A 53,301-nucleotide genomic window follows, 5' to 3' on the forward strand; every position below is an offset into this window, starting at 1 on the left:
ACAAAAGTAAAAATGAAAAGCTTTTTGGGGAACATGTTCACTTTAACATGTTATTCCTTTGATCGGTGTGTTTGCAGCTAAATAAAATCAGCAGAGCTGTCCACATACTTTTGGCCATATCGTGCAGTTTGTAGCTGCATAATTAAAATCTTTGAGGACATTTCTTGCACATATTTCACACACAAACGCACATAAGTTTTGTCAACCAACCTGCTGCGTTTACTCCCGTGTGATTTTAACAAACACAGCGTCTAATTTCTGACTCGTATGAGCATAAATGTGAATCACTGCTTCTGAAATATGAAAGAAACATTGATCATGAAACGAGGCACAAACTGATGCTTTAAAACTACAGGAGCTCCAGATGTTTATAAAGACGTCTGCAGCTGTTTGTTTGCGTGACTTGTTGCTTTTCTTCCTACACGGTGAATATTTGGCCAAAAAGAAGATCAGAGAAAAGAATATATAATAAAGACACAAAGTTAAAGTTTTTTTTTTATCACCACACTGGGAAAAAGTTTTCTTTAAGAGACATTGATCATCATCTCTCAGCAGTGAAACATCAGGTTAATGTGATTTAGTCTTACAGACTCTTTAGCGCCTCCCTGTGGTGACTGTAAACCAACAGGAAGGTGATTTTATCATGTTTATGTCGGTTTTTTTTTTTTTTTTTTTTTTTGGAAGTTCAGTGGAGATTGTTGCATAGGACAGAAGCACGAAGGCCAAATATCAGATCAACACACTTTCATCTGATTAATTCTTTGGCCATGTTTTTTTTTAATGGGAGGTTTCAAACATGAAGCAAAGAAACAAATAACTCACAATTAAACCACAATTAACCACCGTTTGCTTTCTTTTCCCCCTTAATTTGTCGCTCGCTACTGCATTTCAATAACTTCCATCTGAAGTAAAAGTTTATGTCTCTTTTGGAAAAAAAAAAAAAAAAAAAAGGAAATAAATGATGAGTCAACTGAGGACATTCTTAGTATTTGGATATTTGGGAAGTCTTATTATTTCTAACGAGTGCTTAATCCACTCACACAGGGCGGCGCTTGTTCTTTAAGATGTGAAGCACCTCATGAGACCAGCAGCCTGCTTTCATCAGACATGACACCAGGTTTCCCTCTACGTCCTCTAGGATCAAATGAAGACATTTAAGAATGATTATGTTGACAACCACGGTTCCCTGTGAGGCTTTGACAGAGCTTCCATGTTGTTTAGGTTTTATAGTTCAGTAGATTATTGAACGTTTATTTTAGTGTTTTAGCTTTTTTTTTTAAAAGAGAGACCAACAGGACAGAAACAGCTGCTGCTAGTCTGACGTTTAGTGTTACAACCGCAGCTTTTTTTTTTTGTGGATCATTGTGTCACACTGACCTCCAGTTAATCATAAAAACTCAACCTGAAACACGGTTCAGCTTGTGCTTTAAACCTGTATGAACAGGACTTCATACGAAGCTCTTTGGGTCGTTTTCACCATCAGATAAAAGAGTCTTGAGTGTGAATATGTGGAGAAATAATTAACTGTTGGATCAATAAGCAACAGTTCAAACACTCAGAAACAAAAACTAAACACCTACATTGATCCATTTGGAGCCAGATCAATATTGGATTTGTGAGGCCAAAATCAAAATGTTGTTGGTCTTTTTTTTTTTTTATAGTTTTAATAAGAACATTTAAACGTGGTTATCAAGGAGACATTTTACATTTGAAAAACAAACTCGTCACTGTTCTTTAAGGTTTCTTAGTCTTTGGCATTTCTGTGCTGACAGTTATTGTTACTAATCAGCAGACATATTGATACTGATATTAATGATGACTGTATTCAGCGGTAAACAAATCTGATATTTAAACAGGTTTCAAATGTAAAATATACTCTCACTGAGCACTTTATTAGGTGTGATCTAGTGCGATCCAACAACAGCTCTGCAATAAATTCTACTTTTATGAAGATTCTACATTTTCAGATTTTGTTGACATTGTCAGAAAGGTGATAATTCTACTTGATGTTTATTATTGAGGTGGTAGCGGGTGGTGGTGGTGTATCTAATATTTTGTCCATCCCGTTAACATACATGAACATACAAACTGAAAATGTAGAAGCTTCATAAAAGTAGAATTTATGGCAGAGCTGATTTATTGGCTCGCTGAGCGTTTCACTCCAAAAACACTTTTTTAAGCGTCGACCTCGCAGCAGCTGTTACTCTCCTTACCTCCAGGTGGCGCAGGTGGGTCCGGAGCCGCGGCTGAACCAGGTGCTTCACATCAGTGACCGTTGTGTGTGCTGAGAAACTGGAATAATAAATGTGAATTTTAAGTGGTGACCCTTTTATGGCGGTCGAGAAGGAAGCGGGACAAGTCGAGCAAACACAGATCCGGAAGTCTTCGGACAACACGGGAGTCGGGACGACGTGGTGGTGGTGGGGGGGAAAGCGGATTCGGGTGATGAAGGCGTTGATGCGTACAGAGAGGCCGGTGCACTTCACTTCTCAGAGCGTGCACTTTTGACGGAAGCATGTTCGCGGGACGTTACGCCGCCGGCACACCAGCAGCAGCAGCTCCCCCCCCTCCTCCTCCTCCTCCTCCTCCTCCTGACGGCAGGTTAAGACTCACAGGATTCTTCTATCTACAGGAATGCGTCTCACACATGAATCCGAGTTTGTTTTTTTGTTTTTTGTTTTTTTAAATCCTCGGATCTCGAAGCGTGTTTATAGCGAGAAGATTAGACGTCTGCAGGTGGGAATCTCAGGGATTAAAAGATACAATCCTACCACCACACGGGCGACTCTGCGATATACTGCAAGACAGTCGTTTACGATACATCATCAACTGAAGAGGGAAACTTATCCTAACGAAAAAGGCAAAAGAACTTCTTTCAAAAAGCGGGAATCAATCATACGCTGTATTTATTTATTTTTTTTTTTTACTGCATTCTGAAGTTTTCAGTTTGACAGCTGAGATGAGAGTGTGTACCAAAGTGCATAGAGTTCAAACACACACAGCAGCAGCCTCGGTATTGCAACACAAGTGTGATATCGGTGTGAAAGTATCAATGATGTATCGCACGGATCGTGTCTCCATGTATCCACGACTTTTCCCTCGCAGAGTCTGTAGAGAGGTGAGGACGGTCGGCCCGCTCTTAAGTCATGCAGTAAAGACAACGAAACACGATGAAGACCAAAGCTTTAGGATCCGACCTGAGGCGTTACGACCCACAGATGCCGGCCGGGCGGGGTGGAGGCGGGGCGGGGATCTCGGCAGAGTGATCAGGAGTGATCCATGGGTTCGGTGGCGTTGCTCTGCTCGGCGTCCTGGCTCTCCATCTCCTCTGGTTCCTCCGTCTTCCCCTCTGGTTTGCCGGCTGCTGCCGCCACCGCCGCCGCCTCCGCCGCACCTGCTGCAGCTGGGGGTTCGTGGTTGGTGGCAGATGTTGGCTGGCCGGCTCCCGTCTTAGTCCCGCCTGTCCGCTCCTGGCTGGCCCCTCCCCCTGCGGCAGCCGTGCTCTGCTGCTCTCTCAGGTGGCGCTCCATGGAGGCCTGGATGGAGGACACCATCTCCTGCAGCTTCCTCCGCTGCTGCTCCATCAGGCTGGGGTCCACGCCGCGGCCGTCCTTCATGGTGACGAAGCCCGGCGCCATGCGGACCAGCTCCCTGGTGGCGTCCTCGGGGATGTCCGACAGGTCCGGGGGGCCTCGGGACACGCTAGCGCTCAGGTCCACGCCGCTGCTGTGCTGGCGCGTGATAGGTCGGTGTTCTGGAGGGGAGGAGCCCCCACTGCTGCCCAGAGAGTGGCCTTTACCCTGGAAGGCAGTGACGCTCTGCAGCTGCTCCTTCTTGCGCACCACGCCGCCACTGCCCAGCCGCAGCACGCCGTGGGACGGACTCCCCTCTCTGCTGCCCCTGGTGGCCGCCTCCGAGCGCAGCTGGACCAGCGCCTCCTTCACCAGCTCCTCCACCTCGGGGCCGACGGGGAAGTGACCGGCAGTGTCCACGCAGAGCTCCAGCCGCTCCTCTGCTGCGTTGTAGACAAACGTCTTCCCCGTCAGGTGAGGCAGAGTGCAGTGCTTCCCGTCCATCAGCCCTGAAAGAGACGATGAGTGAAGACTGTTCAGGACACCAAATCAAAAGTTATCTCTCCCTTAACTGAAGTTACCTGAATATAACGAGGTTCAGTGTAACCTGAATATAGTAAACAGGGCTGGTTATGCTTTGATTGTTTTTATATTGAGGCCATTATGAAACCTTACTTTTTACCGTGAGTATAAATACTTTTCCACAAAACTTAGTTGTTAAATGTTGAGTTTTGAGAATTTGAGTTACCAAAGATACAGTAAGAAATGAAGAAAAGTGATTTAAATCAGGAAATATCTGATCAAAAAAAGAAGTGAACAAAATTTAGAATCTGCCAACTTTCAGTCTACGATGTTTTGCTCGAAACAGACTACTCGACTCAGTATCGACCTTTCACAGTAAAAGAATCACTAATCAGCAGGACGTGTTGCTGGTTTTGAATATGGGATGTGTTTGTGTCAATCTGCCACAATAAATAAAGTAAAGCCTTACAAGTGTTTGATTTGATCATATAACCTTAAAATATCAAGCATGTCGGCAGTGACTTCACTGATATTTTGAGTGAATCTTAAAACAACAGTCAGGAGCCCAAATGAACAGTGAAACCTGTTTTTCTCGCTGTAATCATTCCTCCTGTTCATACTGACCATTAGAAGATCCCTTCATAATGATCCACAGTCCTCCTTCTGTGCAAAAATGTATTTCAAAGTTTATCTGAAGCTAATATGAAGCTTCAGCGTCCAAATGAGTCAAATCAAGTAGATATCTTTCAACGTTACAGTCTTTTTACTGTCAAAGTCCCTCTTTTTGTTACTATACTTCTACCTGCAGCTCAACAGGGAAACACTGTCCGAGGAAACACAAAGAGGGAATTTGATGCTAAAAAGACTGTAAATGCGTCAGATATCCACTTGATATGACTAACTCAGACTGCTGAAGCCTCATATAAGCTTCACATCAACTTTTAAATGACTGTGTGGACACACTGTGGATTTTATCCTCCATCACTTACATTGAAAGCACATTTGAAGGATCTTTTAATATCCAGTATGAACAGGAGGAATGATTACAGCGAGGAAAACCTCTTTCACTGTTCATATGGACAGACTGACTGCTGGTTTAACACACACTTGAAAAACTGTGAACTGGTCCTTTGAACCTTCCATACATGCAGTACCACAGTTTGCCCAGCAGATGTCTCCAGTTCATCTCCACATGTTTTTAGACAATCAACCACTTTAGTGCTTTAGAAAGTTTGGTTTCATCATCACTGTTTTCATGACAGTTTTTGAAACTAAATGCCAAGAACACAATTCATTCACTATTAAGACATTATTAAAATATTACTGACATTATAAAAGTGTTGATGTCTTTAAACTTAAAACCTCATTTGTCTTTTGATTAAGAATGACTTGTAGACATTATTTACTTTATTTTAATCACTTATTATATTTGTGTTGCAATTTATTCCCTCATCAGTTTTATGTCTTTATTTTTTGTTTATTTTATCTAGCTTTTTATTTCACTCTATTATTATTATTATATATATTTTTAATATTTTATTTTATTACATTTTCATAATATTTATTTCTAATGCACATTAGTCTCAAATTCTTTTACTGTTTACTGCATTGTACTAACTGTATGCGAGGGGCTCTACAAATGAATTGCGGTTGATTTAATTGATTGATTATTGGACACAGGAAACCTGATTAGTTGGATAAATGAGGTTACTTCAAGTTTACTGCAATGTAGTAAAAACTGGTTACTGTGAACTCTTGTATGCACATGACCGGACGTCTTGTTCACATGATTTACTGCAAAAAGCTGACTGTAACCTGTTTACAGTGGTCAATGTAACGACTCAAATATTGTACATAATAAGTACATTTTTTGAGGTCCCTTAAATCAGTTTTTACATGTTATGCTACTTTATGTTTCTACTTCACTACATTTCAGAAAGAAGCTTTAGTCACTTTTCAGATTCAAACACATCCTGATGCTTTGTTACAGACTAAACTACCCAACAATATAAAAAGTGTGAAAAGTGCTCCACATTGCATTAAATGCATCAGTAAAAACAGTTCAAGTATAATAAATGCACTCTGCATGATGCCGGTTTGTATGATGAGTACTTTTACTTTCAGTACATTTTGCTGGTGATACTTTTGTACTTTTACTTAAGTAACATTTTGAATGCAGGACGTGTACTTGTACTAAAGATCTAAATAATTCTTCCAGCACCGCCTGGTTACTTATCTGTATGAAAACGAACAGCTTGAGCTAAAAAACAAACGTACCCATGTCCTTTTTGACAATGTTGTAAAAGACGCCTCCCTGCTGGAATAAGTGCGGCAGCTTCTTTGCGTACGACCAAACGTCCTCACCTGGAAGAGACGCAGAGAGAAACAAAGATTTAAAAAAAAAACACATCCGAGACTCGGAAACTCAGCACAACATTCAAATGTTTCTGCAGGCTGGATATAATCTGTACAACTCCTCATGCAGTTATAACAATCCACAGCTGATATAACTGCTGTCTTAAAAGGACAATTTCCTGTTTTTTTACAGTCCAGGTCTTGTTTTTGTAGATTGCTCCATTATTTCATCAGTTATGGAAACGTTTTACTCCCCAGTTTGATTTGACTGCAGCTTAAACCTTAGAGACCTTGATTAATGGATTAGTCGCCAACTTAAATGAATCGCCAACCATTTTAATAATTGATTAATGGTTAAGAATCATCCTTTAGGAAAAAAAATCCATATTTTCTCATTCCAGCTTCTTCCAGTGAATATTTTCTGGCTTCTTTGGACAAAACAAGACATTTGAGGATGTCGTCTTGGGTTTTGGGAAAACCTGATTGACATTTTTCACCATTTTCTGTTTTTTTATGATCTAGACAACTAATTGATTAATTAGAAAAAAAAAAATCAACAGATTAACTGATAATAAAAATAATTGTTAGCTGCAGCCCTCTGGTTCAGAATCCAACTGGACTTCACTGATAAACCCTGTTGTTGAGTTGAGTCTCTGAGTCCGTCTGTAAACTGAAGCAGCTTGAAGAAACTGCAGAGCGATGATTGATAAAACTCTACCCTAACCCTAAACAGGTAGAAAAAAAAAACCAGTGAAGGTAAAAATAATACCTCGATTTTTACAGCGATAATAATTCAGATCATCTAATTCTTCATACATCCTCTTTTGATAAAAAAATTGCAATCACAATCAAAACTAGAAATTTAAATTGATTTCTTGGGATGAACTAAACATCAATCGGCTTATTTTATCGAGGGGCTGCAACTAACGATTATTTTCTCATTTTGTCTATAAAATGTCAGAAACGCCTGTTCTGACTTCTTAGAGCTCGAGGCGACGTCTTCAGTTGTCTTGTTTTGTCTGATCAACAGTCCAAAATCCAAAGATATTTGGTTTATTATCATCTACCACACAGAAAAGCTTCAAATCTTCACATTTAAGAAGCTGCAACCTGCAAATATTTGGCATTTTTGCTTAAAAAAATGACTAATCGCTTCGGCTCTACGATAATCATTTTAAATTGTCTATTCAGTATCGCTGTGATGTCAAAATTTTACTCAAAATAATACGCCGATCTGAAAAGATTCATTTTTTTAGATTTATAAAGCACTGTGACTGTGCACTTTCACTCATTTTAGCAAAAATACATTACTTTTGTTAACATGTTATGAAAGATTTTTCAAATGGAGACATTTAATATATTATATCATATGTTTAAAAATAAAATATGTGGGTAATCTTGACAAAAAAAACAAGGTATGACTATGTAAAAAAGCAGATATGATATTAGTATCTAAACATTATTTCTGACACTCAGCTGTGTGAACTCTCAGTTTACAGAAGCTGACTGATGATGTTTTGTTTGAAAACTGGACGGGAGGATTATTGAATATGAGCTCTTGCTAACAGGAAGTGCAGCGTCAGGCCTGCGGAGCGTTCAGGAGCTCAGAGTGCAGATGAAACAGACGCTCTCTGTTACGCTGCCTGCTGACCGGCCGATCTGTTTATCTGAACGCAGCCGCGACCTTTGACCCTGTTGGCAGGTGAGACGGGACTGGGACCAGATGCCTGAGTCAGCACAGTCAACACACACACACACATACACACACACAGTCCTGCTGTGGTGGGCGTCGCCTGTGACCTCTGAGCTCAATCTGCTTCTCAGCCGACGCCTGCGGCTTGTTATTCACCTGCCTGTTGCGACGACCAATCGGGAACCGGCATGCACCTGAGGCGTACACCTGGACCAGAGTATGTGAACAGACTGAAGCAGCAGCAGCAGCAACAAGTTTCCTCTCATGCAGCATTACAACCACTCTGCTCTCACTCCACAAAAAGCCCCCCGCTGCAGGTCACTCTGGACCAAATGCAGCTGCATTAAACAATGAGAGGTGACATTTAGAAGCAACGTGAACACAGTCAGCGTCAGTGGAAACACCCACACGGAGGCAAACAGATGCAGATTCAGTACAGGCGGTAAAAACCGAGCTGAAGACACTTCTGCTTGAGTTGAAAATGTTTCAACACGGGCCAAAAAAAAGTGATCCTGTCTGCTGGTTTTCATTTAAAACAACACTTTTTTGCAAACCTTAAAGATTCCCGCCAAACATATAACATACAAAAATACTTTGAATAATTATGTCTAATACCGTAAAAGATCTCCTTCAATGGAAGTGATGGAGGCCAAAATCCACAGTGTGTCCACACAGTCATTTAAAAGTTGATTGAAGCTTATATTCAGCTTCAGCAGTCTGAGTCAGTCATATCAAGTGGATATCTGACACATTTACAGTCTTTGTGTTTCCCTGTTGAGCTGCAGGTGGAAGTATAGTAACAAAAAGAGGGACTTTGGCACTAAAAAGACTGTAACGTTGAAAGATATCTACTTGATTTGACTCATTTGGACGCTGAAGCTTCATATTAGCTTCAGATAAACTTTGAAATACATTTTTGTGCAGAAACTGTGGATTTTGTCCTCCATCACTTCCATTGTAAGGTCATTATGAAGGGATCTTCTAATGGTCAGTATGAACAGGAGGAATGATTACAGCAAGAAAAACAGGTTTAATGTTCATTTAGGCTCCTGACTGTTGGTTTAAGACACACTTGAAAAATTCTGAACTTCCCTTTAAGGTGAGCAGACTGAAACTTTCCTCCTTCAGCAGATGAATGTGAAAACAACACCAGGCTCAAAGCCTTTTTTCATGACTTAACTAATGAAGTCAAACTTCTTTAACTACCATACAAGAATAAGACAGAACACAAATAACTGCCAAAATAAAAGCAGGATGACGACTTAAATTAGGAATTATCGGGTCAAACCATAAGGAAAGAAGACTAAGAGTCTCACAAAACAGTTCTGAACAGTAATAACTCAAAATCAAGATCTCTTCACTCCTGTTGTAGATCTTTACGTTATCACTAGTAATATTGTGGGAACTCAAGTTAAACTTTAATCAAAGATGGATTTAACTGAAGTGGAGCTGTCTGAAATATGAGTTATGAGTCTTTAACTGGACGTCGATGTAACAGAAGTGACGAAACTAACTTTAGTCTGAGAAACTCATTGAAATGAATTTGTGAAACTACAGTCAGATATGACTTTCACTTCTGACTGGTCAGTAGAATTACAGATATATTTGATGTGAATCTGGTTTGGCTCTGAAAGAGTTCGTTGAACGAATCACGTGATTGAATTATTCTCACCGATAATCAATAAAAATATTAAATATTTGGTGGTTCTAGAAAAATACTATTTATTATTATATTAATATTGTAGACAATGTTAAAACATTCTGCTTTTCTCTGTTTGACATCACCCAACTGAATCATTTTGAGATTTTCAATCTAACTGATCAGTTAAAAAAAATAATGACGCTAATCACTCAATCTGTGACCTTAGTCCAGCTGATAAAGTGACCCGACACCTTCCACCTGGATGATGTGTTTTTCTCTCTGTGTCACGGCTGAACTGTGTGTGTTTGTAGGTAATCTCATGAGGAGGAGGTGGAGGAGGCCTCAGGGGAGGCATCCTACATGTCACACTTCTCTGTATTCTTACCCATCAGGGTTGCTAGGAGACAGAGGGAGGACATCTCAAGGTCAATGCTGTCTTGGAGTTCACGGCTGCTCATCCTGCCGGACGTCACGGCGTCCTCGCTCTTCACTGAGTGTGAGCTGGAGGCGCGAGGTATGGAGGCCGCGGGGCTCTTGTCCTCGGGGCCCCTCAGTATCTCCACCGTCACCCTGTCGCCGTGCTGCAGCGCCACCGGCTCGTTCTCCTCGCCGTCCTTAGGCGGGACCAGCTCTTTGGGCGGGAAGCCGTAGCGGATGCACTGCTGCGCCGGCGGCACGCTGAACTGGTTTGCGATGCTCCTCTGCAGCTCTGAGAAGGTGGTGTGGGCCTGCAGGGTCAGCATGGCCTGCCTGCCGTCACTGGTGGTCACACGGATTTTCTTCTCCTTACTGGACGAGGAAGGGGAAGAGGATTTGGTGGGCGTGGCCGGAGCTGAGGAGGAGGAGGTTTCAGGAGACCCGCTGGGGGAGGATGTCCGGCCGTGGCCTTTCTGCTCCTGCTTCAGCCGGTCGGTCCGGCGTTTCTGTGTGACGAAGGCCTGCTCGCTGATGCTCTGCTGCAAGCTGCGCTCCGCCCGGCTCATCGTCAGCTCCTCCTTGTGGAGCGTCTTTGCTTTCTGACCTGTCAGGATGATCTTGGTGGGCGGCTGGGGGTCCACCACCTGCGGAGTCTCCGTGGTGTCGGTGAGGCGCTGGGCGTGGGCCCCGTCGATGGACACCGGGTTGTACTCATCGGGGTTCTTCTTGGCAGTGTGATGTAGGATGGTGTTGACGACTTTCTGCACCAGGATCTCGCTGCCAAACTCCCCTGGGAAGTGTTTAGTGACCAGCTTCATGGCCACATCATACACATTGCTGTTCAAAGCCGGTTCAGTCTCATACTGGAACCAGTACACCGTCTCCCGCACCACCCGGCCCCCCCACTCCAGTGTGATGGGGAAGGCCTCAGGGAGGTTGTCGTACTCCTTCCCTTCCCAGTAATGCTTAAAGCCACACCCACACTTCCCGCCCTGGGAGCGGGTGTTGGTTCTGTCCCCGTCCAGGTAAACCACCGACCCGTTGCCGTGGATGTGGCGTACTGATGTGCCATGACACCAGTTGCAGGTGTTGAGGGAGCTCAGTTTGTAATCTGGGATGAGGACGTCTCTCTGAGGGTCATACGAGCAGACTACATTGTTGAGCGGGAAGCTGTAGTTCTTGTCCGGCCGTAGCTGACCGTGTGTGGACTTGGCTAAGTTGTAGAGCTTCCCGCCAGGAACCAGCCACTCTGCCGGCACGTGGAGCTCAGAGAGGGCACCGCAGATCAGGCAGCGGTGCAGCCGGTTCTCCATCACCGACTTCTTAGCTGCCTCAGTCACCTCCTCCGGTTGGATGCCGATCACACCAGTGCGTCTGTAGACGTACTGGTGCACGTCGGCCACCAGTGACGGGTGGATGCTGTGCTTCTCCATGAACACCTCTTCCATGGCGTTGACCAGCCTCATCAGATATTTGTCCTGCAGGCTGCGGTCACCGCCAATCACACAGCTTCCGTCCGGTTCCAGCTTGATGTACTTCCTGATGAGCTCCTGCGGGACACCCCAGGCCTTTGGCAGCAGGCGGGCCGGCAGCTTCGGCAGCACCGTGTTCTTGATTCCCACCAGAGGGATGTAGTGGTTCCTGCCAGAGCTGCTCCAGGCGATGCAGATGGGTTTGTTGAGCTTCCCGTCTTTCCCCCTGCACTGCTCCTCCGCCACCAGCCCGGGCAGAAAGGTGGCTGAGTAATCCCCTGAGCTCCTCATCCCGCTCAGGGAGTCCAGCAGGATGATGGGGCGGTGCAGGACGTTGGCGAGGCCGAATATGTGGATGTTGCGAAGCCCGAGCGGGACACCTTCAGGCGGGATGAATAGAGGGTCGCACTCGTTGATGATGTCCTCCCACTCAGCAGCATCAATAAAATCCTGAAAGAGGCTCTTGTAGCGGTCCAGGTTCTGCTTGAAGTTCTGCTTCAGGTTCTCTCTCAGGGCGTGCCAGAACAGTTCTCTGCCCACCAGCGCTCTAGACACGGCGTGGACCAGGCAGTGCCCGTCTCCATCCACATGGACGGGGATGAGACATTCTCTGCTGCCATTGGCTTTCTTCACCTCCTCCAGAGTGTCGTGGAGGTAGATGAGACTCCCGGACCGGTCCTTGCCGTAGCCCATGGTGGAGACATGGTCCGGCTCGATCAGGAAAGCTCTGTCTCCCAGCAGCGAGCAGTCAAACATCTCGCCCTGGTTCATGTCTCTCAGCAGCCGGGCTTTGCCCGTTTGTTTGTCCATGCCGTACCTGGTGAGGACCGGAGACAGCAGCTTGCAGTGGTAGTTGGACAGCCCCATCACCTTCACTAGCTCGGTCCCTTTCTTTGGGGCCCCGGTGACGCCGAGCAGCGCATTTCTGAGCAGATTGTGGAGCACAACATCTGGATCCGTCACTTCTTCGACATTTATCAGGTTCTTCTGTTCGTGGCGCTGACCACACTCGGTGCACTCGATGCTAACGGAGCCGTGAGCGGGGAAGAAGAGCCTCGCCTGACATTTCGGGTCTGGGCAGGTACCAGACAAAATACGCTTGTCTTTCTTCTTTGAGCTCTGCAGCAGCGACATTTCGGGCGGAGAAAAGCTGAAACTGTGTGTCAGCTTCACAGAATCATGATAGTCAGGCTGTCAGACGGGCTTCGACTCTGCTAACCAGAGTTATTTACCAGAATAACACAAGAACAACACGGAAGCGGCTGTTTTTTTCTCTAGCAACTGACCGTTGCAAAACGTAACTACGTCATGACGTCGAGTTATGGGAGTTGTAGTTTTTGCGGTGTAATTGCTTTCCCATATGTACTCACGATACTCGAAATTACTGTCTTTTCTTTTTATCTTTCTCCCAATATTTATCAGAAACCACAGAATACCTGTTTGGGTAAATCAATATTTATTGTTAAATGATTAGAAATAGCAATCTTAACGTTAAATTGACTACATTTACCAGAATGCAACACGCTGCAGTGACGTTTTGTTGTGTCAGGAAGTCAATAAAGCGGAATCATGGCTGTATGAGCAGAATTGATGGATTGTTTCACGAAGTGTTTTAATAAATCTGGTCACTAAGATGTAATAAAACCAGTTTTGGCTGCTTCGGTTTGTACAGTTTTGTGGGGTTGTGGGTTTGTATAGTTTAGGCCATGAAGCTAGCTGATGTTACCGACTACTGAGTTTACCGGTTAACTTGGCAGTAGCTACTAGCCTGCTGCTAACCGGACTCTGAGCTGCTCACTTTCTAGTTAGTCAAGAAAACGTTAATACAAACAATAATGACAGCTAGTCGCCTGAAACAAGCCGTGTATGCTAACTAACGGCTGTTCAAAACGGTGCGTACTGAGCGGCCCGTTAAACCGATAATTTCCCTGTCTGGACCTGGAGCTTTGAGAGAAAAGATGCTGTCGCCGAATTCCTCTCAGAAATATGACAATTCATTGTTTATTTGCTCACCGGCCATTATTAAGAAATTAAATAACAAGACCAATGCTTCAATTAAATAACGGGTGACTCTTTAACAATACGTCACACATTTATCCATCAAGTTGCTTTTATTTTAATAGGATTTTTTTTTTTTTTTAGAAATTTGGTTCATTCTTGCTGCTGCCAGGGTGTAATGGTGGCCGAAGACTGGGGAAAAGGGTTTGTTTTTTTGTTTTGTTTTTAAATAATACAGGTATAATTCGTTAGATGTACGGCTAACTGAATATTTGGTGTCTCCTGACAATTCATTTTTACATGTTGAAATGTGTATGGTCAAGTTTTAACATTTTACGGATTTCGACCGTTAAACCCTGCGGCGTAAAAAAAAATTATGGTCAGGCTGAGGATTTTACCCCACATAAGTGTGTTTATGAGAACAAACTTTAATGTAACACCTGAACTAATACAGACAATGGATTATGAGAAAAAAACATTACACCATTACATCAGATGAGCAATTGATTAATATTAAAGGACAGGTTCACACTTTTTCAAGTGTGTCTTAAAACAAGTGAGGAGCCCAAATGAACATTAAAACATGTTTTTTCTTGCTGTAATCATTCCTCCTGTTCATACTGACCATTAGAAGATCCCTTCATAATGCACTTACAAGCTTCAGAAGCATCCAAATGAGTCAAATCAAGTAGATATCTTTCAACGTTACAGTCTTTTTAGTGCCAAAGTCCCTCTTTTTGTTACTATACTTCCACCGCAGCTCAACAGGGAAACACTGTCCGAAGAAACACAAAGAGGGAATTTGATGCTAAAAAGACTGTAAATGTGTCAGATATCCACTTGATATGACTGACTCAGACTGATGAAGACTCATATAAGCTTCACATCAACTTTAAAATAACTGTGTGGACAGTATGAACAGGAGGAATGATTACAGCGAGGAAAACCTCTTTCACTGTTCATATGGACACCTGACTAATATTTTGAGACACACTTGAAAAACTGCGAACCTGTCCTTTAAGTCAGATATGCAAAAATAAATAATTTTGTAATATCAATGTAATAAATTGATTTTTTTAAAAAAAAAAAAAAAAAAAAAAAGGCTATACAATGCATAACTTTACAAGAACTTTGCATTCTTACTGATTGTTTTAGAATTTTTATAGTAGTATACACTATCTGAGAAAAAAAACTGAGCTACCACCAATTTAATTAAAAATAAAGTGTCTTAAGTCATTTCAAAGGGCTTTTACAGTGCTTCATTCTTTCTTTCAAGATCAGTATTATGTTGTTTTATCCACTAGATGTCACTGCTGCTTTGACAGCAGAATTAGAGGAAAAGCATCATGTTGCCATGGTGACCATAGATGGCATTGTCAAGATCCCTTTGTGTTTCCTCTGAATGACCACAGGGTGGCGGTCTTTCTCTTTGATTTTTAATTTCAGAACTCACCATGAGGTACAGTAACTACTTGGCCTTGCCATTTTAGATCAAATTAGTTAAAAATGAGTAATTACTAATTCAAAATATAAAGACAACTTGCATTATTATTATTATTATTAGTATTTGTTTCAGTCTTATTAATTACATACTGCATATACTGTTTACACTGAACATTTGCACATTCTGGTCAATATTTTGTACATTTCATTTCATTCTCTTCAATGTAAAATTTAAACCTGTAGCAGCTCTTCTTACTTAGAATATATTTTACATATTTTTTACTGTAAATTTCTTTCTTTTTTATGTTATTCAGGATTACTTAAGTCTGTGTATATTATTGACTGTTAGGCACCACAACACTGAGGTAAATTCCTTGTATGTACAAACCTGCTTGGCATTAAACCTGGTTCTTATTTTGATTTTGATAAAAGCAACTCCAAAATAGTTAATTAAATAATACATTTAAAATACTATTACTATTATAAATGTACAAAAGCTGTTTTGTGTCAAACAAAGTTAAAATGAACTTCAGTTCAAAGATTCAGATTGCAACAAAAACAAAATGTACACAAGATTCAAACTGTAAATAAAAAAACTAAAAATGTATTTGGAAAAAAATCAGACTGCACCAAAAAGTTTCACATTTTGGGCATTTCTTTCCTTTATTTGACAGTTGAAAGTGCAGAGAGACAGGAAACAGGGCAGTGAGAGGGGCATGATAGCTGGAATCAAAATGCAGATGTTATGGTTTTTGTGCAGTGGTTAGCACTGTCACCTCACAGAAAGAAGCTTCTGGCGTCAGACCTGCTGGCTGATCGAGGTTTTTCTGCGTGGAGTTTGCATAATCTCCCTACAATGTTCCTTTTCCCCACACAGTCCAAAGTTCACTAAAAATAAACTGACTCTAAATTGCCTGTGAGTCTTAATAGTTGTCTGTTTTAGCTCCCTTTTCCCTGCAAAAGATAAGTAGATATACAGTACTGTATATCTAGGTTTTAGGTACTAGTGTAAAGTGAGGATCTTTTAATGCCATGAATAGTTTTTCTTTATCAATTAACTTGATACAAAGTTGAGTAAACAGCAGAAAGCTAAAGCAAATCAATATTTGCTGTGAGCTGCTTTGCCTTTAAAACAGCAGCAGTTCTCCTCAGTTCACCTGCCCACAGTTTTTCAGGCGTCTCAGCTGCTTCTGTGTCTTCATGTTAATCCCAGACTGACTCCATGATGTTGAGATCAAGACTCTGTTGGGGCCAAACCATCTGTTGCAGGACTCCTTGTTCTTCTTGTTGCTGAAGATAGTTCTTTATGACTCTGGCTGGATGTTTGGGTTCGTTGTCATGCCTCCAAATCAAGAATCTCTAAATCTGTAAATGTTGTTCATTTATAAAGTTTTCCTGCTGAACACAAGATGTCTCCTCCTTCACTATAAAGTCATTTTCAGTGTTTGTACACTGGAAGCTTCAAGTTTCCACATCACACTTGCGTAAGTTGCATATTGGACCATGATTGACTTAAAACTAGGTGTGATGTCATAAATCCTGCTCGTAGGTAAAAGTGTTGAACTGAGATTTAAGGTGATACAGAGAAACTTTCAGAACAAACTCAAACATCCAACTGAATGAAAAAGAAGAAAAACATATTTTTAAGTTGAGGGGGATTTTAAGGTTATTAGTAACAATCTGCTTTTAAAACACAAATCAAAATGTCTACTATGAAAAGGTCTACTATCAGACAGCAGCAGCAGCCTTATCTGTCCGCCGCAGGGGCTGATGGGAGGTTTGAGGAGCTGTTAGAAACCACGTGGCCCTCGTCTGATCTCACAGCTCGTCCTTGTTTGGCCTCAGCTGCATCAAAGCGCCACTTCTCCCCAGGTTCACCAGAGGAAACACCACTGCACAAAATGCTTTTCCTCCCAGCTGCTGCTCTGTGCTGTCTGTGTTCAGGTGAGTGTTTCCAGCCAATCAGGAGCCAACAAACTCAACCTTTAACAAACACTGTCACACTCACCTTCATCTGTGTGTCTGTTTCTCTACAGCGCTGGTTGCCATGGCAGCAGAGCTGATTCAGGATGATTTAACATTGACCAGGAGAGCTGGTGAAACAGTCTCCTTCAGCTGTGGAGGAACTGACCAGTGTTTCAGTGGATCCCCATTTGTATACTGGTTCCAGAAGAAAGACACAGAAACATTCACAGTGATTCTTGATATTGACATGACGAATGGTAACATAGAAAGAAGGTACAATCATTCTCAGAAAGATGATTTCTCAGCTGTAAATAAACAGAACAGCAGTGAGTTGTTGATCCAGACAGTTCAACTCTCACATTCAGCCACCTACTACTGCGCCTGTAGGAAGTATGATACCCACAGTGAGAAATGATCCCTGCAGCCTGAACAAAAACCTCCAGATGAACAGATGTCAAACAGTGTTTGTGACAGGAAGAGAGCAGTAAACCACAGCCCAGGTTCACATATTTCACCTCCATCTCAGCCAGAGTCACAAACAAACTGAGCTGAGGACTAAATGTTTGTCTGTTGGTGTCAGGATTTTGATTTAAACATTATATTTCATTGATATTATTTATCAGCTATTTCAGCAGGTTTCCTGTTGTTCCACACAGTGAGAACAAAGGAGCAACACAGAAGCACAATGACACAACAAGATGAAGACAAACAAACAAACAACAATATAACACAGATAAAAGAGACAAATAATGCAGAGATCAAAAGTGAAACTTTATTAACATTTGATTTAATAACAAAAATTGAGAAAATAATAAATAGAAAAAGATGTTTGACAGAGTTGAAAGTTTGAGATGAAGATAAAAATGGTCTTCTTTGACCTGCTGCTGGAATAAAGTTCATTCCTCCTTCACAATAATAATCTGCTGTTAATGAAAACACTTCCTGTGTCTCTTTCACAATAAAAGCCTTCAGGCAGCATTCTTCACGTCACATCTTTGAGCAGATTTCAACAGATAATTTCACTTTAGTAAAAGATTCAACACAATTCTTGGATTTATGACAATTTCCCCTCAACAGAAATGTGGTAAATGTAAATGGATTTTGCTCTGTGAGCAGCTGAGACTGTCTTCACAAGAGAAACGACAGCAGACACTGTTTGTTTCTTTTAACACGACCACCATCATTTCCTAACTTTAACCACGTGTTTATTATTGTAACCATGACGACACAGCTCCCCTCATCTTAAGGAGGAAGTCATTTTAACCCAAACCATGATCTTTACCTACACTGTAAAAAATGACTGTGAAATTTACATAAAAACTATGTAAAATCCCTACAGAAAAGTATTGTAAACTCAAAAACATATATTTTTTGTTTAAAGTACAGTGAATTTTTGGAAACTATTAAACAGAATGTTTTTGTTATATTTACAACAACAATATGTGATTACAATCAAATTTATTTGTTAAAACTACAAATATTGGTAACAAAAACAGAGAAATACTGTAATACTCATAACAAAACAATTTAGTTAATTTCACATGCAAATATTGTAAAAACTATAGTTTTAGTCAGTTGTTTTAAAAAATACAAATATATGTAAGTCACTTTACAAGTTTATGCTGTAATTTTAACATGATTGATAAAATGATGCAAATTGACGTAGGCCTATTTAAAATGTTTTCACAAAAAAGTTTTATTGTGAACCTGAGAGGTTACCTATCTATTTAAATATAAAAAATATACAATTTTAATAACATTGCATTTATAATTTAGGCTATTTGTAGCATATTGTAGAGTGTGTGTATAAGACATTCAAATTATTGATATATGCAAAGTAACACTGTTCAGTCCTAATCCTTGTATGCTTTATGTTTCTTTTAGTCTTTATCATTATCATTTTCACAGGCTAAACAACCTAACAGTGCCACCTCTAACCACTTGTACTTTTACTCTCTCATTGTGCACTGAGTCCTCCTAATTTTGAAATTTAAAAGTGCGCAGCTGAAGTTCGTCTCTGATTGGATAATGACGTGAGGGCGGGAGAAGCGCGAACCATTAGCCGTTAGCGTCACTAAGGAGCCAGTGTGCAGTCTGCAGAGCAGAGAACGGAGCAGAAATCTTCGGACCACTTCATTTTAAAAGATTTTAGGACAAATCTACAAGTTTTTTGGAGGGTCTGTGGCTGTTCAATTGGAAGGTAAGCTTCATATTTAGGCTACTCTTTTTTCGAGACCAGACGAAAATGTGTGCTGAAAGCTAGCTAGCTAGCACCAGTCCATATTTAAGACCAGTAACGTTAGCTCAATGTGTGATAACTTAATTCAGCTGAAAAGCACAGGCAAACATTTGAAATCCTAAAAATGATCACCTGCGTCTTTTGTAAAAGCAAATTTGTTACATTAAGAGGCTATGTACTGCATTGCAGAGTACATAGGAATGAGCCTCATTGTCTTTTCAAATGTGCTGGCGCCAACTGTAGTCAAACATTTACCACTTACTCAGCTTTCAAGGGCCATTTTTATCGTGTGCACAATGCACCTGCACCGCAAGCTGCTCCTAAAGCTGTTGTTGCGGATTTAAAATGCGCAGTTTCATTATGTGCCCGCAATTTACACACGGTGAAAGAGCTAGTGTCTCACTTAAATGATCATTTTGGAGAGGGCAGGTCTGTGTCATGTCCAGTAAGTGGTTGTAAGCATGTGTTTACAAAAAAGTCATCATTTACTTCTCACATGTGTAGGAAGCATAAAGCATGCTCCCCTGATGGTATTGATGACATGTACAAGGAAACTCGCCTTCAGCCCCCAAATGTCATTGCCAGTACAGATGATTCAGAAAGCACACATGAAGCCATGCCAACAGCTAGTGCAGCCAGTGATATGCCAGAGAATGATAGTCAGTCTTATCTCAGAAACATGTGTCTCTTTTACCTTAAACTGCAAGGACAGCTGCTTATTCCTGCCTCTACTATACAGACTATTGTTGAGGAGATGCAAAATGTGCACGAGTTAGGTCAAGCCTACACAATAACTAAAGTAAGTTCTTTATTAAAAAATGATATGAGCCTATCAGATGAAGCAGTCACTAAAATATGTGACTGCATTAAAGAGTCAGATTTGTTCTCTGCCTGTCATCAGGGACAATTAAGAACAACATACACCAGAAATCAGACATTCACAAAAATGTTTAAGTACACGGAACCCCAAAAAGTGCTATTGGGAATGGATGAAAACATGACACAAAAATTTGCGTACTACATACCAGTGGCAGAAACTCTGAAGAGCTTTTTGCACTCCCAGTTATGGAGGAATGCACAGCCACAACAGTTTGGAGATCCTGATGTAGAGGTTTTTACGGATTTATATGATGGAAAAATTTTCAAATGTCACCAGTTCTTTAATGAAAACCCTGAAAGCCTCAAACTGATTTTGTATCAAGATTCATTTGAAATTGTGAATCCCCTGGGTTCTGCTAAAAAGACACACAAAGTTCTTGCAGTTTATCTTTCATTAGCAAATTTACCCATTCATTTGCGTTCAAATACTGATAATATGTTTTTAGTCTTGTTGTGTGTTGAGAATGACTTAAAGCGTTTTGGAATAGCCAAAGTTTTCTCAGAGTTGTTGGCAGATCTGAAATCCTTGGAGACAGATGGAATAAATGTAGATGGAAAAACAGTAAAAGGGGGTCTCTACTGCATTGCTGGGGATAACCTTGGTTCTCATTGCATAGGTGGGTTTACAGAGAACTTCAGCCGCTCTCAATATTTTTGCAGGTACTGTGACATCACGAGAAGTGAGTTTGAGGCTGATCCAAATGCCTGTGGTCCTCCACGCACCCCAGAGACGTATGACACAGCTGTTGCTGATCTCCAGGCTGAAAACATCCAAGACGTCAGAGGAATAAAGGTAAACTCTATCTTTAATACCCTTGAGTCTTTTCACGTATCCCAACCTGGTCTCCCGCCTTGTTTAGGTCATGACCTCTTTGAAGGAGTCTTGTCATATGATCTAGCACTGTACTTGAAGAACATTATAAAAATGAAAAAATGGTTCACATACTCACTCTTAAACAGGCGCATCAAACAGTTTAAGTACAAAGGATCTGAAGCACTCACAAAGCCATGTGCTGTCAAACCTGACGGAGCCAAGTTATCAGGGCAAGCCATTCAAAACTGGAACCTTCTGAGATTGCTACCAGTTTTGATTGGTGACAAAGTGCAAAATCATGAGGATGAAGTATGGCAGTTAGCTCTCCAGCTAAAAGACATTGTGGATCTTATTTGTGCTCAGAACATTTCCTTGTCCCAGATAGCATATCTTGACATTTTGATCCAAGAATATTTGGAGTTGAGAAAGATGATGTTTCCTGAAATTCAACTCAAACCCAAGCACCACTATTTGCGCCATTATTCAGCACTGTCGTTGAAATTTGGTCCATTGAGGAGATTATGGACGCTTAGGTTTGAAAGTAAACACAGTTATTTTAAAAGATGTGCCAGACACTTGAAAAACTTCAAAAATATTTGTCAAACATTGTCAGAGCGTCATCAGATGTATCAGGCATATCTTTTAGCTGGGCAAGAATGCAGTAAACTACTGCAAGTGAAGGACAGCTGTGCGTTTTATCCCAACCTCTACAGTGACGCTATTAAACATGCAGTCAGGGAGTTAGCCTTTTCAGAAAGCAATACCACAGTTGCCACAGATATTCAGTACAAGGGCACTGCATATAAAAAAGGACAGTTTCTTGTGTACAGAAATGATGAGTATATGGAGTTTGGTGAACTTCTACTCATCTTGATTCAAAATGACACATCTGTGTATGTTTTGATGGATATCCACAAAGGCATCTTCCTCTCAGAATACCATCTGTATTCTGTGACAAAGGACAGTCTTGGGTTACAATGTATCAACATTAATGACCTGCCTGATTTCTATCCTTTGGTATCATATATTCTTAATGGATTCCAAGTCATTCCACTAAAACACAGTATTGTGGCAAAATAAAGTCCAATTAAAGCTGTTAATTGGACTGTTAGTTTGACATTAATATAAGTGTTACCTGATGCATGTCCCTGTTCTGTTAAGTGTATGTACTGTATATTTTTTCTGTTCTGCATTTCTTCTTCAGTGTAAATATGAGTGACTCAGGGCGAACCTTCCTAGATGTCGCCATCATGGAAGCCCTACCAGAACTTCAAGTAGTAAACAAAAACATCCTGGAAGAGCACTTGCAGTCCATTGGAGTCGAGACGTATGATGATCTACGCTTCGTAACGGAGGCTGATTTGATGACAGTATTAAGACCTGTACAAGCCAGAAAGCTTCTTTCTGTTTGGAAACAGAAATGTAAGTAAAAACACCACAACACACAGCTATTCAACAGCAAAAGCAGACATGGACATTGTGTAATATTGTACAATGTGAATCATAATCTTATTTTTTTGTCATTTAAAGACCAAACTCCCGAGAACAGCTCACTATCATCTGTGGAAGCCTCACCTACCCAACTGCTGTCATCGCTCTCTGTTTCACCCCAAAGTTCATCGTCAACCTCCTCCAGCAGCCTAGGACTTGACACACAGTGGGAAGACAACTTTGAAATTCCATGGAGTAAATTTCCTGAGGAAGTGATGGATTCTTTGGAGAGGGGAAAAAGGCCAGGCCCAAAACTGAGGAGGCAAATGGTCCGGATTGTTGTGACTGAGATGATGGAAAAATGCCCCCATGTAGGTAAAAAGCATTCAACTGATGTTGCAAAGCAAATGGTGGCAAAATATCCCAATTCTCTGCAAGATGTAATAGAGGGCGATATTGTTGGAACAGGCTACCATTCCCTTGTAAAACAGCTGCAAAACAGAATCGAAAATGTGAGGCGCACTTCAACACCCAAAATAAGAAAAAGAAAACATCAGGCTGATGACTCAGACCACACAGATGAGATCCCATTAGAAGAGAGAGCAGCAATGCAGGACACTTACGGATGCATTAAATGGAATGTGAAATTTCTGCCCCGTGAAGAAACTCAAGAGAGCCAGCACCAAAAGAAGGAAAAACTCAAGGAGATGTTCCAACAATCTGATGCCAATCCAGAGGAGGTAAAATGTCTAATGAAGTCCACTTTTTACACACAGCGTCAACATGTCAACCAGGGAAAAAGTATCAAAAGCCTTCGAGAGGAGTGGCCATTTTGGTTTGACGAACTTGGCATGTCGGTCCACTTCAAGGAACTCACTGGGATTGACCTCAAAGAGACATTCACGCGAAATTTGGATTTGAAGGGAAAAAGGCTTCTCAACTACATGACCACAGTTTATGTCACCAAGAGTAATAAGTTCCTTCAGACTTATGCAAGGCTTCAGAGGATGCGGGGACAGCAGAGTGGCTGCTCAGATGATGTGAAAGAGATGGTCCTGCTTCTGCTCAGCTACTTTGATGAGAAGGAGGAGTCCATGTTCTTCCATGTAGAAGATACCTGTCTGGCAGAAGAGGTCCAACTGGAGCAAGTGCCTCTGACACCTGCTGTTATTGTCTGTGGTAAGTCTGTTTCATATCTCTTTTTTTTAATTGCACTGTTTATAGAATCTGTCATGTGAGTGCAGCGCTTATTAATATAACCTGTTAAATAATTTGTTCATAGGACAGTCCTGCTATTCCTCAACAAGGTACATGCTGAGTCTGGATCGGAACCTCATCAACACAAACATCTCCTCCTTCATTTCTGCATTGTGCCTCATGTTCGGGAGCTACTTCTGTTTCAACATCCATTATCCATCTGAGCTGGCTTCAACTCTGGAGTTTCTTCAAAGGTGAGTAAACATGGCATGGCATTTCTCAGACCTGTACTTTAATTAAGCCTAAAATGGCTAAGCTACACAAAAACTGCCTTAATAGTTCCTAGGGCCAAAAACTGCCCCATTGAAACCCATTAAAACCACTATTTTTGATCCCACGTTTATCTTGACAAAAACTAATGCATTCCTTTATGTTAAGATTTCGGTTTGGACCACAGGCTTTCAATTTGTAGTTTTTATATTTGTCCATCAGGTGGCACCACTTTTACCCATTCAAAGCATGCCGCAAAGTTTCACACTTTTTATTGTTTTCTGGAAGAAAAGTGTGTGTGCTATTGATGTCGGATAATGTTGTGTATGTGTACTCACTAAATGCATTTAATGGAAATTATTTAGTTTTTTTTGTATAAAAACAGCATTATGTAGAGTTATGTAAACATACTGGCATTGAAAGGGTTAAAAAGCTAAAAATATAATTAATATTTGATATGTATATTTCAGACTCTAAAAGAGTGACATGTTTAAAGTAGAAAAAAATATCAAAATATACTATTTTTATAGCAGTTCATGGGAACAAGCCACGTTTTGGCTTTAAAAACATCCACGAAGTAAATAAGTTAAGAACACATGAAGTTTTTTTTTTTAACTGATCAATTAAAATGCTTAATATGCTTTTATTCTACAGGTGTTTTTTCTCGATAAACCCAGAAAAAGGAACTAAGGTGGAGAATAAAAACTCGAAGCGTCGTCTCAATCTGAACCCTCGAGTCCTCACCCTGATCCAGGACCTCTCCGATCACGAGTGGCGTTAAGCCTAAATATGGACTCCTTCTGTGCACTCTGACTGTTTGTTTGAGAAGAGGTACTGTTACTTTTCGCTTTGTTCAATCCACAATGTGTATTATGGTAATTAAGGCACAACGTAATTTTTGTTATTTTGCAAAAATACCTTAACAAACGTGCATTCTTATTTTGAGGGGGTACGCCTCTCCACAGATCTGACCTGTAACTTGGCCTGTTGGCATCACGTGATTGTCTCCATGGAGATAGATAAGTTTTATGCCATACTGTGGAACATTCAGAATGTAAACAAAATTTTGATTGAATTGGGTTGTTGTTGTGTGCCTGACACTTAAACTTTGTTTGTTAAAGTTTGTTAAAAATGTCCAGATTTAAAGAGGCTAATCTTCTGGAGTATCTCAACTTGGATTCAGTCATAGTTCAAGAACCATTATATGTAGCTTCTTTGCATGTTGTATCTGTTGAAAAAAATGCATCCAGTTGTTTACAACTATTATTGCTGTTAAATAAATTTCCCAAAAGTGATATTTTTCTCTCGTCTTTTCTCAAGATGTATTTTTGCAGGTTTATACGTAAATTTTACATTATAACTTGATTATTAAAACATAAAAACACAGCATATTTTGAAGAGATTTTATATATAATATACAGAACCATTCCATTTAAAATGCAGAGTTTTACTGTTGTTCTACCGGTTTAAATTAGTTTTTGTTTGATATTTCCCTGTTAATTTTATCATTTATTGATGCACAATTAGCAGTTATTACATGTAAAAAATACAGGAAATGGTCTATTTATATACAACACCGTTATGTGAAATTAACAAAAAAAAAATTGTAGACTTAACAGTTTTTTAATGTGATTCAGCCGTGATTTCATTCACTGTAAATCAATTTACATATTTCGTCTGTAAAGTTGTCTACTGTGCTGCTGTATTTTTTACAGGAATTCTCTGGTAACCACAGCTGCCAGCGTTTTCCTGTAAAAACAACAGTTTTTTTTTTACAGTGTAAACCTAACTAAACCTTAACCACAGGTTCTGATGTTTACTGTCCATATTCTAAGACAAATGGCTCCACTACAGCATTTACTATTAGAAATTTAATCCTTTATGTGATTCAAAATGTTAAACAGCAATTGATTGACAAACAAACAAAAACTATGGCTCCTATGAAAATGTACCTGCATGGCAGCATAGGTACTAATGTCATCCTAACTTGGTTTAGTTCATAATACTCAACAAATCTCCTCAAATGTGAACTTAACAACTTTTGAACTGTAATCAACAAGAATAATATTTTATTTTAGTCCATCATTCTTATCTAAACATCTGGAGTGAACCACACAACATACTGTTGTAATGTTAAGTTGTAGGGAAGGATTTTACACCTGCATTTACTGATGTTTTGTCCACTAGTTTTCATCATTCAACATTATCATTCATTTGGAGTCGTGTTTCTGTCCACCTGGTGAATGTAAGTCCAATATTCACTCTCTTTTAGCTCTGTTTTTACTCTCTACCAACTCCTGAGGGAAATATCAGGCTCTTTAGCTGCTAAATGCTCCACTATGTTCACCAGCTAGTCTACAGCTAACTGTGTCTGTTTGCCGTTTGGTGCTGAGCAGGTAGTGTACAGTGGCTTTTTACAGCTTTTTCTCTGAAAACAGCTGCCTGCTGCGGCCCAAAACGACGCTATGAGAGCGCTGAGAGTGAACCAAAACAGTAAAGTTGCAGCCGGAAAGATAAACAATGAGCTGAAACTCACTGTAAAGCTCGGTAAAGCCGAGAGGAGCTGCAGAGTCACTGATAATTCTCTGTAGGTTCATCACTACGAGCCAATAACACATTACACATTGACAGATCATGGTTATTATAAAAATATTGAATATAACAGCTTTAAGTAATTTGCATCATTACAAATGTAGGTTTGATTTTAAATGAGTTCTTGTAAATTTTGACGTGATGGTGGTGCTAGAGGACAAGTCAGAGAATCAAAGTTATTTGTTGTTTTAACCCAACTTTTAGCTTTTATGTGTCAAAATAATATCTTTGAGAAATTTCAGTCTGGTTTTAGAGCTTTACATAGCACAGAAACTGCCCTCCTCAGCTGATAGGGGGGAGAGCGCAATTTTAATTCTTTTAGGTTTAAGTGCAGCTTTTTGACACAGTAGACCACACTATTTTAATTGACCGTCTTAAAACCTGTTTGGGCATCAAGGACACTGCACTTGATTGGTTTTATTCTTACCTTTTAGAAAGAGCCTTCTCGGTCACCATTGGTAATTTCACTTCTTCCATAGCCCACATTACCAGTGGTGTACCGCAAGGTTTGATTTTAGGTCCAATTTTATTTTTTATTTATATGCTTCCACTTGGCCAAATCATTCAACACCACAACGTTTCCTTTCATTGCTACGCAGACGACACACAGATATACCTTCCACTGAGACCCGGTGACCCAAGAAGCCTAGCTGCTGCTGTAGATTGTCTCAGTGATGTCAAATGTTGGATGGCACAAAATTTCCTTCAACTCAACAATTCAAAAACAGAAGTCATACTGTTCAGTCCCCCTAATCCAAATAACCCCATCAGTCTTGGTCCCCTATCCACCTACATGAAGCCCACTGCCAGAAATCTCGGAGTACTGTTCGATTCAGATCGTAGTTTCAAACCACACATTAACAAAGTTGTCCAGTCCTGCTTCCTCCAAATCAGAACCATTTCCAGAATTAAGCCAATGCTCCACCATTCCGACCTTGAAAAAATCATCCATGCTTTCATTTTCTCAAGACTAGATTACTGCAACTCCCTCCTCTCCGGTATAACAAAAAAATCCCTGTTCCGCCTCCAACTAGTCCAGAACGCAGCAGCTCGGCTTCTTACTGGTTTTAACAGACAACATCACATCACCCCGATTCTGGCTTCTCTCCATTGGCTCCCTGTTCATTTTAGAATTGATTTTAAGATTTTACTGATCACTTTTAAAGCACATCTGGGTCTGGCTCCAAGCTACATAACAGATATGCTGACCCTGTACGAGCCAGCCCGCAGCCTTTGATCCTCAGGTGGGGCCCTTCTGGCCGTTCCAAAGTCGAGGCTTAAATCTAAAGGTGACCGTGCTTTTTCCATCAGGGCCCCTCGACTTTGGAACGACCTGCCTGTGGAGATAAGGCTCGCAGTAACTTCTTTTAATTCACTCCTTAAAACCCATTTTTACGGACTTGCTTTTATGTAATGTTGTCTTTAGATCATCTTTCTTTTAAACTTCATTTTTTCAACTTTTCATCTTTCTTTTAAATTTTTATCATCTCTTTATTGTCTGTCTTTGCCTTTGGCCGCCATCTTTTTAAGGTCAGATCTGTTATTGTCTTCTGTTTCATGTCTTTGCTTTGCATTGTACTGCTTTTGCTTTGTCTGTCAAAGCACTTTGTAAACTTTGTTTTTAAAAGGTGCTATATAAATAAAGTTATTATTATTATTATTATTATTATTATTATTATTCATCCTGAGGGGAACATGAATATTTCTACTAAATTACATGACAATCCATCCAATAGATGAGAAGATATTTCAGTCTGGACCAAACATGTCAACCTGCTGGTGGCGCTAGATTAAAAGTTAGAATCAGTCAAGTCAAATAAATAATTGAATCCTCTGGGGACCGTGAACGTCTGCACAACATTTAATGAACAATCCATCCGTCCTTTGATCCACAATCAGATCCAATGGATCTGCACTTAAGTGGTGGACCGACCAACCGACTGACATTAGCATCCATATAGTCACACTGCTAATGTGGCTAAAATCAAATAAAAGAAGAGACAGTCATGTTGGTATGAACATTAGAGAAACACATCATGGAGATGAAATATGATACTGGTTCATAATTTGGATTCGTTCACCTCAGCTGACACATTCAACAGCAGACAGGTTTTTGTCACAGTCTCATTCACTGTGGGAGGAAACTGGTACTTCATCTTTGGCTCTGGAACTAAACTGTATGTAGGTAAGACTAAACTTTCATTTTCCTTCAGTTGTTTTATTGAACAGGTTGAAAATGTGTTTTTAGTTTTAGTTTCTGCTGCTTCAGGCTTTACATGTTAGTTTTTTCATATTTAGTAGAGAATTCTTGATGCAGCCATTCTTCCATAAAACTAATCAATAACTCCTGAAAAGAGCTTCAACTCTCACTGCACACCACAAGTTCTTCTTTATTTATGCATCACATCAAAGTTTGTTTACAGCCAAAAAGTCTGATATCAGTAATGTTACAAATAAACAGTATTTAATAATCTCACTGATTCAGGAGCAGCTCCTGTTTATTAAAAACAAGATGATATATGATGTGAAACATCATTTAATAAATGTTCCTAAATGTAATTTTAGAAGCAAATAGTGATAAATATATTGTGTGTTAAATATACAGTATATATTTGTAAATGGTAAAATGTATCTCATGATAATTGTGTGTTTATGATGATAAATATGTCTTTTAGTGGAAGATAAATTAATGCATGAAGGCAAACTCATTTTAAATGTGTGATGAAGCTAAATATAATTTATAGATAAAATGTATAATTGTATATCTTAATCCATAATTAATATAAATCATATTGGTTTATGAAATCAACATGATGTCAAATATACAATGTCAAAAATATTTTATAAAGTGTTTGATAGGAAATTTAATGAATCAGATAATATACATGTTGTCATTTAATTAAGAATATATATTATTATATTATATTTTATTTACATGTCTGAACATGTTGTGGTAATTGTGTTTTATAAAAAAACTAAAACTCTTTAAATGTTGTTAAAAGTATTGATGTATTGTGTGTCTGATTAGAGTAAAGTATATGCTGGTAAATATACTTCATATAAAACACTATAATCATTTACAAATGTAACATAAATATAATATATTTTAACTGAGTAATAAAACTATAATTTAAATTTTACTGAGACAAATGTCATTATATTATATTATATTATATTATATTATATTATATTATATCATGTTATATTTGACATATCCAGACATATTGTGGTAACTGACTTTTTTGTAAAAGCTAAAGCTCTTAAGTAAAAATTATTTATTGATTTTTACTAATGAAAGTATATGGTGGTAAATATATTTGATATAAAACACTATAATCATCAGCAAATGTATTTTATATGAGGCTGTTATGTCGTGATATATTTTATATTTTATAAACTCTATAATATTAGTAATTAATGTTGTGTTAAATATTGATAGAGTGGTAAATGATGTTTTAATCTTTATATATGACATATGATGAGCTTCCATGATGCTTTAGTTTGATATGATTATTGATACAGTGTCCAGTAGATGATGTTTGTGGTGTATTGATGAGTAGTTTAGTGATCATGTAGTTTCCAGGATCAGACTGAATGCAGTGCAGTGCTGTAAGCTGCTGTTGACTGTGTGAATGTGTGTCTGTGCTGCTTGTTGCTGCTGTCAAACTTCAGATGAGCAGGTAGTGAAGCCCGTGGTGAGCGTGTACCCAGCAGCCCACCTGGAGGGGAAGAGCTCCCTGCTGTGTCTGGCCTCAGCCATGTCTCCTCCTCTGGTCCAGTTCTCCTGGAAAAGACAGAAGAAAAATGGCCCGCTGGAGGATCTGCCCCTTGCTGAGGGAGAGCAGCTGGAGCTCAGAGAGCCGGGACGCACCATCGCCATCCTGCTGCTCCATCAGCAAGAGAACAGCACATATAAATACCACTGCTACGTCAAGCACGAGGGGGTAACAGCAGAGGCCCAAACAGAACAAGGTAATGAAGGCTTGGTGACTGTGTTCAGCAGTGATTCAGCTTCATCTGGAGACGCTGTCAGAGAGAGCAGAGGAGCAGAGCACTGACATTTGTTTTTTTCCTGTTTCAGAGGTTTCTGCTCTTCCTCCACCTGTCCCGTCTCAGTACCAGGTGAAGCTGCTCTGTGTGCTGTACACAGTGCTGATAGTGAAGAGTCTGGTGTACTGCTGTGGACTCTCTCTGCTGATGATCCTCAGAAACAAGGGACCGTCCACCAACTGCACACATGCTGACTGACTGTTTTCTGCTGGCCTTTTCTCACCATCACATCTCATCAATTCATCTCATTTATCACTTTGATCAGTGTTCAGAAATACCAGTAATGATATGTTGTGGTTGGTTTTACATTTTCTCATTGAAAACAGTTAAGACACAGTTGTCCTGAAAACATAAATACATATATAACACATACAGTATATTTGCAGTTACTAAGTATACATTCTGTAGAATATTAATATCTTGATGCTCTAGTTTAATTCCACTTTTAATCGTGACTTGTATAATAGTGTAAAATGAATTTGAATCATTAGCTACTTGGTAGATATTTAAGTGCTTACAGTATTTTTTCTTTCTTGTGTATTTTCTTTTTAATACTTTATGCAGAGGTTGGCAGGTTTGTCAAAGTCATTCAGAGTAACATTCTCAATAAACTGAAACATCACAGTTTCTGTCTTTTATAATCGTCCATGTTTTCATTGATCTCAGTTTGGCTTCAAATAATGTAAATCATCGGACACGGAATCCACTATATTGGCCAAGTTTGTTGATACCTACAAGTAAGTTGACTCTTGTTGTCAGTGGATCTCAGTAAACTTTCACATAGTGCTAAAAAGAAATATACAGGAAGATACAAAAAAAAGCTTACAGCTAAACAGAAACAACAAAGTAAAGAAAAGCAAACATAAACATAAAGTTATTAAATGCAAGCAAGTAGGTGTGGTGTGCCAACATGTTGGTATCATCTGGTAATATAGTTTCAGTGTGGATGTACGACTCTACGCTGATGAAACTGTTGTTTACACACATGAAGAAACAGCAGAGAGCTGCTTTGAAGAGCTGCTATAAAAATGATCACACAGCGGCTTGATTAGTCTGCACTGAAGCCTGAGTGTTGTCAAAATGATGAGTGTGTTTTTTGATTTCTTTCTAAATCACCAAAATACTGATCAGCTCTTGCAGTTTTATCAAAACAAAATTGATTGGTACATTTCCATATAATATGATTATAAGAAAACTAAGTTTATTTAGATTTATACAACAGAAATAAATAGAAAAGTGATTAATTGTATAAAAGATGACTTGTTTGTCTCTGTGGTTTGTGTTCTGCTGCTCCGATTGATGATAACAAATGTAGGATGTATTTTTTTAAACGTTGCAGAGAGGAAGTGAATGTTAAAAATGTTCTTACAGTGTGAATTTAAACACTCTGCAGGCAAAAACCTCAATTTAGAAGAAGATGAAAGATTTCAGAAACACCACAATTTAAAAATGTGTTTGTTTTATTAACAAAAACAACTTCATAAGAGAAACTGGTAATAAAACAAACAGGAACAAGAAAGTAAAACAAATATTAATTATAAAATCTATATTATTAAATAATATATATTAATTATTAAATTAGTACAAGTAATTATCTACAATATTAATAGTATCATTAATTTGGGTTTTGTTATTTAATGAGTCATTTATTTTAATTAAGGTGGAATATGTGAGAAAATGAACTTTGTTGACACCAACATACGTATATGTGTATATGTGCACTTGTATTTTTGCCAAATGAGAAACATTTCTTTGCTCTCTTCATTAAAAATGAACAGGAGAGTTTTTTTTTTTTTTTTTTTTTTTACATACATCTGATGTTTATGTTATTTTGTAAATACATATCACATATGCTTGTTTGTGTTTGGTATTCAATAAAAATATAAAAAATATGATTTAAGTTGGGTTCTTAGTAACAAAATTATTACAAAAAGTATTATTAGTACTATCTATTAGGACTATTACTATTCAACCATTTTATTTTGATCTATTTGTTTAAAGTTATTGAGTAATGTATTTGTGAACTCAGTACAGACTGTGGGACCTGAGCAGACTGCAGGAGTTTGAACGTCTCCCTTTATTTAATGATGTCAGTTTCTCAGCTCTGAGTTTAGGATTTCAGCTGTTTTTTTCACACATTAATAACACAGATTAAAACCGAGACAGTGAGTGCTGAATTCATACTGACGTTCCTGGAACGATTCTTTAACCAGAGTCGATGGTTGTAACCGTCATTGTGTTAATAAAATGAAAAACCACAGCGAACAGTGTGGAGGCTGCTGAGCGGAAACCCACACGGCCTGTCTGCTGCAGGAAAGGAAGTGTTGATTCGCTGTCAACAGTTTTATATGAGTCCTAATAACCTGAGTTTTTAGCAAAGATGCACTTTGTGCACTTGTGTGGTACTTTACATTAGTATTTCCATTTTATGCTTCTTTATACATCCACTCCACTACATTTCAGAGGGAGATATTTTACTTTCTACTCCACTACGTTTATTTCACAGCTATAGGTACTAATTGCTTTTCAGATTTATATTTTACTAGTAAAGCTGATGATGTATTTTATATTTGAAATACATTTAGATCACTTTGTAGAGATCTATTTTCACTTTGACATATAAGGGTCTTTTCAGTGTACAAAAGGTCACATTAAATCCCCTTTGACTCCATGTTTTGAACAGTGAAATATGTTTTTCTTGCTGTAATCATTCCTCCTGTTCATACTGACCATTAGAAGATCTTTTCATAATGCACTTTCAGTGTGAGTGATGGGGGACAAAATCCACAAAATCCACAGACTTCCCTCTGTGCAAAAATATTAATAATTATAATATATATAAGTTTATCTGAAGCTAATTTGAAGGTTTTTATTCTCCTTGTTTTGTTATCCAATTATGGAGAGCAACTTATAGAAAAATCTTGGCTTCCACCAAAGGCCAGGTTGTGAAATTTTACAAAAGAAACATTTAGCAAGAATAAATAAATAAATAAACAAAAACAAATCTCAGTACTTTTTCCAGTACAGAAAACACATCACTGAAATTGTGACAAAAGCGGCACAAAAAAGTGGCTCAAATACGTCACTAATACAGCATAAATACGGCAGTGGCACCTCTATAAACAGAAAAGCACAAAGACATTCACCGCACTGCCATGAAACATATCAGCGCTAATGCATCAAATCTAGCAGCCTTTTCAGTTCACAAAAAAGCAACGTTCATTTTGCTTTATACATTTGATGAACAAATACAAAACAGTAAAACAGAAATAAACTGTTTCATACCAAATTCACGGATAGCAAGCTGTGCTCCGCACGTGTGGCTTTCAATCCACCAACATCTACAGTCCTACCAAAACAATCGCACAACATGTGGCTTTTATATAAGTGCATCCAACAACATTAAATCACTATTTTACAGAATCATGCATAATAATCTCAAAACAAGATAAGATACTTGAGAAATAATCTCACAGTTGGAACCAGTGGCTATTCTCAGCAGAAAGTAGTTCGTTATGTTGTACTTCCTATATTTTTCCCAGCATTCCCTGTCCACTCAGCAGGCATACCGCTGCACTAAACAATAAACTCACACACCCTGCTGTCCAACGTAAGCATCCCCAGCTTTTTAGTGCCAAAGTCCCTCTTTTTGTCACTATACTTCCACCGCAGCTCAACAGGGAAACACTGTCCAAGGAAACAAAAATTTGAAGACTGTAAATGTGTCAGATATCCACTTGATATGACTGACTCAGACTGCTGAAGCCTCATATAAGCTTCACATCAACTTTTAAATGACTGTGTGGACACACTGTGGATTTTGGCCTCCATCACTTACATTGAAAACACATTTGAAGGATCTTTTAATATCCAGTATGAACAGGAGGAATAATTACAGCGAGGAAAACCTCTTTCACTGTTCATATGGACACCTGACTGCTGGTTTAAGACACAATTAAAAAATTATGAACCTGTTCTTTAAGTCAGATATGCAAAAATAAATAATTATGTAATATTAAAAAGAAAAAAAAGTAGACTATAAAATGCATAACTTTACAAGAACTTTGCATTCTTACTGATTATTTTAGAATTTTTATAGTAGTATATAATATCAGAGAAGAAAACTGAGCTACCACCAATTTAATTAAAAATAAAGTATCTTAAATCATTTCAAAGGGCTTTTACAGTGCTTCATTTTTTCTTTCAAGATCAGTATTATGTTGTTTTATCCACTAGATGTCACTACTGCTTTGACAGCAGAATCAGAGGAAAAGCATCATGTTGCCATGGTGACCATAGATGGCATTGTCTGGATCCCGTTGTGTTTCCTCTGAATGACCACAGGGTGGCGGTCTTTCTCTTTGATTTTTAATTTGAGAACTCACCATGAGGTACAGTAACTACTTGGCCACAACACAGTTCATTTCCTGTCTCAGTTAAATCCATCACACAGCCATAATGTAAACCTCATTTATTGTTGTTACGCCTATTTAAGACTGTAAATAGATGTTGTTGTTTGGTGATGAGGTTGCAACTTCTTGTCACTCTTCTATGACAAGATATTAAGATATTATCAGGAATTTAAGGGCCTTTCATTGGGAAAGATGAAACTGTTCAGAGTTAGTTAAAGTTAGAGTCAGTTCAGAGTAAATATGGGAACTGTTTAGATGATAGAAAAGCTTGGCAGCAGAACAAACATTTCTTAGAATAACATTAAATGTATCCCAGCTGATTATGAAGCCTCTTAAAGGAACAGTCTGGCTTTTGTCTGGTTTGGTTTCATGTATTATTCCATTAAAAGTAGATTTGAGAATAACTTTTCAGAAAGATCTAATTAAGCAAATACACTGCTCTTTGTGTTAATGTAACGTGCCATGTTAGATCAAATTAGTTCAACTAATTCAAAATATAAGGCACCACAACACTAAGGTAAATTCCCTAACCCTAACTCCAAAATTGTTAATTAAATAATACAATTAAAATAAAATTACTATTATTGATTTCCAAAAGCTGTTTGTGTCAAACAAAGTTAAAATGAACTTCAGTTCAAAGACTCAGATTTCAATAAAAACAAATCAAACAGTAACAAAAATAAAAAAAAATATATATACAAAAAATCTGCACCAAAATGTTTTACATTGTACAAAAAAGTGACAATTAATAATGAAATAATAGACCTTTTTTTTCTATTTACACCTTTTTTTTGTTTTTTGTTTTTCCTTTATTTGACAGTTGAAAGTGCAGAGAGACAGGAAACAGGGCAGAGAGAGGGGCATGATACCTGGAATCAAAATGCAGATGTTATGATTTTGTGCAGTGGTTAGCACTGTCACCTCACAGAAAGAAGCTTCTGGCATCAGACCCGCTGGCCGATAAAGGTTTTTCTGTGTGGAGTTTGCATAATCTCCCTGCAATGTTCCTCCTAACTCTAAATTGCCTGTGAGTCTCTCACTCTGTTGGGGCCAAACCATCTGTTGCAGGACTCCTTGTTCTTCTTGTTGCTGAAGATAGTTCTTTATGACTCTGGCTGAATGTTTGGGTACGTTGTCATGCCTCCAAATCAAGAATCTCTGAATCTGTAAATGTTGTTTATTTCTAAAGTTTTCCTGCTGAACATCAGATGTCTCCTCCTTCACTATAAAGTCATATTCAGTGCTTGTAAACTGGAGGCTTCAAGTTTCCACATCACACTTGTGTAAGTTGCATACAGGACCATGATTGACTCCAAACTAGGTGTGATGTCATAAATCCTGCTCGTAGGTAAAAGTGTTAAACTGAGATTTAAGGTGATACAGAGAAACTTTCAGAACAAACTCAAACATCCAACTGAAGGAAAAAGAAGAAAACATATTTTTAAGTTGCAGGGGATTTTAAAGTTACTACTGTGAAAAGGTCTACTGTCAGACAGCAGCAGCAGCCTTATCTGTCCGCCGCAGGGGCTGATGGGAGGTTTGAGGAGCTGTTAGAAACCACGTGGCCCTCGTCTGATCTCACAGCTCGTCCTTGTTTGGCCTCAGCTGCATCAAAGCGCCACTTCTCCCCAGGTTCACCAGAGGAAACACCACTGCATAAAATGCTTTTCCTCCCAGCTTCTGCTCTGTGCTGTCTGTGTTCAGGTGAGTGTTTCCAGCCAATCAGGAGCCAACAAACTCAACCTTTAACAAACACTGTCACACTGACCTTCATCTGTGTGTCTGTTTCTCTACAGCGCTGGTTGCCATGGCAGCAGAGCTGATTCAGAAAGATTTAACATTGACCAGGAGAGCTGGTGAAAAAGTCTCCTTCAGCTGTGGAGGAACTGACCAGTGTTTCAGTGGATCCCCATTTGTATACTGGTTCCAGAAGAAAGACACAGAAACATTCACAGTGATTCTTGATATTGACATGACGAATGGTAACATAGAAAGAAGGTACAATCATTCTCAGAAAGATGATTTCTCAGCTGTAAATAAACAGAATGGCAGTGAGTTGGAGATCCAGACAGTTCAACTCTCACATTCAGCCACCTACTACTGCGCCTGTTGGAAATTTGATACCCACAGTGAGAAATGATCCCTGCAGCCAGAACAAAAACCTCCAGATGAACAGATGTCAAACAGTGTTTGTGACAGGAAGAGAGCAGTAAACCACAGCCCAGGTTCACATATTTCACCTCCATCTCAGCCAGAGTCACAAACAAACTGAGCTGAGGACTAAATGTTTGTCTGTTGGTGTCAGGATTTTGATTTAAACATTATATTTTATTGATATTATTTATCAGCTATTTCAGCAGGTTTCCTGTTGTTCCACACAGTGAGAACAAAGGAGCAACACAGAAGCACAATGATACAACAAGATGAAGACAAACAAACAACAATATAACACAAATAAAAGAGCCAAATAATGGAGAGATCAAAAGTGAAACTTTATTAACATTTGATTTAATAACAAAAATTGAGAAAATAATAAATAGAAAAATATGTTTGACAGAGTTGAAAGTTTGAGATGAAGATAAAAATGGTCTTCTTTGACCTGCTGCTGGAATAAAGTCCATTCCTCCTTCACAATAATAATCTGCTGTTAATGAAAACACTTCCTGATGTTCTTTCACAATAAAAGCCTTCAGGCAGGATTCCTCAAGTCACATCTTTGAGCAGATTTCAACAGATAATTTCACTTTAGTAAAAGATTCAACACAATTCTTGGATTTATGACAATTTCCCCTCAACAGAAATGTGGTAAATGTAAATGGATTTTGCTCTGTGAGCAGCTGAGACTGTCTTCACAAGAGAAACGACAGCAGACACTGTTTGTTTCTTTTAATACGACTACCATCATTTCCTAACTTTAACCACATGTTTATTATTGTAACCATGACGACGCAGCTCTCCTCATCTTAAGGAAGAAGTCATTTTAACCCAAACCATGATCTTTACCTAAACCTAACTAAACCTTAACCACAGGTTCTGATGTTTACTGTCCAGATTCTAAGACAAATGGCTCCACTACAGCATTTACTATTAGAAATTTAATCCTTTATGTAATTCAAAATGTTAAACAGCAATTGATTGACAAGCAAACAAAAACTACGGCTCCTATGAAAATGTACCTGCATGGCAGCACAGGTACTAATGTCATCCTAACTTGGTTTAGTTCATAATACTCAACAAATCTCCTCAAATGTGAACTTTACAACTTTTGAACTGTAATCAACAAGAATAATATTTTATTTTAGTCCATCATTCTTATCTAAACATCTGGAGTGAACCACACAACATACTGTTGTAATGTTAAGTTGTAGGGAAGGATTTTACACCTGCATTTACTGATGTTTTGTCCACTAGTTTTCATCATTCAACATTATCATTCATTTGGAGTCGTGTTTCTGTCCACCTGGTGAATGTAAGTCCAATATTCACTCTCTTTTAGCTCTGTTTTTACTCTCTACCAACTCCTGAGGGAAATATCAGGCTCTTTAGCTGCTAAATGCTCCACTATGTTCACCAGCTAGTCTACAGCTAACTGTGTCTGTTTGCCGTTTGGTGCTGAGCAGGTAGTGTACAGTGGCTTTTTACAGCTTTTTCTCTGAAAACAGCTGCCTGCTGCGGCCCAAAACAACGCTATGAGAGCGCTGAGAGTGAACCAAAACAGTAAAGTTGCAGCCGGACAGATAAACAATGAGCTGAAACTCACTGTAAAGCTCGGTAAAGCCGAGAGGAGCTGCAGAGTCACTGATAATTCTCTGTAGGTTCATCACTACGAGCAAATAACACATTACACATTGACAGATCATGGTTATTATAAAAATATTGAATGTAACAGCTTTAAGTAATTTGCATCATTACAAATGTAGGTTTGATTTTAAATGAGTTCTTGTAAATTTTGACGTGATGGTGGTGCTAGAGGACAAGTCAGAGAATCAAAGTTATTTGTTGTTTTAACCCAACTTTCAGCTTTTATGTGTCAAAATAATATCTTTGAGAAATTTCAGTCTGGTTTTAGAGCTTTACATAGCACAGAAACTGCCCTCCTCTAAGTAACTAATGACCTCCTTTTAGCAGCTGATAGGGGGGAGAGCGCAATTTCAATTCTTTTAGATTTAAGTGCAGCTTTTGACACAGTAGACCACACTATTTTAATTGACCGTCTTAAAACCTGTCCATCAAGGACACTACACTTGATTGGTTTTATTCTTTCATTTTAGACAGAACCTTCTCGGTCACCATTGGTAATTTCACTTCTTCCACAGCCCACATTACCAGTGGTGTACCGCAAGGTTCGATTTTAGGTCCAATTTTATTTTCTATTTATATGCTTCCACTTGGCCAAATCATTCAACACCACAACGTTTCCTTTCATTGCTACGCAGACGACACACAGATATACCTTCCACTGAGACCCGGTGACCCAAGAAGCCTAGCTGCAGCTGTAGACTGTCTCAGTGATGTCAAATGTTGGATGGCACAAAATTTCCTTCAACTCAACAATTCAAAAACAGAAGTCATACTGTTCAGTCCTCCAAATAACCCATCAGTCTTGGTCCCCTATCCACCTACATGAAGCCCACTGCCAGAAATCTCGGAGTACTGTTCGATTCAGGTCTAAGTTTCAAACCACACATTAACAAAGTTGTCCAGTCCTGCCTCCTCCAAATCAGAACCATTTCCAGAATTAAGCCAATGCTCCACCATTCCGACCTTGAAAAAATCATCCATGCTTTAATTTTCTCCAGACTAGATTACTGCAACTCCCTCCTCTCCAGTATAACACAAAAATCCCTGTTCTGCCTCCAATAGTCCAGAACGCAGCAGCTCGGCTTCTTACTGGTTTTAACAGACAACATCACATCACTCCAATTCTGGCTTCTCTCCATTGGCTCCCTGTTCGTTTTAGAATTGATTAAGATTTTACTGATCACTTAAAACACGGCTGGGTCTGGCTCCAAGCTACATAACAGATATGCTGACCCTGTACGAGCCAGCCCGCAGCCTTTGATCCTCAGGTGGGGCCCTTCTGGCCGTTCCAAAGTCGAGGCTTAAATCTAAAGGTGACCGTGCTTTTTCCATCGGGCCCCTCGACTTTGGAACGACGTGCCTGTGGAGATAAGGCTTGCAGAATCAGTAACTTCTTTTAATTTACCTCTTAAAACCCATTTTTATGGACTTGCTTTTATGTAATGTTGTCTTTAGATCATCTTTCTTTTAAACTTCATTTTTTCAACTTTTCATCTTTCTTTTAAATTTTTATCATCTTTTTATTGTCTGTCTTTGCCTTTGGCCGCCATCTTTTTAAGGTCAGATCTGTTATTGTCTTCTGTTTCATGTCTTTGCTTTGCATTGTGCTGCTTTTGCTTTGTCTGTCAAAGCACTTTGTAAACTTTGTTTTTAAAAGGTGCTATATAAATAAAGTTATTATTATTATTATTATTATTATTATAATTAATCCTGAGGGGAACATGAATATTTCTACTAAATTACATGACAATTCATCCAATAGATGAAAAGATATTTCAGTCTGGACCAAACATGTCAACCTGCTGGTGGCGCTAGATTCAAAGTTAGAATCAATCAAGTCAAATAAATAATTGAATCCTCTGGGGACCGTGAACGTCTGCACAACATTTAATGAACAATCCATCCGTCCTTTGATCCACAATCAGATCCAATGGATCTGCACTTAAGTGGTGGACCGACCAACCGACTGACATTAGCATCCATATAGTCACACTGCTAATGTGGCTAAAATCAAATAAAAGAAGAGACAGTCATGTTGATATGAACATTAGAGAAACACATCATGGAGATGAAATATGATACTGGTTCATAATTTGGATTCGTTCACCTCAGCTGACACATTCAACAGCAGACAGGTTTTTGTCACAGTCTCATTCACTGTGGGAGGAAACTGGTACCCCATCTTTGGCTCTGGAACTAAACTGTATGTAGGTAAGACTAAACTTTCATTTTCCTTCAGTTGTTTTATTGAACAAGTTGAAAATGTGTTTTTAGTTTTACTTTCTGCTGCTTCAGGCTTTACATGTTAGTTTTTTCATATTTAGTAGAGAATTCTTGATGCAGCCATTCTTCCATAAAACAAATCAATAACTCCTGAAAAGAGCTTCAAATCTCACTGCACACCACAAGTTCTTCTTTATTTATGCATCACATCAAAGTTTGTTTACAGCCAAAAAGTCTGATATCAGTAATGTTACAAATAAACAGTATTTAATAATCTCACTGATTCAGCAGCAGCTCCTGTTTATTAAAAACAAGATGATATATGATGTGAAACATCATTTAATAAATGTTCCTAAATGTCATTTTAGAAGCAAGTAGTGATAAATATATTGTGTGTTAAATATACAGTATATATTTGTAAATGGTAAAATGTATCTCATGATAATTGTGTGTTTATGATGATAAATATGTCTTTTAGTGGAAGATAAATTAATGCATGAAGGCAAACTCATTTTAAATGTGTGATGAAGCTAAATATAATTTATAGATAAAATGTATAATTGTATATCTTAATCCATATTTAATATAAATCAAATTGTTATATGAAATCAAGATGATGTCAAATATACAATGTCAAAAATATTTTAGAAAGTATTTGATAGGAAATATAATGAATCAGATATATTATATTTTTTATTTACATGTCTGAACATGTTGTGGTAATTGTGTTTTATATAAAAGCTAAAACTATTTAAATGTTGTTAAAAGTATTGATGTATTGTGTGTCTGATTAGAGTAAAGTATATGCTGGTAAATATACTTCATATAAACACTATAATCATTTACAAATGTAAAATAAATATAATATATTTTAACTGAGTAATAAAACTATAATTTAAATTTTACAGAGACAAATGTCATCATATTATATTATATTATATTATATTATATTATATTATATTATATTATATTTGACATATCCAGACATATTGTGGTAATTGACTTTTTTGTAAAAGCTAAAGCTCTTAAGTTACAATTATTTATTGATTTTTATTAATTAAAGTATATGGTGGTAAATATATTTTATATAAAACACTATAATCATTAGCAAATGTATTTTATATGAGGCTGTTATGTCATGATATATTATATATTTTAGCTTCCATGGAATTTGAGCTTCCATGATGCTTTAGTTTGATATGATTATTGATACAGTGTCCAGTAGATGATGTTTGTGGTGTATTGATGAGTAGTTTAGTGATCATGTAGTTTCCAGGATCAGACTGAATGCAGTGCAGTGCTGTAAGCTGCTGTTGACTGTGTGAATGTGTGTCTGTGCTGCTCGTTGCTGCTATCAAACTTCAGATGAGCAGGTAGTGAAGCCCGTGGTGAGCGTGTACCCAGCAGCCCACCTGGAGGGGAAGAGCTCCCTGCTGTGTCTGGCCTCAGCCATGTCTCCTCCTCTGGTCCAGTTCTCCTGGAAAAGACAGAAGAAGAACGGCCTGCTGGAGGATCTGCCCCCTGCTGAGGGAGAGCAGCTGGAGCTCAGAGAGCCGGGACGCACCGCCTCCATCCTGCTGCTCCATCGGCAAGAGAACAGCACATATAAATACCACTGCTACGTCAAGCATGAGGAGATAACAGTGGAGGCCCAAACAGAACAAGGTAATGAAGGCTTGGTGACTGTGTTCAGCAGTGATTCAGCTTCATCTGGAGACGCTGTCAGAGAGAGCAGAGGAGCAGAGCACTGACATTTGTTTTTTTCCTGTTTCAGAGGTTTCTGCTCTTCCTCCACCTGTCCCGTCTCAGTACCAGGTGAAGCTGCTCTGTGTGCTGTACACAGTGCTGATAGTGAAGAGTCTGGTGTACTGCTGTGGACTCTCTCTGCTGATGATCCTCAGAAACAAGGGACCGTCCACCAACTGCACACATGCTGACTGACTGTTTTCTGCTGGCCTTTTCTCACCATCACATCTCATCAATTCATCTCATTTATCACTTTGATCAGTGTTCACAAATGTCACTTTTGACGTGTTGCGGTTGGTTTTACATTTTCTCATTAAAAACAGTTTAGACACAGTTGTCCTGAAAAAATACACACACACACACACATATATCAGTATATTTGCAGTTACTAAGTGTAAATTATGTAAAATATTATTGTCTTGATGCTCTGTTTATTATTCCACTTTTAATTGTTACTTGTATAATAGTGTAAAGTGAAGTTGCATCATTAGGTGCCTGGTAGATATTTAAGTGCTTACAGTATTTTTTCTCTCCTGCGTGTTTCATTTTTATAACATTATGCAGAAGGTGGCAGGTTTGTTGTCATTCAGAGTATAATAAACTGAAACATCACAGTTTCTGTCTTTTATAATCATTCATGTTTTTATTAATTTCAGTTTGGATATGCAAATAATGCAAATAATACAAATAATCGGACACAGAATCCACTATTCTTGTCATGAGTAGATATCAGTAAACTTTCACATAGTACAAATGTACAGGAAGATACAAAGAAAAGCTTACAGCTAAACAGAAACAACAAAGTAAAGACAAGCAAACATAAACATATAGCTATTAAATACAAGCAAGTAGGTGTGGTGTGCCAACAGATTCGGTGACGGGTCTCCTGATTATTTAGCTTGTATATTGATCATCTTTTATAATTGTTTCAGTGTGGATGTACGACTCTACGCTGATGAAACTGTTGTTTACACACATGAAGAAACAGCAGAGAGCTGCTTTGAAGAGCTGCTATAAAAATGATCACACAGCGGCTTGAGAATATTGTCAAAATGATGGGTGTGTTTTTTGATTTTTTTCTAAAACAAATGAACAAAAAGAAAATCAAAAATATTGATCAGCTCTTGCAGTTTTATCAAGACAAAATTGATTGGTACATTTACATGAAATATGATTATAAAAAAACTAAGTTCATTTAGATTTATACAACTGAAATAACTGGAAAAGTGATTCAGTGTAGAAAAGATGACTTGTTTCAGTGGTTTGTTTTCTGCTGCTCTGATTGATGATGTACAAACAAATTAAGGATGTATTTTTTTAAATGTTGCAGAGAGGAAATGAATGTTAAAAATGTTCTTACAGTGTGAATTTAAACACTCTGCAGGCAAAAACCTCAATTTAGAAGAAGATGAAAGATTTCAGAAACACCACAATTTAAAAATGTGTTTGTTTTATGAACAAAAACAACATCATGAGAGAAACTGATAATAAAACAAACAGCAACAAGAAAGTAAAAGAACTATTAATTATAAAATCTATATTATCAAATAATCTATATTAATTATTAAATTAGTACATGTAATTATGTACAATATCAATAGTATTAAATAATTTAGTTTTGTGATTCAATTAATCATTTATTATAATTAAGGTGGAATATGTGAGAATATGAACTTCGTTCTCACCAACATACGTATATGTGCACTTGTATTTTTGCTGAAAATGAAAACATTTTTTTTGCTCCATTCATTAAAAAATGAACAGGAGAGGTTTTTTTTCCTTTTCCTTTTTTTTTTTTTTTTTTTTTTTTTTTTACATATAGCAGAGGTTTATGTTATTTTGTAAATATACCTTCATATATGCTTGCTTGTGTTTTGTATTCAATAAAATCTAAATATAAAATTTAAGTTTGGTTCTTAGCATCAAAATCTATTTCTACTTTCTTTTCTATGAGTCATGCATTATTTATTATATTATTATTATTATTAGGATGTTCAACACCTCAATCACAATTTCAACTATTTTATTTTTATCTATTTCTTTAAACTTATTGAGTAATGTATTTGTGAACTCAGTACAGACTGGTACCTGAGCAGACTGCAGGAGTTTGAATGTCTCCCTTTATTTAATGATGTCAGTTTCTCAGCTCTGAGTTTAGGATTTCAGCTGCTTCTCTCACACATTAAGAACACAGATTAAAACTGAGACAGTGAGCGCTGAATTCATACTGAAGTTCCTGGAACCATTCTTTAACCAGAGTCGATGGTTGTAACCGTCATTGTGTTAGTAAAATGAAAAACCACAGTGAACAGTGTGGAGGCTGCTGAGCAGAAACCCACACGGCCCATCTGCTGCAGGAAAGGAAGTGTTGATTCGCTGTCAACAGTTTTATATGAGTCCTAATAACCGCCGAGAACAGATTCATACCTGCTGCTGTACACTCATGAACTTCCCTCCCTCTCATTTGTCATGTGGGTCTTTTCTCTTGTTGTCTGTAAACCTTTTTTCCACTGAGCCCTCCACCCACACAGTCAAACTGAGCCAGCCCACCAACAAAGGCCACACATCTGGAGGTCTTGTCACTTTTTCTTTTTTGGAGTTTTTAGCAAAGGTGCACTTTACAGCAGGGGAGGAATGTAATAAAGTACAATTGTGAGGTATTTTACATGAGTATTTCCATTTTATGCTTCTTTATACATCCACTCCACTACATTTCAGAGGGAGATATTTTACTTTCTACTCCACTACATTTACTTCACAGCTACAGGTACTATTTACTTTTTAGATTTACATTTTACTACCAAACTGATGATGTATTTTATATTTGAAATACATTTAGATCACTTCACAGGGATTTATTTTCATTTTACATATAAGGGTTTTTTCAGTGTTGAAAAAGTCACATTAAATCCCCTTTGACTCCATGTTTTAAAAACAATACAACATGAAACATTTCAAGGTGGTGAATACTTTTCACAGCTCTACATATATGTATATGATCAATATAACAGCGTGGTGGGGCCAATTTACATAAAGAGTACTTTTACTTTTCATACTGTACATTTAGTGAATACATACTTCTGTAATTTTGTAGGATTTTATACTGTGGTATTGGTGCATATATATATATATATATATATATATATATATATATATATATATATATATATATATACAATGACAGAAGGGCTGTTTGTCAGTATCCTCCAAATATAACATATATGACTGTTTACTGATCTGAATGTCTGATTTGACAGCTAAACTACCTTCAGTTGTTGAAGATCATGGTCATGCAAAGAAATGTCCAATGTCCAGTTGTCCTTTGAATAAAGTATTTGCAGAAATAACTGTCATCCGTTGGTTATCACCTCTAATGTGAGGAGCTTTCTAGTGTGAAAACACTAGGACTGAAAACTGGAATGAGGGAAAAGTTATAGTTTAACTTGGTGTGAGAAGAGAAAAGAATACCAAGAAAAATGACAAATGTGGGAGTATTTTTTAAAAATGGACAAAATACACTTGTTAGACCTGACCACTGTTTATTTTCACAAATTTTATTTATTTTATGTCTATAATTTCCAAAATATGAGAATCTCTAAGTAAAATATCCCCTCAAATATGCTGAATCAAGTAATGTTCATCTTACCAAAGTATGTCAGGAAGACGATATAATCTTTCTGATGATCATTTTAAGTGATGCTTTGAATAAAAAAAAAATATATAATTATTTTTTTTAATAACATGCTCAAAGAAAGGATTTATAGTTTGTCATCTCTGGGAGAAAGAAAGAAAAAAAAATTTAAAAACATTTAAAAAGTCCCAGGTTAAATATTTGTGTTTCAAAAAAGAAAAAAAGAAAAAAACAAAGAAAACTGGGCATTGGAACAAATAATAACACAACCATCAGACAAGAAATAAAAAGTACTTACTGTTATTATTAATAAGACTGAGAATGAGAACATGAAACTTTATTTTCAAACAGACAAGATTTTACAAAATGTGCTTCATAGTCAGTAACGCAAACAACCCAAGGTGCAAGAAAAACACAAAACCATGAACATGAAAGAAATCATTATATTGAAACATTATATCCAGTTTTATAAATGAAACTGAAAATATCAAATAAAAAGCTGAGGTTGGAACTCTTAATTAGCCTGTTATCTTCTGATCATAACTCATGTTTACATTTTTTTATGGAGTTATCCTGATAGAAGAGTTTAATGTTAATATTATACATATCGATACATCAACACATATTTGTTATCTCATCCTCAAATGCATTCTCTGTCTCTGGACAGGAGCATCACTGAGCGTGCTCATTGGTGAGGTTGTTCACACCTGCAGAAAACGACCAACCACAAAGTAAAAAAGATAAAACTGTATTGTTCATAACTGACAGTATACGTATGTCACCCAAATGCAACAATATGTCTTCTATATTTTTACATTCGTTTTTGTCAGCAGTGGAAAGGTCTGTGGAGTTGTGTCGATAGGTTGTTTCTACATAGTCAAAACTTATTAACAGGTTAAATTCACTGTCATTTATTTGAAAGAAAAAAAAAGCTAATGAGCTCCTCAGTTTCCCCAGGATCAGCTGTCAACTTTATCTTCAGGCTTTAACAGTTTTCAGTAAGCAGTTAAAGCTGGAGAACAGTTAGTTATTCATTTGTGTGCAGTTGGTGGACGGTCCCTTGTTTCTGAGGATCATCAGCAGAGAGAGTCCACAGCAGTACACCAGACTCTTCACTATCAGCACTGTGTACAGCACACAGAGCAGCTTCACCTGGTACTGAGACGGGACAAGAGCTGCTGGTGGATCTGCTGATGGAGCTGCTGTTGGTGGAAGAAGAGTAGAAACCTCTGAAACAGAAAAAAGTCAAAAACAAATGTCAGAGCTCTGCTCCTCTGCTCTCTCTGACAGCGTCTCCAGATGAAGCTGAATCACTGCTGAACACAGTCACCAAGCCTTCATTACCTTGTTCTGTTTGGGCCTCCACTGTTCCCCCCTCGTGCTTGACGTAGCAGCGGTATTTATATGTGCTGTTCTCTTGCTGATGGAGCAGCAGGATGGAGGCGGTGCGTCCCGGCTCTCTGAGCTCCAGCTGCTCTCCCTCAGCAGGGGGCAGATCCTCCAGCGGGCCGTTCTTCTTCTGTCTTTTCCAGGAGAACTGGACCAGAGGAGGAGACATGGCTGAGGCCAGACACAGCAGGGAGCTCTTCCCCTCCAGGTTGGCTGATGGGTACACGCTCACCACGGGCTTCACTACCTGCTCAACTGAAGTTTGACAGCAGCAACAAGCAGCACAGACACACATTCACACAGTCAACAGCAGCTTACAGCACTGCACTGCATTCAGTCTGATCCTGGAAACTACATGATCACTAAACTACTCATCAATACAGAAAACCAAGATCAAATATTTTAAAATACATCATCTCTCTCTCTCTCTCTCTCTCTCTCTCTCTCTCTCTCTCTCTCTCTCTCTCTCTCTCTATATATATATATATATATATATATATATAGATAGATAGATAAAGATATAGATATACGACTTTCCTTTATATTACTCATTCCAAGATACTTAATCACTGTAAAAATATTGTTTATTATTTATCTGTAATGTTGTAAACCTTTCAGATACTAATGTAGTCAGCGCATTACAAATTATTTACTAATGATCAAAAACCACAGTACAGCCTTAAGAAACAGCCTAAACAATAGTTAACAAACTCAAGAAGTTCTACAATAAAACAACTGAAAGAAAATGAATGTTTAATCTTACCTCCTACATACAGTTGTGTCCCTGAGCCAAAGATGAGGTATCTGTCAGATTCACGGGATCCTCCCACAGTGAGACACACTGTGACAAAAACCTGCTGCTGAATGTGTCAGCTGAGATGAATGTGTCCACATAATAATTATTATATACACCAATAATTAACAACAGCACCAAGATGCCTTTCTAGCATGTTTACATATAATTAACAGTATGAACTGTGCATATAAATATATAAATGTCACTCTAAATCTTCAGTCACTTTAAAAAAAAAAAAAAAAAATCATAATTGCATTTTGAAGCATTGATTGGGCTGTAGACATAAAGTTTATTATTATTATTTTTTCTGTTGTTATTGTTGTTCTTGGTATTATTACCATCGCATATAATTTATTTAATAAAACATCAATAAATTTATTTTAAATAACAATACCTTGACAGATGTTTTGTCTAAATATTACTCATATTATGAGTTTCTGACAGTCACGCTCAGTAATAATGTTATCAAAACATATTTTGATGCCAAAAGTGTTGTAAAATGTTGCATTTTCCACTGAGAATAAAAAGAATGTCAGCCATTTTGTTTAAGCAGACAGAAACTTGACAGTCATGTGACGTGGACGCAGGCCAATAGAAAAGAATAGGCCAAAAAGAACATAACCATCTCACAATTTTAGAGCCTTTATTATGAAACTAATACATTTTGTGCTATTACACATATTGATGTGAGACTGGGTTGATATATACAGTATATACCTATACAGATAATCTTGGTGTTAATTTTGTCGTCAAAGTTTGTTTTACTGTTGTTGTTGTTATTGTTGTTGTTGTTGTTGTTGTTTTTCCCTCCTTTTTTGCTAATGAAAGAAGATCTTGTCAACAAAAACTATGATGAAAATATTTGTTTTAGTCTTATTCAAAATGAGAGTAAAACAAATGAAAAGACAAAATGTATTGCAAGTTTTGTCAACAGATAAAGACATAATGATAATGTAGAAAAAGGGACAAATGAACATGTTAATTAGTATATTTATTTGAAGTACATATACTGTATGCGTTTAGATATGACACAAACATACTAAAGGGCTTTTATTGTGAAGAATCTGTAGCAAGTGTAGATTAACATTGTAGGAGAGTGATGGACAGGTCAAAGCAGAGGATTTTTGCCCGCAGCTGAATTTTCTTGTGACTCTGGCTGAGATGGAGGTGAAATATGTGAACCTGGGCTGTGGTTTACTGCTCTCTTCCTGTCACAAACACTGTTTGACATCTGTTCATCTGGAGGTTTTTGTACAGGCTGCAGGGATCATTTCTCACTGTGGGAACCACTTTTATAACAGGAGCAGTAGTAGGTGGCTGAATGTGAGAGTTTTATTTTCTGTATGAGCAATTGACAGCCGTAGTTTTTTCTTGAAGCTGAGAAATCATCTTTCTGAGGATGATTGTAGCGTGAATTAACCCTCCCATCAGTGAGATCAATACGTAGAATAACTTTGAGTGGGTCTGTTTCTGTCTTCTGGTACCAGTACACCTGTTTTTTATCACACTGGTCAGTTCCTCCACAGCTTAAGAAGACTGTTTCACCAGCTCTCCTAGTCAGTGATAATTGGTCCTGAATCAGCTCTGCTGCCATGGCAACCAGCACTGTAGACAAACACAGACACACAGATGAAGGTGAGTGTGACAGTGTTTGTTAAAGGTTGAGTTTGTTGGCTCATGATTGGCTGGAAACACTCACCTGAACACAGACAGCACAGAGCAGCAGCTGGGAGGAAAAGCATTTTGTGCAGTGGTGTTTCCTCTGGTGAACCTGGGGAGAAGTGGCGCTCTGATGCAGCTGAGGCCAAACAAGGACGAGCTGTGAGATCAGACGAGGGTGTCGTGGTTTCTAACAGCTCCTCAAACCTCCCATCAGCCCCTGCGGCGGACAGATAAGGCTGCTGCTGCTGCTGTGTGGTTTTCCTCTGAGTGGAGGAGCAACAGGCTGCACACAGTTACCATGGAGATGGACGTCACTGACACATCACTGTTTGATTGTTCACAGGTGTTAATGTGAGAATTTATCAGCTCTATTCAAATATTTACAATCATTACAGTTGCATTTAAAAGAAGCAGAAACACAAACTCATATTAGTTTAACAGTGAAAGTGATGGAGAGCAGAGACGGACTGATATTATCTCAACTGGTTTTTAAAATGATTTGACTCTTATTTTTTAATCATATGTTTTCCTCCACGTCTCTGTTTCTCTGTGTGCTTCACTTTCACTTTCTTCATCTTGATTTTAATCTGGCAGCAGATCAAACATCTGGGACACAACAAAACACAAAAACATTCATGGAACCACAAACACGTTCAGGTTGGTGGTGAATTTAGCAACACAGATTGTTCACTGTTGTTTGTAGAACAGATGTGATGAAAATAAAAAAAACTACAAATCCACAAAGCTCCTTCTGAACTGTGATTTTAACCTTTAAATGTTCCCCTTATATTTATTTAATCCACTTTAATAAATGAATTGAATTTCCTGCATCATCTGATGGTATCATGCATTCATTGACGCTCTCTTTTAACACTGAGTTTAGACACATTTCCTCAAATTTCATCCTGACAGATTTGATATTTTTGGAAACTTTTGTTATTATTCTTAATAATAATAATAATAATAATAATAATAATAATAATAATAATAATAATAATAATAATAATAATAATAATAGTAATAACTTTCAGCTTCATATGCTTTGATACAAAGAAAACTGTATTCAAAAATATGTTTTTCAGATTCATTATTATCTCTTCTATGTTTTTATTTCAGAGTTGTTTTAAGTCTAATATCCTTATGTTAATTTGTGTATAATATTACAAACTCTACAATAAGAGAAAATTCAGCTTTTTTGTAAATAACTGAATATTTATTCATGATTATTAAATAAAAGGTTGGTACCAAATACAACCTGCACCAGTCTACATGTTCAGCTGTTTTCAGGAGCAAAACCAAAAGTAACTCTCTCCCTTTTTATTATATAATATTTATAATATATTTGAAACATTATCTTATATATTATTTATATTGTTCCAGCATTTTATTAGACTTTAAAGCTGTAGTTTACATCTCATTCTCCACTTTATATTATATTACCTCTATCTGCTCTGTGCTGAGCTGTCAGTAATAAAACCTTTACACTGCTGCCCTCATGTGGCTGCAACAACACATTGCTTCAACTACTACTAGTCTCTTCAAACTTTTGTTTTCATGACCCCAAATGTGTATAAAGAGTAAATATATCATATATATGTGTATGTACAGAGAGACAGACAGAGACTCCTTTCATGTTAGTTAGATATATTCAATTCTTATTCTAATATTACAAAATCTACAATAAGACAAAATGCAGTTTATTTACAAGTAACTAGACAGATTATTGAGATTATCACACTTGAAAATGACAATTGTATAAAATGTTGTAGAACATATTAAAAACAATATAACTATACAATTTATAACAATTAAAATAACTGAAGGATAAAAAGCAAAGTCCAAATATTGTTTAAAAACACACAGGTTACTATAGATTTGAAGGTTTTACCACTTGGGGGCAGAGGAACTCCACAACAAGCTAACAAACTCCTCTCTCTCTCTGACATATTATGGTCTGTCTGCTGTTTACTGCTGGGCAGGTAGTGTACAGTGGGTTTATCAGAAAACAGCTGCTGCTGCTGGAAACACTGAGACTGAAGCAGACAGGAAATGTGCTGCAAAACCACTACTAGGAGCTAAAAGAGGCTAAAAAGCTCATTTAGTCATTAGATTCATTCTTAATATAAAACTATTGATTAGTGGAGCTTTAAGATCAACAAGTCATCTTTACTTGTATGAAAAAGAAAATACACAAATAACATAAGAACACAAACAGTCAGACAATAACACAATAAAGTTTCATACGTGTATAATCAAGCAACATCAGCAGCTGGTCAAAGCGAAAAATGCTGTTGTTTTTCTCCCAAAAACCTCTTTAATGTTTTCACACTAGAAAGCTCCTCACATAGAGGTGATAACCAACTGATGACAGTTATTTCTGCAAATACTTTACACAAAGGACAATTGGAAATCTGAGCCCAAAAGCTGCTGAATACTTTCTTGAGTACATTTATTATTTTCTTTAAAATTTATGTTGTGAACATCAGAAAAATCTTTTAGTATCTTTTATTCACTGTAGAAATCCTAAGTGTAATATTTAATGATACCAAAAATGTAAAAATGAAAAGAACAATAAGAGTAAGGGCAATAATTATTTTGCTTCTAGCAGTGCAGGGCTCATGAGTTCCTGGGTTTATTTAATTAAAAAGTCCTTTTACTTAAAGAATAATTTATTTGCATGACCATGATCTTCTAACAACTGAAGGTAGTTTAGTTGACAAATCCGATGTTCAGATCAGAAAACACTCATATGTGTTATATTTGGAGGATACTGACAAACAGCCCCTTCTGTCATTTATGTATGAGCACTCGGCAATGACAAGTGTAAACTGTAAAGCAGTGATGGAAGAAATATTGAACTGGTTTATTTAAGTAAATGTACCAATAATACAGTATAAAATTGTCATGGGTTCACCCTCTTGGTGACTATTTTTCATGTTGTTCACCTGCCTGATCACTAACTCTCCTGTGATTGCAGATCCTGCCACATCCATCTGCCCTGCAATCACCTCATTCCCCTCACCTGAGTTTCCCCATCCATCTCCTCACCTGGATCCCATTAGGCTCATCAGTCACTCCTTATATACTGGT

General features: G+C 38.0%; 4 protein-coding genes and 1 long non-coding RNA gene across 5 annotated transcripts; 4 read left to right on the forward strand and 1 right to left on the reverse strand.

Annotated features, from left to right (window-relative positions):
• Positions 1 to 2,889: 2,889 nt before the first annotated feature.
• vcpip1 (valosin containing protein (p97)/p47 complex interacting protein 1) lies at positions 2,890 to 13,248 on the reverse strand. Its single transcript, XM_042427759.1, has 3 exons — positions 10,170 to 13,248; positions 6,372 to 6,458; positions 2,890 to 4,081 (listed from the first exon to the last, which is right to left on the reverse strand). Exons 1-3 carry the CDS (start codon positions 12,805 to 12,807, stop codon positions 3,267 to 3,269), a joined length of 3,540 nt encoding a protein of 1,179 aa, XP_042283693.1. The 5' UTR covers positions 12,808 to 13,248; the 3' UTR covers positions 2,890 to 3,266.
• Positions 13,249 to 15,035: 1,787 nt separating this feature from the next.
• Positions 15,036 to 30,846, forward strand: LOC121908079 (immunoglobulin lambda-1 light chain-like). Its single transcript, XM_042427775.1, has 6 exons — positions 15,036 to 15,130; positions 16,879 to 17,058; positions 17,151 to 17,483; positions 28,642 to 28,686; positions 30,174 to 30,473; positions 30,583 to 30,846. The coding sequence occupies exons 2-6, from the start codon at positions 17,016 to 17,018 to the stop codon at positions 30,747 to 30,749; spliced, it is 888 nt and encodes a 295-aa protein (XP_042283709.1). The 5' UTR covers positions 15,036 to 15,130; positions 16,879 to 17,015; the 3' UTR covers positions 30,750 to 30,846.
• LOC121908070 lies at positions 18,643 to 25,204 on the forward strand. The gene is made up of 6 exons (XM_042427760.1): positions 18,643 to 19,279; positions 20,858 to 20,990; positions 22,216 to 22,433; positions 22,542 to 23,621; positions 23,725 to 23,893; positions 24,564 to 25,204. Exons 3-6 carry the CDS (start codon positions 22,223 to 22,225, stop codon positions 24,688 to 24,690), a joined length of 1,587 nt encoding a protein of 528 aa, XP_042283694.1. The 5' UTR covers positions 18,643 to 19,279; positions 20,858 to 20,990; positions 22,216 to 22,222; the 3' UTR covers positions 24,691 to 25,204.
• Positions 30,847 to 36,510: 5,664 nt separating the features above from the next.
• Positions 36,511 to 43,008, forward strand: LOC121908078. The gene is made up of 5 exons (XM_042427774.1): positions 36,511 to 36,667; positions 36,760 to 37,092; positions 40,931 to 40,975; positions 42,353 to 42,652; positions 42,762 to 43,008. Exons 1-5 carry the CDS (start codon positions 36,625 to 36,627, stop codon positions 42,926 to 42,928), a joined length of 888 nt encoding a protein of 295 aa, XP_042283708.1. The 5' UTR covers positions 36,511 to 36,624; the 3' UTR covers positions 42,929 to 43,008.
• Positions 37,119 to 37,485, forward strand: LOC121908090. Its single transcript, XR_006099172.1, has 2 exons — positions 37,119 to 37,188; positions 37,321 to 37,485. It is a non-coding gene; the product is annotated as an uncharacterized LOC121908090 (long non-coding RNA).
• Positions 43,009 to 53,301: the final 10,293 nt, after the last annotated feature.

The sequence above is a fragment of the Thunnus maccoyii genome, chromosome 12 (assembly GCF_910596095.1).
Source record: "Thunnus maccoyii chromosome 12, fThuMac1.1, whole genome shotgun sequence".
Classification (NCBI taxonomy): Eukaryota; Metazoa; Chordata; class Actinopteri; order Scombriformes; family Scombridae; genus Thunnus; species Thunnus maccoyii.

Bases quoted from the DNA above. Each gene is read 5' to 3' on its own strand.
- vcpip1 (XM_042427759.1), bottom strand. From the start codon at position 12,807: ATGTCGCTGCTGCAGAGCTCAAAGAAGAAAGACAAGCGTATTTTGTCT. The intron at 6,459-10,169 runs GTAAGAATACAG...CGTCTCTTCCAG, and splicing joins TCTCCTAGCAACCCTGATGG to GTGAGGACGTTTGGTCGTAC. The intron at 4,082-6,371 runs GTACGTTTGTTT...CGTCTCTTTCAG, and splicing joins CATTGTCAAAAAGGACATGG to GGCTGATGGACGGGAAGCAC.
- LOC121908079 (XM_042427775.1), top strand. From the start codon at position 17,016: ATGCTTTTCCTCCCAGCTGCTGCTCTGTGCTGTCTGTGTTCAG. The intron at 28,687-30,173 runs GTAAGACTAAAC...GTCAAACTTCAG, and splicing joins TGGAACTAAACTGTATGTAG to ATGAGCAGGTAGTGAAGCCC. The intron at 30,474-30,582 runs GTAATGAAGGCT...TTCCTGTTTCAG, and splicing joins AGAGGCCCAAACAGAACAAG to AGGTTTCTGCTCTTCCTCCA.
- LOC121908078 (XM_042427774.1), top strand. From the start codon at position 36,625: ATGCTTTTCCTCCCAGCTTCTGCTCTGTGCTGTCTGTGTTCAG. The intron at 37,093-40,930 runs GTGAGAAATGAT...TCACTGTGGGAG, and splicing joins TTGGAAATTTGATACCCACA to GAAACTGGTACCCCATCTTT. The intron at 42,653-42,761 runs GTAATGAAGGCT...TTCCTGTTTCAG, and splicing joins GGAGGCCCAAACAGAACAAG to AGGTTTCTGCTCTTCCTCCA.
- LOC121908070 (XM_042427760.1), top strand. From the start codon at position 22,223: ATGAGTGACTCAGGGCGAACCTTCCTAGATGTCGCCATCATGGAAGCC. The intron at 23,622-23,724 runs GTAAGTCTGTTT...ATTTGTTCATAG, and splicing joins ACCTGCTGTTATTGTCTGTG to GACAGTCCTGCTATTCCTCA. The intron at 23,894-24,563 runs GTGAGTAAACAT...TTTATTCTACAG, and splicing joins ACTCTGGAGTTTCTTCAAAG to GTGTTTTTTCTCGATAAACC.